We start from the raw sequence: 72,089 nt of genomic DNA, 5'->3' as shown, positions 1-72,089 counted from the left end.
CATAGCAACACTAAACCCACATATCCAGAGGCCCTTAACATTGACCTGCCCAAGCAACAAGGGCCTTCAATGCTGAAACACAAACACCAGTCACAACCAAAGTGACACATAGGTCACAACACCAGTGTGCCACCCAACAGCCCCTAAGACAAGACAATGTACCAAACACTTTAGTCATAGGTGACTCTATAGTCAGTCACAATGATGTCCCACTCACCAAGCTGAACAAGGAGAAAATTACAGTCAGCTGCCTGTCAGGTACCAGGATCCACCACATAACGCATGCACTCAAGTCACTTCACAACAAGTACAAATATGACTCTGCCATTGTCCATGTTGGACTGAATGACTTGAGACGTTCCTCCCTGGACTACATAAAAAGAGACATGGAAGAGCTCTCTGATCATGTGTCCCAGGCAGATATGACCCTAGCCCTAAGTAGTATCCTGCCCTCGCACAGAATGATACCACAGTATAAGGACAAAATGATTGACTCCAACAACTGGCTAAGCTTCTGTTGTCATTCAAAGGGGATGCAGTATCTGTCTGCCTGGGATGACATGATTGACAAACCACAATGATTTGCCAGAGATGGTCTGCACCTGTCACCCTGGGATTCTGGTTACTGGCTAAAGCTCTTGCCACCCTTTTAGTGCCTTTTTTAGGCAAGGCTCAAAGGACAAGACCACCACCATAACAGATACAAGCATGCAAAATCTGAAGGTAATGCTACTCAATGCTAGAAGTCTAAACCTCAAAATGCACTCTCTCTCGAGGCACTCCTAAAAATGGAGAAAATTGATGTCTGTGCAGTAACTGAGACCTGGTTCAAGGCTCCAGAAAGCACCCCTGCAATACCAGGCTACAACTCTTACCACACTTTTTGGCCACCAAACCAAGACCGAAACACTAAAGGTGGAGAAGTGTCCATATTCACCAAGGATATTCACACCTCCAGGCTAGTTGCCCAACACAATGCATCTGAAATGCTCCAGGTGCAACTAACACTAGGTATGACTGCAATCCAAATTGCAGCTTGCTACAGATCCCCCACCATGCCCCAAGATTGTCACTACACCATTCTAAACATATTGGAAAATATTAAGATACAACCAAACACCCTAATACTGGGTGATTTCAACTACCCTGCCATTAACTGGGAAAACTACTTGGGTGCCAACACCTTTTCCCAAAGGTTCTTGGAATTCATAAATTCCAACACCCTGGATCAACTAATCCATTGTCCCACCAGGGGCTCCAATATCCTAGACCTGGTCATTATCAACATGGGAGAGAAATGCTCCACACCAGTGTCACCCCCTCATTGGTCAGGTCTGACCATAAGCAAATCACCCTTGACATCCACATCCTACCCCCACCCCCCAGTAAGGAAACCTCTGTAAAAAAACTTTTCCAAAGCCAACTTCATGCTTCACAAGTCAGAAGTGACAAACTTCATGACACCCATGCAGACGGGAGCTGAAAGTTCAACTGCTGAATCGTACACTAAGGCACTGTATGAGCACATCCACTTGTGCATGAATCGTGCCATCTCAAACAGAACCAAGACGCTCTCCTCCAAAAAATGGAAGCCAATCTGGTCGTTTCCTGCCATAAACAAACTATACAACAGAAGAAAGAAACTGTTGCAGAAGAGAGGAAAATCCCAGGATGCAAAAAACTCCCTTACGAGCCTCAGTAAGAAGCTGAGATCCTGCATAAAATCCTCCAAAGCGAGTTACAAAAATAAAATTGCCAAAGATTCCAATGACAACCACAAGGCATTCTATAGTTATGTCAAGAATCTCAATGGCAATGCTCAGATATGCTCTGAGCTACATCAGAATGACATTAAATATATTGATCCTAAGGATATTGCCAATATCCTGGCAGATCAATTTAGTGCCAACTTCACTCCCCTCTGACCAATTAAGGGCCCATCTCAATACCAAAAGATTGCCGAATTCCAGTAATCACGGCCACTCAGATAGAAACCGCACTCTCCAAAGCTAGGAATGCAGCATCCCTGGGACCAGATGACAACCTGGGCTGTGTACTACATGAACTACAAAATGAACTGCCACCTCACCCAAGTGTCATGTTTAATCATAGCCTCTCCTCAGGGTTCATGCCCACTGAGTGGCGCACAGCTACAGTTATCCCACTCCACAAAGGGGGATCCACCTTGGATTCTGGGAACTACCATCCCATCAGTCTGACGAGCCTGATCTGCAAGGACATGGAATACGTTATCATGGAAATTATAAACAAAGACATTGGCAACCTTCAAAAACTGGACCCCACCCAGTTTGGGTTCGTGAAGGGCCAATCTTGTCTCCTGAACCTAATTGACTTTTTCAAATCAGTCTCCAGAGCTGTGGACGAGGGTAAGGCAGTTCACACAGCCTATCTGGACCTCGCCAAGGCCTTCAACACCATCCCCCACTCTGGAATCATAGATAAACTTACTAAACTGGGCATAAATCCCTACATCACTCGATGGGTTGCCAACTGGCTTACTGACAGAACCCAGACTGTAAAAGTAGCCAACTCCAAATCCAGCTCCAGACAAGTAACAAGTGGAGTACCTCTGGGTTCAGTCCTGGCACCACTCTTGTTTGGCATCTACTTCTCTGAAGTACAGGCCAACGCTAAGGGACTCTGGCTAACAACGTTCGCAGATGACTGCAAACTGGGAGCCATTATTGAATCCCCAAATGATGTGGATATTCTACAAAAAGGCCTTACAGAAAGAGATGCTGGATGCCAGAGCCATGGGCTCAAGCTTAATGCCAAGAAATGTATAGTTATCCCCTTTGAGAAAAAATATGTACCCATGAATTACCACATAGGTGGCAGCACACTGAACACCGAAAGTGTGATGAGAGACTTAGGGACACAGGTGGGCAGTGGTCTCACCTTCAATAACCACATTGCTACAAAAGTCAGGAAATCCTTCTATGTGGCACACCTTATTACTAAGGGCTTTTCATCCAGAAAAAAGGAGGTCATCGTCCCACTGTACTCAGCCCTCATTAGACTCATTATAGAGTAAAACGACCTTTTGGTATGTACCTCACAAGACATCTGCAACAGCTAGAAAGGCCGCAGAAATACTTCACTAAAAGAATCACAGACCTAAAGCAGATGCCCTCTACTGACCTTCTAAAAAAACTCCAGCTATACTCTGTGGCATATTGACTACTCAGAGGCGATCTCTGCTTAACATACAAGGCCATGTCAAACCCTGAGCTGTTGGACATGCTCCACTTAAAGAAATCCCAATCCCACAGAGCCACATGCTCTAGGGATCTAAACCTCATCATCACAATGAACAAAACATGTTGGAGGGATAGATTCCTGACCTAGAGACTGCCCATACTCTGGAATAGATGCCCATACATGTCAAGCAGAGCGCCTCCTTGGCCCTCTTCAAAGGGAACCTTGATGACTGGATAGGAGATAGGAAATTCACCCCAGGGATCACATCAGTCATCCTGCTAGACAGGGGTTCAGGGAAGTAAATATTGTGGGAAGAAATATCCAGGGAACTGTTATGGCTAGGCTTGTATAGGTCCTAGGGCTGATAGCTTAGTAACAACCTATGAACCTATACAGAAAATGTTAAAGAGGATGGGGGAAGACATGTTAGATTTCAAAAAACAAAACTGAAAATCAGAAATAGAGAGAACTTATCATATTCTGACTACCCCAAGGCTGAAATGGACAACAGGGGAGTGAGAGGAGAGGACAGTAGAAACTGTATTTTGAAGAGGGCTTCAGACAACCACAGAGAAATTTATAAAAAGTGGGATAGGTAGATTTATTATCTAGTAGGGAAGGGTGGAAGGTGTTTGCTGAACAATAGGAAAGATATAGAGCAAACAAGGATAAAGAAGTATTCAACAGATTTAGGCACAGACAACAACAGATGGAATAGAGATAATGTGGTACTACCATGACATTATTCAACCAGAAAAAGGCAGGTTGCATGGAAGAAGGAATATAACAGAAAAATGAGGCAAGAACTAACCCAAGGAATGAAAGACGGAGGGTGGCTGAGCATATGGAAGGAAATGTATCCAAATGAGAGGGAATACACCTTAACAAGAAACATTTTGGTAAACACAAGTAGGGCTGACAGGTTTTTAGGGAAGAAAAACTTAAGGGAAATAATGGAAGTGATCCAAACATAGGAGAGACATGCATCAAATCATGCAGCAGTGAGACTTAAGGTGTGTATGCTGGAGCAGAGAAGAAAGAAAATGGGGCAGAGGTGGTCTGTCTACAACTGGAAAGAGAGAGAGAGGACAAGAAAACACAACAGGGACTAATAAAGAAGTCAGTACAGGGCAATATGAAAGACAGGGTCAAACTAGAACAACTCTGGTGAGCTGGGTTCAAGGTCACCATCAGGAAAAGTGATGAGTGCAGAAGGGAGAAAGAAAGGATGATTCTAGATCCGGAGAGAGAGAGAGAGAGAGAGATGGAGGTGGTGCACAAGGAAGCCAGAAGAAAGGAAAGTAGTAGGGAAGTACTACAGCTCAGGAAAGATCAATCAGAAAAGAATTATGGAGCAATAAATTCAACTATGGTAGTCGAGAGACCACTGGGGATAGTGAAGGAGGCACAAGAGAAATAGCCAAGCAATACAATAAGAAGATGGCAGAGAGGCAGAAGTCTCAAAATGAAACCTCAAATGGTTAGGAATTTATACTGGAGGATGAAAAAATGAGAAAAGCTAAATACAAAAGTGTCAAGGAATGAGATTAGGAAAGCCATACACAAGAGGAAGGAGAAGAATGCTGTAGGCAAGATGGATTTCCCCTAATGTTCTGCAAATGAGGAGGGTAGAAAATGTGGAAGGTCCTAGAGGAGGAATTCAGGAGCTTGGGTAAAATATCTAAAAGTATGAGGAAAGTCAGGATAAAAGTGTTACTTAATGAGGAAGAGAAATGGAGGAAGTGAGAAATGAAAGTCTTTTCTCTTCTTTGATTAATGTAGATATCAAGGTTTTGGAAACAGTATTGGCAGAAAGACTGGATGACGTATTACCAAAAATAATGCAATAGGGACAAACGACATCAGGAATGAAAGTGAAAAAGATGGTGAGATCCACTGGAATTTATGCATGGGAGGAATGGGACCAGGAAGGGAAAAGTGGGATTGTGATCTATGGCCTGCAGAAGGGCTTTGACATGGTGAGGTGGGAATTTCTATGGAGCACAATGGAGCAAAGATAGCTAGTTTAAAAGTTCACATATCAGATATAGCCATATACCAATACCCAAAAACTGAGATACTCATAAATGGATGGGTGTCTGCGGAGACAAGGACAGAGAAAGGGATGAGACTGGGTGACCCCTATCCCCATGCCTATTTCAGTGTGTGATAAAGGAGCAGGCAATGGAAGCCAGGTATAATTTGCAATGCCTGAAGATGAATTGGGGTTAAAATCTAGTTTGTGTTGTATGCAGATGACTGCATATTAATGACAATGTGGGTGCTGCAATGGGAACTATAAGAAAGAGACATTTGAAACATTTATGGAAATGGTGGGCTTGGGTGCAACATAAAAAGGCAGCGGAAATGGGGACTATGTTAGAAAAAAAGGTGCAGAGTTTCTCAAGTTCCTAGGGTTATATGCTGAGAACATGGTGATAATACAGAAAAATCTAGAATAAGATAGAAACAAGAGTAAGAAATACTCTTGGGGGGGCTTATACATTTCTTGGAGGAATTAATGTTGCAAGGATAATGATACTGCCCATAATCCTTCACCTTCTTCACAACATATGACTAGACACTGAAGAGAAAAGGCTGCAGCAAATGCAAAAAGACATGCAGGCATGGGGACAAGAGTGATCCAGGCAACAATGAGAATGCATTTACAGTGACATAGCATCACTCACTAGACAAAACAGAAGATAAGGTGGCTAAGCAAAGGTGAGCGAGGGAGAGAGAAACATGCAGAAGCTTACTAAAAGACAAGAATGAAGCAGCACTAAAAGAAATTGGATGCATAAAGTGTTGTGAAGGGAACTTCAAAAATATGGAGAACAGGAGGTTGGGGGCAAAGGATAGGGAAGAAAAATGAAAAACTCTCAAGGAGATGTAGAACAGCTCAAAAAGAAGATACAATATGCAGAGAAATGGATGTTGGGGAAAGATTTAAAACAATGAAGGAGTTACTGTAGAATACCTTAGACCCAGTGGTAGAACTAATTCATTCTGAGATGGAGAAAAAGAATACCGCAGGGCAACAAAACACAGCAACAGATAGGAAGGGAAGAAAAAAGAATTACACCATAGATGAAATGGAAAAGGTTATGGGGACAAAGGACCATCAGATCTATGAAGCATTAAGGGAAAGAAGAGACAAGGTAAAGAAGAAAGAATGAGAAATAATTGGGAATTGAGGGAAGGATGGAAGGGAGCTGAAGAATACTGGCAGAAAACAATTCAGATAGGGAGATGCATGCAGAAAGTCCATTGTGTGGGAGATCAAACAGTGAGATTACTACATAGATAGGAAGGCCGAAAAGAGGAGAGCAGATGGAGGTATCAGGAGGAAGTGACAGGAGTGATGCACACTTTCTGGGACTGTGTGAAGACACAAGAACTCTGGAAGCAGGCAAAGAAGATATTGGGAGACATATTTCAAGATAAAGCAGAGAGTCATGGAACTTCTGCATGTAGGGCATATTGAAAGATGGCAGCATCTGGAAAGAAAGAGAACTGGACATTGTCAAACTGGTCAGTATCAAAGTTAAAACCATTGTCAATCCAAACTGGAAGGGGAACATAAGAGTACAGAAGCATGAATTACACAAGAGGTTCCTGCACATGGGGAGAAGATGGCAAAAACTTACTAGAATGAGGAAAACAGGGGAGGGGAAAATGTAAAAGTAATGAAAAGAGATATTAGAATTTTACAAGAGTTAAAATCATACCAGAAGGAAGGAGAGGGTGAGTCCAAATGGAAACCAAGGAGGGGATAAGGACAGGGTAAGAAATGAAGCAGCAAACTGATTATGAGATATAGCACACTATGCATGAAGAATGCATGTGAATATACTATACAGAGAGTATGAAAATAATAGAATAAAAAAAAAATAGATAAAACACACTTTATTGGCCCTTTAAAACTACTGGCTGCCTTTTCCATCTTGCCAGTTCTATGGGCCTGTTAACATACTCAAACACACTGAGTGAGGTACATGCACATACCAGCCGCAAAACCTATTTCATTGTATACTTTGGCCACTACAGTGGGATATATACCCTCACTGCAGGTCCTACTCTTTCTATCCACAGAATCTCTAATCAGCTACTGAGTTCACATTGCTATTTCCCAGTTTACATCCTCAATGCCTTGTGATGCCCAATAGTTAAACAGCAGCCAAAGAGAAAGTAATAGAAGTATGCCACCCACATTCTATGTGCTCCACATCTGAAGAGCATGGTGGACAAGGATGGTAATGAAGACATGCCATCAGCATGTGTCTCACATCTGAGCACTACAGTATAAAAATGAATTAATGGATGCATGCAACTAACACCACATGTATCTCAAATATGAAGACTACAGTGGAAAGAGACAGTAATATTGATGAAGATATGACAATCACACCATGTGTCTCACATCTGAAGAGTACAGTGAAGGAAGACAGAGATGCAGACATGGCACCCAAACAGAATGTGTCCCATGTCTGCACAGTATAGGGGAGAAAGACAGTAATTGAGAGGTTATCCAAGTGCCATTAATTATGGGCAAAACTGCAAACCAAATTGTAGCTTGCTACAGATCCCCCACCATGCCCCAGGATTCCAACTCCTTCTTTCTTGATATAGATGCCAGGATCCACCACATAATGCACACACTCAGGTCACTCCACAACAAGTACAAATATGACACTGTCATTGTCCATGTTGGTGTGAATGACCTGAGACGTACTTCCCTGGACCACATGAAAAGAGACATGGAGGAGCTCTCCAATCTTGTAGCCCAGGCAGGTATGACACTAGCCCAGAGTAGCATCCTGCCATCACCCAGAATTATACCACAGTACAAGGACAAAATGATTGACTTCAACAATTCACTAAACTTCTCGTGTCATTCTAAGGGGATCCAGTATTTGTCTGCCTGGGACGACATGATCAACAGACCACGATGCTTTGCCAGAGATGGCCTGCACCTGTCTCCCTTGGGATTCTGGATACTGGCTAAGGCTCTTGCCAACCCTATAGTCCCTTTTGTAGGCAAGGTTCAAATGACAAATGCACCACCGTAATAGGTACAAGAAAGTAAAATCTGAGGGTAATGCTACTCAATGCTAGAAGTCTAAACCTCAAAATGCACTCACTCGAGGCACTCCTTAAAATGGAGAACATCGACATCTGTGCAGTGACAGAGACCTGGTTCAAAGCTCCAGAGAGCACCCCTGCATTACCAGGCTATAATTCATACCACACCATTCGTCCACCTAACCCAGAATGAAGCACTAAAGGTGGAGACGTGTGCATATTCATTAAGGATATCCACACCTCCAGGCTAGTTGCACAGCATAATGTACCCGAGATTATCCAAGTGCAACTAACTCTGGGCAAGACTGAATTCCAAATTGTAGCTTGCTACAGACCCCCCACCATGGCCCAGGATTCCCACTCCTCATTTCTTGATACACTGGAAAGTATTAGGGTGCAACCTACCACCCTAATAATGGGTAATTTCAATTACCCCACATTAACTGGGAAAACTACTCATGTACCAACTCTTTTGCTCAACATTTTCTGGAATTCATAAATTCCAGCACCTTGGATCAACTTATTCACACCCCCACCAGGGGCAGCAATATCCTAGACCTGGTCATTACCAACATGGGCAACCAGTGTTCCACACCAGAGGTCAATTCCTCGGTCAGAACCGACCACAAGCTAATCAACCTAGACATCCACATCCCCCCCCCACCACCACCAATTAGGGAAACCACCGTAAAAAAACTTCTCCAAAGCCAACTTCACACTTCTTAAGACAGAAGTGGCAAACTTCATGACACCCATGCAGACGGACAATAGAAGTACAACTGCTGAATCTTACACAAATGCACTTTATAAGCACTTACACGAGTGCATGGATCATGCTATCCCTAATAGAGCCAAGATGCTATCCTCCAAAAAAAGGAAGCCAATCTGGTGGTCCTCTGCGATAAACAAGCTCTACAACAGAAGAAAGAAACTGTTGCAAAAAAGAGTAAAATCCCATGACTGGAGGAACTCCCTGGTCAATCTCAGAAAGAAGCTGAGATCCCTAATAAAATCCTCTAAAGCTAGTTACAAAAACAAAATTGCCACTGATTCTAAAGACAACCACAAAGCATTCTATAGCTATGTCAAAAATCTCAATCGCAACGCTCAGATCTGCTCTGAGTTACAGCACAATGGCACTAAATATATAGCACCAACTGATATTTTCAACATCCTGGCAGATAGGTTCATTACTAGCTTTACCCCCCTCTCACCCCCTAGAGGGCCCATCTCTATACTGGAAGAATTCAAAGTTCCTGTAATCACGGCTGCACAGGTAAAAAACACACTTTCAAAAGCCAAGAACACAGCATCCATGGGACCTGACAATATTCCAGGCTGTGTTCTACATGAACTACAGAATGAACTGGCACCCTACCTAAGTTCCATGTTCAATCATAGCCTCACCTCAGGCTTTGCGCCCACTGAATGGTACACCACAACGGTTATCCCACTCCACAAAGGGGGAGGCAAGAAGGATCTCGGGAACTACCGCCCCATTAGCCTGATGAGCCTGGTCTGCAAGGCCATGGAACATATCACCATGGAATTCATAAACAAAAACATTGGTAATCTCCAGACTCTGGACCCTAACCAGTTCGGATTTGTAAAAGGCAGATCATGTCTCCTAAACCTGATTGACTTCTTTGAAGCAGTTACCAAAGCTATATATGAGGATAAGGTGGTTCACACATCTCTCCAAGGCTTTTGACACCATCCCCCACTCTGGAATTATAAATAAACTCACTAAACTAGGTATAAATCCATAAGTCACAAGATGGCTTGCCAACTGGCTCACGGACAGAACCCACACTGTGAAAGTAGCATACTCCAAATCTGACTTCAGACCAGTGACAAGTGGAGTACCACAGGGCTCAGTCCTGGGTCCTCTCCTGTTTGGTGTCTACTTCTCTGAAGTACAGGCTAACACAGAAGGTCTTTGGCTAACAAAGTTTGCAGATGACTACAAACTAGGAGCCATAATCGAAACTCCTAACGATGTGGACATACTACAAAAGGACCTCACTGAGACAGATGCCTGGTGTCAAAGCCATGGCCTGAAGCTCAATGCCAAAAATTGTATTGTCATCCCCTTTGGTAAAATCTCTGTACCCATGAACGACCACATAGCTGGCAGTCTACTTAATGCTGAAAATGTGATAAGAGACCTTGGAACACAGGTGGACAGTAGTCTCTCCTTTGATAATCACATCGCCACAGTGGTCAGGAAATCCTTCTACGTGGCTCACCTCATCACAAAAGGTTTCTCATCCAGAAAAAAAGAGGTAATTGTTCCCCTCTACTCATCACTCATTAGACCCATTATAGAGTACAACGCCTCTTTTGGTATGTACCTCACAAGACATCTACAATAACTGGAAAGGCCACAGAAATACCTCACAAAGAGGATTACTGGCCTCAAAAAAATGCCCTACACAGACCGTCTCAAAAAACTCCATCTTTACTCCATCGTATATTGCCTACTCAGAGGCGATCTCTGCCTAGCATACAAAGCTATGTCAAACCCAGAGCTGTTGGACATGCTCCACTTAAAGAAATCCCAATCCCTCCGAGCTACACGGTCTAGGGACCTAAACCTTGTCACCACAATAAACAGAACATGCTGGAGGGATAGATTCCTGTTCCAGACACTTCCCATACTCTGGAACAGACTACCTATCTATGTCAAACAGAGCTATTCATTAGCACTCTTCAAGAAAAATCTTGATGATTGGATGGGAAATAGGAAATTCACCCCAGGGATCACTTCTGTGGCTCTGCTCGACAGGGGCACAGGAAAATACTTTTCTTGGGTGGCGAAAGCCAGGGTACATTTTTTGCTAGGCTTATATAGGCCCTAGGGCCAGTAGCCTAGTACCTACCTATGAACCTATACTGGAAAATATTAGGGTTCAACCAAACACCCTAATAATGGGTGATTTCAACTACCCCACCATTAACTGGGAAAACTACTCACGTACCAATTCCTTCATTCAACACTTTCTGGAATTTATAAACTCCAATGCCCTGGATCACCTTATCCACACCCCCGACAGAGGCAACAATATCCTAGGAAAATAATAAAAAGAACCTGTCCAAAAGAGCGGAAACTCAAAACTGGTGAAATAAAAATAAAAAAAAAATGCCACCAAACCCATACAAGAATGGTAACACTTGACAAACTTTATTACAGAAAAAGACTAAGCGCTTTCACCCTGTGGCTCCCAGGCTTCTTCAGAGTAACTGTTAAAATGCAAATGCAAGCTTAAATAAACTTCTTAACACAGTCACATGATCAATACAATAGGGAACTGAATGGATACTTATTTAAAAAGACATTACATCAGCATGAACAAATTGCTGTGTTCAATAAAATCACCTTTAAGTATAAATATAAATATAAAAAGTAATCATATATTATATATTAATTCACTTATAGCAAGTAGTAAAAAAGTGCTTATGCTAATATAATAAATATATTTATAACTTAGTTAAAAATGCTAGTTTAAAAATGTTAAATAAAAGTGTTAAATAAAAAATGCAAAATACATACTGGTTACACTAAGATAAAAGTGTTAAATAAAAAATACAAAATACACACTGGTTACACTACACACTACCTACATTGTTCTATATGTATTTAGAGAACGAGGAAACCAAAGTTAACAGACCTTAAATATAATGTATTCAGATCTCCAATGCCAGTTTTGAGTTTCCACTCTTTTGGGCGTTTCTTTTTATTATTTTTCACAGTTATATCGCCCCATATCCATTACAGCCGGTATTTGTGTATTTTCCACCATGGAAGGATTAATAAAGAAGGTGGAAGAACTGTTACATTTAATTAAACAGCAAAATATTGTTGCTGTCGGTAATTCAGACAATTCCATAATGTCTGATTCCCATATGGAATTGCTTACATTGCACACTACGCCTGGATGCTTGGGGACATCAAATAGTGGATCTGAAGTGAGTAACCAGTCCCGCAATGGATGTAATGTCAGTGCAAGAGATGCTGATGTCCCCACTTTTTCACTTGCCTTATTAACACCACAACTTCCCTGAACAGGGGGAAGGACATGGTACTGTCCGTAACCAGTTATGGAACTTTGAGAAGTTACCTACCAGGTTTAAAACACTTCAAGCAGACAATTTGTTTTTAAAACGCTCCTTAGAGCTGAAGCAGGTTCCTAAGGGTTTGAGACTTTGGAAGTTCCCCAATGGAACTGAACCAGGCTCTGTTATGCATGGTGAACTGTTGGAGTTTTGCGATAGCACCGGTTGGGAATTGGTACACATCATTATCAAAGAAAATGAGCGCAAATTGTTGAGCTTTGAAAAGGAATTGACTTATTATGAACAATAATATTATGAAGGACTTGTTATTTGAGGCAAATAAACAACTGTACACATCTATTCTTATTGATTCTGATAAATTAGTGAAACAGAACATTGTTAGAAAACTAAAAAAGTTACAAAGGGATACACAGGAATATGCTAACAGTACAGTATAACCTTTACCTACCAACAGAAACAAAGGTTTTAACAATAACAGTAAAAATATTAGTAATTATAATGATAATGGTGAGCAATTTTCTGCTGACACAGATCACAATGATATGAATGTTAACAACAAGGAAAGACATTTTTTTTGTATCAGCAGAACTACCCAGAAGGTCGCAGAGGTTAATCAATAGGAACCAAGGGAATTAGAGGAACTGGGGGGGGGGGGGGAAGAGAAATCGCTCCTATCAAGTGAGCCGATAAGCTGTGATGGTTCATTTTTTTATTTTTCATCAAACCAAGACTATGAACCCACTGAATTTAATAATGAGCTAAAATGTAATGTCATTACTAAAGATGGGTTTTCTGTTTACAACTTTTCTCAAATTCAATGACAACCATATGTCTGTTCTTAGCAAATGTTTCTCTTTTGTACCTAGTTTTTCATTGGATATTGCTAAGGTTCTTACTGATTTAAAGCATTTTACTAGGCAGTTGAATTTAAGAATGTTTTTTCATGATAAAGATGAACTTTTTAATGACAAAAAAATACCGAAAAGAAAAAGCACTTTTTTACCACCAATAAATAATTCTGTTGCATTGTTTGATACTATATGTGAGAAAGGGGATAAGTGATATTTTTCACAATGTTGCAAAGGGTAGTGTCAATTTAACATGTAATGAAAAGGATGCATTCAAGGAATTGTATAATGACCACCATGTCAGAGTTATAAAACCTGATAAGGGCGAGAGGGTTGTTCTGATGGACCACAACGCCTGTGTATTTAAAGTATATGAGTTACTGAATGACATTCCACTTATGAAAGAGCTTCAAAAAATGAATTGTGCAGAGCATATGCAAAAATTGATTGGATGTTATATGATTTTTTAACTCAGGGAGTGTTGGATTCAGTTGAATATAAATATATGGTTGTTGAGTCCCCTGTGACACCCTATATCTTTTGGATTCCGAAAATCCACAAGGATTTACAAGACCCACCATTTAGACCTATTGTGGCTGCAACAGGTTCCAAAACAAAACCTATGGCTGCATACATTGATTTTGCTGCAAACCATTATTAAGCAACTATGTTCATGTACTAAAAGATGCATGGCACTGCCTACAGATTTTGAGGGACATTGTAATTCCAGATGATTTTTTTGACACCATTGATGTAATGAACTTATTTACAGTTACCCCACACAATGAACGTTTGAAATTATTTCAGGAAACCTTAATGGTGGAGAATGATATGGACAATGTTAAAAGACAATTATTGGTGGAATTAATAGATTTGGTGTTGAACAATAATTTTGTAGGTTTTGAGGGAAAACTTTTTCATCAAATATCAGGGGTAGCCATGGGTCCAAATGTGCACCTATTTATGCCAGTTTGATGCTGGCCCAATGGGAATGGGAATGTATGTTTCCATCAATTTATTACAGTAAAATTATAACATGGCTAAGATTTTTGGATAATATATTGATTTTTTTGGAAAGGTACCCAGGATAAACTAGCATATTTTATCACCTATCTTATCTCTGCTACTTCATTTTTAAGGGTTACATGCAAGGTAGCTGTAGAGAGTATAGATTACCTTGATATAAGACTGGTATGGGACAGGACCAACAAGAAATTACAATAAATGACTTGTAGGAAGGAAACATATTGTGATTCCTTTCTCCACTATAACAGTTGCCATCCTATGCATCAAAAGAAAAGCATAGTGAAAGGTCAAAGGGTACGAATTTCAAGATTAACAAGCAATAACACTGATTTTGAGAATGAGATATACACATTAATTGGCATGTTTAGAGGCAGAGGATACCCATTTAAAATGTTGATTAAAACTAGGAATTATGTTATTCATTATAGGAACAACAGATTTATTCCAATATTAAACACAGAACCAGTCGTTAATAATAATAACAACAAAAACGTTTTGTCAACTGATAGTATGTTAGTTCTCCCATATAACAAGGATGCTTCGACAATCACATCCATAGTTTATAGCACTTGGAACAGAATTTTTGATTATGATACTATGAACATCTTAGGATTGGTTCCTAGAATTACCTACAGTAGGGGTCCTAACATTAAAAATTTATTGGAGAAGCAAAAAATAAAAACCAAAGGTTTAGTCTCTAAAATGTCAAAGTGTAATGCTTGTAAGGCCTGTAACTATATTAATACAGGTCCATATGTTGCAATTGATGGCTATTATTGTACCCTTCCATGTCCTTGTACATGCAATTGTAATACCAAGATGGTGATCTACTTAGCTACCTGTATGTCCTGTCCTATTTTCTATGTGGGTAAAACCAGTTAAGGAAAGGATATTAGAACATAGTAGAGACATTAAGAAAGAGAAAAAAGAGAATGCATTATATATGTCTTCTAAGAACTGTAAAAATTTCAAAAAATTCCTGTTCTTTGTCATTGACAGAGTGTTTGATAATGGTAGGGGTGGAGACTTGAACCTATATCTTGAGAAACTAGAGTTTGAGTGGCAATTAAGAACTAATGCCACAATGTATCCTGGCATTAACAACAATATCTCATTAAAATTAAGGGCATTGGAGATCTGAATACATTATACTTTAGGTCTGTTAACTCTGGTTTCCTGGTTCTCTAAATACATAGAGAACAATGTAGGTATTAGGTAGTGTAACCTGTCTGTATTTTGTATTATTTATTTAACACTTTTATCTAACATTTTTAAACTAGCATTTTTAACTAAGTTATAAATATATTTATTATATTAGCATATGCACTTTATAACTACTTGCTATAAGTGAATTAATATATAATATATGATTACTTTTTATATTTATATATGTTTTTATACTTAAAGGTGATTTTTTTGAACACAGCACTTCGCTCATGCTGATGTAATGTTTTTTTTTAAATAAGTATTCATTAATTTCCCTATTGTATTGATCATGTGACTGTGTTAACAAGTTTATTTAAGCTTACATTTGAATTTTAACAGTTACTCTGAAAGCCCTGGGAGCCACACGGTGAAAGTGCTTAGTCGTTTTCTGTAATAAAGTTTGTCAAGTGTTACCATTCTTGAACGGGTTTGGTGGCATTTTTTATTTTTATTTTTATTTCACCAGCAACAATATCCTAGACCTAGTCATTACCAACATGAGTGACCAGTATTCCACACCTGAATTCAACTTCTTGTTGGTCAGATCCGACCATAAGCTAATCACCCTAGATATCCGCATCCCACCCACCATTAAGGAAACCACGGTAACAAATTTCTTCAAAGCCAACTTCATGCTTCTTTAGACAGAAGTGGCGAACTTCATAACACCCATGCAGATGGACAATGCAGTTATGACTGCTGAATCTTACACAAATGCATTCTATAAGCACTATAAGCACTTACACAAGTGCATGGATCATGTTATCCCAAACAGAACCAAGACGCTATCCTCCAAAAAAAGGAATCAAATCTAGTGGTCCCCTGCCATAAACAAACTCTACAACAGAAGGAACTGTTGCAAAAGAGAGTAAAATTCCATGAGTGGAGGAGCTCCCTGGTCAGCCTAAGTAAGAAGTTGTGATCCTTTATAAGATCCTCCAAAGCTAGCTACAAAAAAAAAAAAAAAAATCGCCACTGATTCTAAGGACGACCACAAAGCATTCTATAGCTATGACTAGAATCTCAATGACAACACCCAGATCTACTCTGAGTTACAGCACAACGGCAAGAAAATTACAAACCACCTGATATTGCCAACATCCTGGCAGACAGATTCAATGCTAACTTTACCCCTCTCTCATCCCCTAAAGGGCCCATATCTATACAGAAAGAATGAAGAGTCCCTGTAATCACATATATGCAAGTAAAAGTTGCACTCTCTAAAACCAAAAACCCAGCATCCATGGCACCAGACAACATCCCAAGCTGCGTTTTACACGAACTTCAGAATGAACTGGCTCCGCACCTAAGAACCATGTTCAATCATATTCTCACATCAGGCTTTGTGCCCACTGAATGGCGCACAGCAACAGTTATCCCACTCCACAAAGGGGGAGCCACCACTGATCCTGGGAACTATTGTCCTATTAGCCTGATGAGCCTGGTCTGCAAGACCATGGAACTCATAAACAAAGACATTGGTAACCTCCAAACTCTGGACTCCACCCAGTTTGGGTTTGTGAAAGGCAGATCAAGCCTTCTGAACCTGATTGACTTCTTTGAGGCAGTCACCAAAGCTGTATACAAGGTAAGGTGGTTCACACAGCCTATCTTGACCTCGCCAAGGCTTTCGACACCATCCTCCATTCTGGAATTATAGCTAAACTCACTAAACTAGGTATAAATCCCTACGTCACAAGATGGGTTGCCAGTTGGCTTACTGACAGAACCCACACTGTAAAAGTTGCAGACACCAAATCTGCCTTCAAGTGGAGTACCACAGGATTCAGTCCTGGGACCTCTCCTGTTTGGTATCTACTTCTCTGAAGTACAGGGTAACACAGAAGGCCTTTGGCTAATGAAGTTTGCAGATGACTGCAAACTAGGAGCTATAGTCGAGTCCCCAAATGATGTGGACATCCTACAGAAGGGCCTCACTGAGACAGCTGCCTGGTGTCAGAGGCATTGCCTCAAGCTCAATGCCACAAAGTGCATTGTCATCCCCTTTGGTAAAAATTCTGTACCCATGAACTACCACATAAACAGCAGTCTACTTAATGCCAAATGTGTGATAAGAGACCTTGGGTCCCAGGTGGACAGTAGTCTCTCATTTGATAATCACATCACCACAGAAGTCAGGAAATTGTTCTATGTGGCACACCTCATCACAAAAGGGTTCTCATCCAGGAAAAAAGAGGTCATTGTTCCCCTCTACTCGGCACTCATTAGACCCATTATAGATTACAGTGCCACTTTTGTAATGTACCTCTCAAGACATCTGCAGCAGCTGGAAAGGCCACAGAAGTACCTCACAAAGGGGATTACTGGCCTCAAACAGATGCCCTACACTGACTATCTCAAAAAACTCCAGCTTTACTCTATAGCATATCGCCTACTTTGAGGAGATCTCTGCCTAACATATAAAGCTATGTTAAACCCAGAGCTGTTGGACATGCTGCACCTATAGAAATCCCAATCCCTCTGAGCTACGTGCTCAAGGGACATAACCCTTGTCACCACAATAAACAGGACATGTTGGAGGGATAGAGTCATGTCCCTGAGACTTCCTATACTCTGGAACAAGCTACCCATCTATGTCATGCAAAGTTCCTCATTAGCACTCTTCAAGAAAAATCTTGATGAGAGGATGGGAAATAAGAAGTACACTTCAGGGATCACTTCTGTGGCTCTGCTCGACAGGGGCACAGGAAAATAACTTTCTTGGGTGGCGTAAGCCAGGGAACCTTGTTGGCTAGGCTTACTTAGGCCCTTGGGCCAATAGCCTAGTACCTACCTATGAACCTATTAGGCACTCCCCATGTGAACCACAACACTTGAGAAAAGTAGAAGACAGTAATGCAGACATGACAATTGTACCCCATGTCTCCTTTATCTGAAGAATACAGTAAAGGAATATGGCAGTGGAGACGTGTGAGCGACACTTTATGTGAACCTCATTGAAGGAGTACAGTAATGGAAACACTAATATCAACATCCTATCCAAACTGCATGCGTCCTACATATAAATAGTACAGCTGAGTAGGACTGAACTGAAGATGAAGATATGACTCCCCCACAATCAACATGTCCCTAATCTGAAGAGTACATTGAAGGAAGGCAGTAATGGTGGCATGCCAGCTGTACCCAATATGACCCACACTGAAAGACTATAGTAATAGAAGACAATAATGAAGAACTACCACATTCACTGTGTCCCTCATCTGAAGAGGAAAGTAGGGAAGGACAGCAGTGGAGGCATGCCATCAAAATCTTATATGTCACACATCAGAACCCTACAGCAGAGAAAGCAAAGGAGGGATGCTACTAAAATGCCATCTGGCACACATGCAACCCAATACTGGTGGGTGTTAAATGGCTTCAGAAATACATGGTGCAGAGATCTAAACATCTACTGCAACATCAGGAGAAAGGTTTGGCAGGACAGGTATATCTCACAGAGGATGCCACTTTTCTGGAGCAGACTCACCATCCATGTAAAGCTAAGCTTATCCCTGTCCATATTCAAGTGCAACTTGGATTTATGCATTGGTAGTAGAAAATTTAGCCCACGATTGCCCACTGTACTACTGATGGAAAGAGGCAGTGTATAAATACTTTATCTCATACATGAATCCCCTCAAATTATCTATGGTATGATCCCAGTTATTCTCACTAGGGTTAATATATAATTATTGATCATGAGATGGGTAAGTCTAAGCTAACGTCAAACAGGATAGGTTAATTCAAGCACCAAAAGGGAAACTGGCTAAGCTTAAAAATGGTCAGCAAGGGCAGCCAGTCTAGTACTTTCCAATGAACCATTCTGAAGAGTTTGGAGGAGGAAGACAGACAGCAATGGAGACTTGTCACCCACATCCCATGGTCCACATCTTAACACTACATTGGTTGAAACAATAATAGAAATATGCCACCCGCAACCTATTTGTCCCACATCTGATCAGTGCAGTGGAGGGAAACAGTAATGGAGATGTGCTGCCCATACCCTGTGTGTCCAACATATGAACAGTATAATGTAACAAGACAGTACTAGTCAGGATATACACGCCATGCTTTTCAGTGTGTCATGCATGTCTATGCACAGCATTGGCCTACTGAGATGGTAACAAGCTATAGACAAAGCCAAACTCCACAACACCGATCATCAAACAGCAAAATGAGGTTCCAGCTCTAGGAACATACAGAAAAATCTGTGTCTATATTATATGCTCGATAAGACTTTTCTTCGAACATATAATTATCAACACCTAAAGAGCGAACGCTCTAAAGCATGAACAGCCACATTCTCAAATTTTTTCCTCTGGAAAAATTTCACAATGCCGTACACAAAAAATACAAACTTCAAAACCCTAATCAAGTGGGGGACTTTGCCCCCCACACCCCCAACGTGGTGTGGGGGGGACTGTGCCCCCCACACACACACCCTAACTAAATATACCAACTCCAAGATCATTCTACATTGAGAAAAAGGGAAATTCCCAAAAAATGCCAACTGGATTTTTCCCCAAGGAAAAAATTCGAGGATGTGGCCGTTCATGCTCTCTTTAGGTGTCATTGATTATATCCTCAAAGAAGAGTCTCTTTGAGCATATAATATAGACCCACAAAATCCAAGCAGACCACATGTATGAATCTGTGTGATTGCGACTGATGACATGAAAGGTCAGATATGACTCGAACACAAAACTGATCAGTTAACATGTTTTATTGGTATTACTGCACAAGAAAACCACTATAAAAAATACATTGTGTCATGACACTAGATGTGCATTTTGCATTTCATTTATTTACATATTTATTTAATCTTTGTAGGCCATGTTAGTCCCATAAGACCAGTGTCCTGAGAGACTCAACTATGGAAAATATGGCAGGAGGATACTTTGCCCGGGATTCATGAAGCTCGGCACAAGGCCGGCGTTAGGCTTGCGCCAACCGTGCGGCATGTAGATGGCGCAGTAGCGCCAAATGCATATTAATGAAGGCACGCTGCCGCCACGTGCATAGGAAATGAGCACGAGTGCATAGGGCATGTCGAAGTGCCGCATGGAGGCGTGGTAATGTCAGCTGTCGACGTGCAACATAAAATGCTTGAATATAACAATTTGCCTGAAATAGTAATCACACCTGTCAGTGTCCGTGGATACTGAAATGTATGCAAAGCATGCAAGACAGTTCTTGCGAACACAAAATTAAGAAGCAAACACAAATGCACGGTAGGGAATATCGAGTCTCCATCCCTCGAACAAATGACGTTGAAAACCGTGTGCCCGTATTCTAACGCAGTGTAGATAGTTATAGCAAGTGGAAGTGAAATGCATCATGTTAGCGCGCCGCCAATAGCTACGTCTAGCCCAATGGTCAGGGTTACCAGCTGTCCCACATTGTGAGGGATAGTAAGCAGCTGGGCAGATGTGTCCATACCAAAACCATGATAAATGTAAATATCCAGCGACCGTATGACAGAATTATATCCCACATCACATGTAATAGTCACATACAATAGGTATGTCCATATGTAACATACCACATTTGACAAGAAATAGAATAAGCAAGAAAACGAAACAGAAGGAGCATATAAACTGCTACAACAATAAGCTAACATGTAGGCAGAAAGGAAAAGTATTATCTGTAGTACTGACCGTGGGTATGCCTTGTCCTGCAAAATCAGATTTGTGTCCGGAATATATCCCATCCTGGACATATGAAAAGGTGGCACCCTACCAATGGTCAGAGCAGTTGGCCAAAATCCGCCCCTATGCGGTCCAAGCAGTACTTGTCAGGATGTGTCACAGATGAACGGGTATTACCCGGGTGTACCAACCATGTCATGAAAGTTAAGTATGGGCATGTACCTATGTGCGTGATGGACAGCATGTGGAAGGTGAAACATGCCAGGGTAGTCCACACAACCATACAGGTACCTGACATATGTAGTGTATGCAATGTGTTCCCTTGACCGTGTCATGGGCCATCAACCAAAGAAGTGATGGATGGAGTGTCAGGAATATGTGTGTGGGGGGGATGGGTAATGGTATAATCCACAAAGGCGAGACTGTGTTGGATGCAGAATAGGTGAACTGGAGGTGTATGAGGGAGCAGCGGGTGAATCAGAAAGAAACACAGAGAACAAGTATACACATTTACAATACAACCTGACAGGCCATACTGTAGAACACAATCACACAAACATATGAATATTAAAATGCTACACATGTACAGAAACTTCACCGGCACATACCCACAGAATGGTCTGGATGGAACTGGCCCATCCAAATGCAATACACCTGGATGCATAATTGAATACCCATCATTCCCTCCACAGCACACAACCTGCCCCCATACCTGAACATCCACCAAATCCAGCCATACTCGGCTTACTAGCTTGGCGCAGCCATATCTACACATAGTGACCACTACTCAAATGTAGTAGGCAGTGTCACCCTAGGCAGTGTCAGGATTGCAAACTATGTATTCCTTGCATGTAAAACCCTAACACATTTTCGTAAATCCAAAAGAATGGACGGTATTGGTCTTGTTCAATTTTTGGATATCCCTCATGGGATAAGTAACTTGTGTAAACATCAGACTGGGTATCACGACACGATGTCCAGTCCTGTAGACATCTGGACACAAGTTGAATGTGCAGTAGTGGTGCACGAGACAGTTCAGCCCTAGACAGTCATGCAGAACCTACTACCCAGGATCAAACACCTGCCCGTGATGCACGTCTCCCCACATGAATAATCGAGTAATCGAGAGAATATATTGTACACATTCGCATAGCAGCACTTGGAAATAGGGTGATTAAGGCACTGACATAAACAGGGTACCTCCTGACCCATTGTGTGAAGGACAGTCACTGTTTGGGTAGGTGTGTCCTGACCAAGAATGATACAATGGCAAATGTCCTGTGATTGTAGGAAATAACTATGTACTCTACTTCATGTAACAGTTGCCTAAAGCAGTCATGTCTGGATATAAAATACGTAATTCGTACAAGAAACAGAATAAGCAACTAAAGTGTTAAAGGAAAAAAACAAAAATGAAGCACAAACTGGTAATAGACGACCAGGAGGTTCCACGGTCAGGGTAAACCACAGCTAATGCACATTACCTCCTTGCATAAAAATGTCCACTGTTATTACTGTCACCAATAATTCCACGCTGAAGAGTTTCCACCAAGTTCTTACAGCAATAATGGATATTTATTCTTGTAAAACAGGTACAAAAACAGGTACAACCAACACAACGTCAATGCAGCAAACACAATCCAATGATTTACCCGGGTTTCGTCCGCCAAGACGAACTTCATCAGAATAACTAAACTAATTACTACTTCCCTTATATATACAAACAGGTCCACCCAATTGTTTAATTAATTAACAATTAGGTGTATTACTTAAGTCAATTAGAATGGAATAAAATGTTTAAAAATAAATAGACATAATGAATGTAAACTCATATAGTTCTTGTATATTCACTATGTATATTGTATATATATGAAAATAAAATTTAAATTTAAATAAATAAATTGATAAAAAGTGACACAAAAAATCACATAGAAATTAACATGAAAAAGATAACATAAAAAGTAACATAAAAAATACGTTACAAGTAGTAAAGTACTGAATAGTGTATTGCTAATCTGATATTAAAAATATATAAGTTGTAATGCAATGTGTGAATGTCTTTAGTTGTTTCTCTTCAATATACATGTATATCTATATAATGCACCACCCTAATTATATAAACACTATTCTAATTATATAAACACTATTCATTATTGGGCATGTATACATGTCTTATTAAATGACTTGTACCACTGTATTTGTCACTCCTTTGGGCTTTCATAAGTACCTATACATTACTCAATTTATTATATTTTGGTGTACAAAAAATGCACATTATGTATATTCCACTTCCCTAATGATGAAATTATTTTAAAATGGTTAACTTGAAAATATGTTAAGCTATGTTAAGGCTTACCCTTAATATGATTCTTCATGAGAATGGGTTTAATTGTACAATATTCATTAAGCCCCGGCCAATTATGGGCATTCAATAGAATCTGCCATCTTAACTCCTGTATATCCAAATCATATTTTGTGTATCTTCCCTGTACATCATTGGGTATGTAATCAATGACACAAAATTTAAACCTGTGGTCAGCATATAATTTAATATGTCTGACTAGGGCATTCGTGGTTTTCATATACTTTATGTCCAAAAGATGTTCTTTTATTCTACTCCTAAATGTTCTACTTGTCTTACCTATATAAAAGGCTTTACAATGTTGACAAAGTGCAACATATATAACATTTAAGGTATGACAATTAAAGTGCCCTTTAATTTTAATATTATACAGGTTAATCTTGATTTTATCCTTTGTGTCACGGATATACCTGCATGTTGTACATCTTCCACATTTGAAATTGCCTATTGGTCTGTGGGTTTTGTATCTCTGTACTTCCATATTGTTCTCAAAATATTCCTTAAGGGATGTATCCTTTTTATATACAAACTTGATTGGTCCCTGAAATATCTGTGCCACCATATGATCATTAATAAATAGGCCCCAATTTCTTTTAACGATATTCCTTATAGTTTGAGAAGAGTCATCATATACAGAAATGTATAGGGGTATCTGATCTTTATTTTCATTATTTGTTTTACTTATGTCTTTATCATAGCCATAACATAGTATGGCTTGGTATGTTCCTACCTGTCTCTTGGTTTTAACTTCTTGTTTGATTGTTTCACATAAAATTTTTGGGTAACCCCTATTTAAAAACATTTTTTCCATAAACTCCAACTCTTCATTAAACTCCCCTTCTTCACTAATCATCCTGGCCGCCCTGACCATCTGACCCTTTACTACTCCCTTCTTCTGGTGGTCTGGGTGCCAGCTGTCATAGTGAAGGTAAGAATTTGAAAAGGTCGATTTTCTATGAATGTGTGATTTAAGCTGTCCTCTGTTTTTATCGTATGTTAGTTGCACATCCAAATATGATATATTTTCATAACCAATATGGTGTGTAAATTTCAAAAATCGAACATTATGGTTAATATATTCAAGGAATATTTTTAGTGCTGTTTTATCGTTGTCCCATACTATAAAGATATCGTCCAAATACCTGGAGTATATTTTAATATGTTGTTGAAATGGGCTATTGAATATATAATTATACTCCCAATATGTCATTATTAAATTTGCATACATAGGGGCACATGCTGCCCCCATTGCAACTCCATCAGTTTGTTTGTAATAATTCCCTTCTTAATACAAATAATTATTGTGAAGTACAATTTCCATAAGGCTAATCAAGGTATTAATTTTTGTCTGGTCAAATATTTTAGACTCAAAAAGCTGTTCTTCTAGCCAGATCAATCCTATATCATGTGGTATTGATCTAAAAAGATTGCATACATCTATTGTTACCATTATATCCCCATCATTCATCTTGAATTTATTCATCATGTTAAGGAAGTCCCAATAATCCCTGGTTATATGTGGAAATTTGGACATACTTTGTTTGAAGTGATGGTCCAGGTATTGACTAATGAAACATGTTTTGTTTCTCTTTCCATCCACTATTGGTCTAAATTGTAGGTTGTTAAGACCTTTGTGGATTTTTGGTATGCCAAATATTCCACTAATGACCGGGAATTCGTTTTTTAGATATTCATATTCATCTTCCGTTATTTCACCCTGCATTAACATATCTTCCAATAAATTGTCAATTCTTTTGTGAGCGATATTAATTTCATTTATGCTTATTTCAGAATAAGATTTACTCAATAACATAGCAGTCATATAAGAAACATCGTCCCCTTTATCAGTTACAACAACACCACTGCCTTTATCAGGCCTCATTATCCTGGTATCTTTGATATTTAATATATGTTTCAGTGTTTCTTCCTCACTTTCAGTCATGTTACTGTGTATAGATGTTCGATACTGTTTGAAAAATTCCCTAATGTCCATTTCAGCCCGTTTTTCAAATGTAGCTATTTTATCATTCATAGGTGGGTTGAATACACTGGGTTTACTCAAATCAGAACGTGTATTGTTCCTATTGTCTTGTATATTTCCATCAAAGAATATTTTAAGTTTAATTTTCTACTAAATAATTTTAAATCAATAATTGAACCAACTAATCTTCCCTTGCGACAGGGTACAAAATTAAACCCTCGCGAAAATAAGTTGGCATGTTTGCTGTTTAATTCATGTTTAGAATAATTAAATATTTTATAATCTCCATGGGTGTTAGTTATTATGTTTGGATTGCTTAAAAATTCTCTATCAATTGGTTCAAAATTATTAGTTGATATACATTGATTAACATTGTCCAGGTAATTGTCAACATTTAAATCAATATGGAAATTAATAGGAATATTATTTTCGTAGTTTCCCAAAATTTCATTATTTTCATAATTTATATTATCACTATTCCCACCATTACTAATCATAGTTTCTGCTGTATTTACCAGTTGATCATTCATTACATTAGATGAATATTGTGTCGTGTCAGGGTAGTCATATGTAGTCAAGTTCAATAAAATTTGATCTTCCTGTTGTGTTTTAGTTAATTCTAGTTGTATTTCACCTTGGTGATTGTTTGTAAGTAATATTTTTTCATTTTCATTTTTATATACTTGATCATCCACATATACAACCAAATTCTGCTCATATACATTGTTGTTAGTTTGCATGTGAACATTGTTTTCATTACCACTTACACCATCTATTTCTATGCATTTATTACATACAAAACCCTCCTGTGGGTATGAGCTGGATACCGTATCACATTCCGTAAATGGTAAGTTATTAATGTAATTAACCTTATTGTCATATTGTTTTACATAACTGGAATGTGAACCATATTCCCCAGTAGTATCGTTAATATTTGATTCTTGTTGTGCATGTAAATAAATTGCATCAAATACATTTGTATGACCCATAGAATGTTCATAGGATTCATTATTGTGTTTAAACAAACCTTGTGTATGATGCTGTTGATATAATCCCAAGGTTTGTACATCGGTCAAAATGTCCATGTCCATACATGTATACACACTGTCGGTGGTTCGATGTACGGATGGATTCCTCATTTGCGACTCTTCCATCCGGCTTTCGCGTTGTTGGCCGATAAAAAAACTCTTTTTGGTCTGGCCCCCATATTTCTATATTCATCATCTGCTTGTTTAGTTCCACGGTTAAGTAGCCGTTCCGAACGCCTGACTCCTTCTTCTGCGTTGTTTGTATTATGTTCATAGGGGCCATACTGTTGCGGATCTTCATTGTCGGAAGTGATGTCATATACTTCCTGTCTCTGTCGTGTGCGTTCTGCATACTTGTCGTTACCATGGTCACGATGATTATTTTTTGATTTTGGATAGATTTCACCTATCTCATATCTTTTTATGTCTCTTGTAATTTTATTGCATTTTTTTATTGTATAGAATATCACAACTGGAATCAATGTCTTTAATGATAGTGGTGTATTTCGTATAGTGACTGTCAAATGTAGAATCTTGACTGATGTTTTGATTAAGTATATCCAGTTCCTTTAGCATGTTATCTATTCTTATGTTGTTATATTGTTATATTGTTATATTGTTATTTATTCTGTTGTATGTAACAGTTGCCTAAAGCAGTCATGTCTGGATATAAAATACGTAATTCGTACAAGAAACAGAATAAGCAACTAAAGTGTTAAAGGAATAGGCTCTCAGCTAGGAAAATATTGAATGTTCTAAACCCTGCACTGACCGTGGGTATGTGTTGGCCTAAACAATCTGGTATATCCCATCCTGTACATATGAACATGTGGAAACCCTGCCAATGGTCAGAGCATTCGCACAATAACTGGCCAGCCTCTTAATCACTCACAAAGCCAGTGACCTTGGGAGGAAAGGTGTTGAATGAGAATGACTAATGACAAGAATTAAGAGTAATAGATGCATTTAACTGCAGAAAATAAGTAGTAATACATATGTCTCCGAATCTGTCAACACGTTCCAAGTTAATAGTACTAATATTGTAGAAGTGTCTGTGATTGTCCCTGATTTGTCATTGCCTTGTCCCTGTCACTGTTGAAATTAGCCCCCAAGTATCACAGAGGTCCGTACACATATGTACACCAACCAACTGTCACATTTGTTGACAGGACTATTGCATACCTGTAGTGAATTCATAAGTGATGTCCAGAATAATATTCATCGTATATATGAATGAATGAAATAGTCAAATGTGAAGGGAAACACCAGTGGAAACCCCCCCCCCCCACCCTGTATCATGTAGTGGAACCACCCCCCACCCTATATTATGAAGTGCTGAGCTAATAATGTGGTCAGAAGTGCCCAAACCCCTGCGTCTGTAAACACAGGTAGAATGTTAAAATCGGGACCAACTCTGTCCATGTGCTACGTCTGACATTTGAACAGGTACAGGGCAGTTCCAGTCACCAGTCGGACAAGCCTAAACCCTGACCAGCACATGAACACCCTGACAATCAAACACATGTATGTGCTAGGACTATAAGCGCTGGAGTTCTGAATATCCTTGGAGTGAGTAAACATGCAGCATAGGTCCAGAGCAGTAGGGAATAGGGAATGTCGCAAGTGTAGTACTGTGGTTTTCCCAGCAGAAGAATGGATGCCTGCTCTGTAAGTGAAGCGGTGAGGCGTATGTTAGGGTAGCTATGAACCATAGGTATACATATAAATGAGGCAGAACACCAATAGTATAGTGGTTAGAGCATCCGCCTAATGTAAAGGCATTCCCGGTTCAAGTACGACTATAGCACATATCAATTTTTGTGTAATGAATGCCTCTGTGCTGTAAAGCCAACATTTAAACATGTAAAGGTGAACGCGTGTTTCGCATGGGGTCATTAACCGGATTCCATCAATCAAAGTGGTACTGTCATAAGGAATAAGGCACATGTAAGCACAAAGAAGTGGCAGTAAACATATGTAACTCACAATAAGGAGATGCAAGTGCGCCTGCACGGGTGTAAGCAGCTTTTAGCGTAACAAATGTATGTTGTTTTGTACAGATGTAACTTATATATACATATATAATATCCACAGACATAAAAGAAATATGCAATTATATATATATATATATATATATATATATATATATATATATATATATATAGATATATATATCTATATATATCTATATAGAATGAACGCCGAAAGACGAAAGCATACATAAGGGTTGTGAAGGGAATCTTGAGCAACTAATGTATTATAAAGTGCTCGCAGTGTATGTCAGATAAAGCTGCACAACAGTGAGTAGAGCACCGCTATTCACACCAGAGGCAGGGTTATACCAGTGGCCATAATATTGTTGAAGTGCTACATCAACATTATACAAAGACAGAATGTAGCTCATGTTGTGACCACCTACACCTGTAACCTGCAAATTGTTCGTAATCCATAACACCAGGAAAGGCACGTATGTGCAATTATAAATGGAGGGAGACCCTGTTAATACACGAGGTGGTACAAAATGTGTGTAGGGCCCCAACGTTCTGGAGAGGGCAATGTGTAAAGGTGTGCCATGGCTGTGATATCAGGTGGATAATGGCTGTTACGCGTGTAAACTCAACACGGGTGGGCTGAAGAAGCTATGGCTATGTGATTATGGACACAGGAGTGCTAGGGTTGGTTGTGCCGGTTGCAATGGAGTGGCCTGTGTAGATCAGCTAGTACGTAGGTGCAATTCCCAGCTAGAGCGTCTTCTGCATGGAGACATGCATGAATGGGCGTACCGTCGTTAGAGGTTGTGCGTCAGGGCTGGCAACTTGGCACGTAAAACCTATCTGCCAACCATTAGCAGACCGGAGTTCTGCTGTGGCGACCCCAAACCGGGAAAAGCCGACAGACACAACTACATGCAGACATCAGTATATTGACATACATTCTCTGTAACACAAGCACTCCATTTATTAACATAAATAATATGAATGTGCACAGAAACAAATACAGTAGCAGGAATAATAGGCTGTGCAGACAAGAAATAGGTCAAATGACACTGTATCACATCACACTTATCAGCAGTACTCCAGACATGAAAAAAGTGTGACATCTGTCCGTTGTATAACGTGCTGTATACCGATTACAAGTTAACCGGAGTGAAGTGTCGGTGTATTAATGACTAAGGCAATAGTATGCTGTTGAAGCAGAGATAAAACCCAATACGCATGTGTAAGTGGGTATGTCCGGGAAATGTATTGGTTAACGGACACACAGATGTATAAATATATATATATATATATATATATATATATATATATATATACACACACACACACACATATATATATATATATATATATATATATACACACACACACACACACACACACACACACACACACAAAGATATATATATATATATATATATATACACACATACAACAGTTATTGATATATACACATACACACAAAACAAATATATATGTCATTGTAGATATACACATGTACATAACTATGTTACTTTACAGCAATTACGGGTAACATATGTTCAGACCAGGCATATGTTACTGGGAGGTCCAATAAACAAACATTTACCTCCCACACTGCCCAGCTAGGATGGTCAGACATACAGACAGGCAATAAAGATAAATACACTGCTGCTGTCCAAAACACCGGCAGGAAAGTACCAGTGGGAGAGACCTGCAAGGTCTACACTTTAAACATGGATAACAGGGTCCCTTGCAGGACACCAAACATTTACTCACGTGTGAACCCCTGGTTATCGATGCGAGCAGGATGTAGGTGTACATGGAACAGTAGGTTGTGCAAGTGTAATAACACATGGGTTGACAAAACGTACGACATGTGTCCCGAGACGGGGAGAGTGGGCAATGTGTAGGGGTGTGCTCATACCCCAGCTGCGCTCACAGTAAGTATTTGTCATGAGTGCTGTAGAGGGGTGTCAGGTGGGTGAATCATGGGTATGCAATAATGGGCTTAAGTGTGCAGGTGCTGGTTGGCAGAGATGTAGTAGGCCCGTCCAGTGGAAGTCATTAATATTCCTATGTGGGCATAGCAGACGCCTATACCTCCCAAACCTGAAGAGCACATCTACTGGATAGTCTGTAAACCATCGGGGGAACACATAGGGACCAAATCAGTGCCGTGTACCTGATTAACATGGACGTCCATAGTTATGTATCAGAATGTAACAAAGTCCAACTAAACACTTCCAGAACTAGTGATATTAGGTGGACAGGTGGCGGAATACAGGTAATGACAGATGACAACATGTATGAGCCATAAACAGCATGTACCTTGACAAACGTGAATGAATACATATGCTCTGTGACTGTGAATGTGTCTGGTTAATAGAACCAATCATCTAAATGTGTCCCACAGGGTATTATGCATTGTTCCTGATACAGTGTTCATTCTCCCCCATTGGTATGTGAGGTCTGCTAGTGACGAAAAGCGCATATTTCACTGACCACCTTAGGTAGATGATAGCATAATAAATGTGGATTACCACCTGTTCACCATTGTGAGGGACACACCACTCTGGGCAGTTGTGTCCTGCAAAATGAATGTTATGACACATGGCCTGTGAGTTAGGGAGAGGAGGTTATATATTGTGTGTAGTGGTATCATAAAATGACTTTGTTGTATCAGAAACAGCTACATGTTATAGGAAACAGTATTAGCAACTATAATGCTACAAGAATAACCTTAACATATGCAAACCGGTGAAGTAGTCAGTTTACTACTGGCTGTGGGTATGTGTTGCCTTGCCAAATGTGATAGCTCTACATATAGGTCCTATAGGGCTGCCACCATTCTGAATGGCCAAAGTAGGACCTGCTCTGTAGAAATGTCAGACGTACCAGGGCAGAACATACCTACAGCCATGCATAGTACAGAAATATACATATTAGCACAAATAAAAGCTTAGTCTAGCAGCAGTCATGTTGCTTATGCTACTTCACATAACATATCGACGTGTCATGTATACTAGAACTTTTACATGCAACCATTACAGACACGTAGAATATAAGAATGTCGTCTAATCAGGACAGTTGCAATGGCTAGAGTATTGTCACATGACACATATGCCTAATGAGGGACTGTCCCATGCAAAGGTGGAAAACCTACATTAGGTATGTGGTAGCATGACCCGGCAGAGAGCTGCGTTAACCAAATAACATTCACATGTCAGCATTGCAGAGTATCGGTTACCATGTATCAGCCAGATGGGAGCAGATTGTATGAGGAACACGCATATAATATGATTATGTCACTGGACAGGCCGCCGAGTCCGTACAGTCGAACGCCTGCCATCGCCTAATGGTTAGACATACCCGATACTGTAATCATGTAGTCCGATGTAATATGCATCACAAGGGATCGCATACACCCAGCGTGAGTGACAAATGTAAGCACAAATGTCAGTAAGCGAGCTGATGTAAGCATGTTTGTCTACCAGTATGGCAGTAGTGCACTGTTAAAGAAATGTGGAGTCTAAATGAGTATAAGGAGCTGTAATCAGAGGTCAGCGGTGCTTAACACTGTGCAAACCCACGCACAACTGCTCCCACCTGCTGGAATGTGCCTTACTCACTCTGTATCCAAAGGCGTTGTTCTGTCCACAAACAAAGAACCATCCTTTGCACGTGTTGGTAGCAATACCCTGCGCACACAGCTCATGTGAATTACCAATACACCATGGCATACATACAGACAATAGACCACATACATACCATACAGCACAGTCATCCAACAGTATAGCAATGTACTAGCAGATATGTCCGAACCACTGGTGTTTGCAGACCTGGCCATCCTGTGTTTCAGTGCGTGAGCATGCCCAGTATGACTGTTACACATGTTGTCGACTAACATTTCCGTCATGCCTTCATGTGTTTGAGCATGCCAAGTATGGTCAACTGGATCACATGTGTCACATGTCCAGATAGTCAGTACTGTGGTGCTGACCCCTGCGTTCTACACCAACAGGTGGCATGCTGTGTCTGCATGGTAGCTAATGGTCATGTGGCATTGACAGTTGCTACATTTCTGCACAGTGTGAGGGGACATCTAACTGCATCCACAGTCCTACACAGCATCGGGGGCGGCGCACATTACTCTCACATGTGTACGTTGGAAGGGGGCACAGCTGACAGTTGTACACATTTGTCACTACTGTACTGGTATGCCAGGTACTCCATGTCAGTGTGTGGACCTACCTAAATTGCTGGTTGGAGGCATTCCAGTCTACGTCAGATCCTAGCTTTAATTACCAGCATAGTAGTGTTGGACATCCTAGCCTTCACAACCTACATCCAACTGCCTGGCCTGCTGTAGTCTGTGTGTGTCTGTGAGGGTTGGGGTCATTCATTGGGCATATCCAGAGGCCATTGTATATCATTTGTCTGTATTGGTCTACACCTGTCCAGCTGTATGGAACTTGTGTGGGCTGTATGGACACACATGATGTTCAGCCCATAACCTGCAGTGGGTTAGGACACCCTGTGTACTACTGGCTACTATTGTGACCCCGGTATGTGATACAGATGTCATGGTGCCACTATGGACCTGTACTGTCTGCTGCCCTAACAGTCGGCCACCAAATTCTCTTGTATGCTCACATCCATAATATAGCAATGGGTAAATACACATTCTAATGCAACTGCCAATTGTTAGGTCGATTGACTTACCTTGGGGGTGTTCCTGACCTGAGGACCGTGCTGGAGGGCCGCCTATGTCGGATGCACACAGTGCACTTCCTATACATGGCTGAGCACGGGTAGTGTCATGTTTGGCATCCATTGTACTGTGTGCGAGTCAGAGAGGGAGAAATCCCTGGGTACCTACTGTGTCAGTGCATATGCCTTGTGTTGCCTCTTTACCAGGGGCAGGTCATACTGTGCACTGCCCTTTCACCTACTGGGCCTAGCTCACGTAGTTCCTCTTCCAAGTCACACTGTGCCTGTATAGGCCTTGGCATTGGTGGTGGGCCATGTGGCCCTGCCCCATGATGCTCCTGCTGCAACTGTTACTGCAGGATCAGATTGTGTAGCATAGCAAATACCATAACAATTTGTGTGCATGTAGCTAGTGAATACTGCAGGACTCCACCGGATGTGTCCAGATACCAGAACCGTGACCTGAGCATCCCAAACACATGCTCAATTATATGTCTTGCCTGTGCATCTGCCTCATTATGGTGTGATTGTTCAGGTGTGTGTGGATTGCTGATGGGTGTCATCAGCCATGACTCCAGTGGTTACCCAGCATCCCCCACTAGGAAACTGTAGGGGATGTCCATATTGGCAAAGGAGTGGTACAGCTGCGTCAGATGCCATATATCGGAATCATCATAGCTTCCAGGGCAGACAGCACACACATTCAGTTTAATGCCCTGGCCATCGCATATGGCCTAGCTCTTGGCGGGTATGCCCCTGCAGTTAATGTAGGCCCTACCCCGCTTACCGGGTGGTGCTTTGATGCATATGTGCATGCAGGCTATAGCACCCAGTACCCCAGGGTAGTCAGCCATGTGGTGGAAGAGATGCATATTGCTAGTCTACAAATCAAGTGTGTTGAGGACATGTACGTGCTCACTAGAATGTGTTGACATGGCGTCTGTGAACTGGTGCAATACTCTGGATGCAGATGCCTGTGAGATCCCCATGATATCCCCAGTTGTGCTTTGGGAGGTACCTGTGGCTAGTATACCTAGGCCAACACATCCTGTGGTATCCACTGTGATGGGTTTCCCTCGGCCTGTTCGATGTATCAGGTGTGGCCGGCATAGTTCAACAAGCCGCTGTAGGAGGTCTCTGTCCACCCCATAGCACTCAACTATCCCCAGCTCATGTAGCCCCTGGTAAGTCACCCTGGGTCTGTAAAGTCTTATGTCATCCCACTAAGGGTTGTTCGGCAGCATACACATCCTCACCACCCTCAGCCTCCTGCACATGTTGGTCTATGTTGCCTGCTGCAGCCCTTCTCATTTGGTTGGACTGTGTTGTGAAATGTCCCCGCATGTATACACCGGTGGTGTAGAGTGTGGAAGAAACCTGTGTGTATGGTGCTTGCTCACATTACCGTAGTGTTCTGGTGTGGGCTGGCCATGTAATCTGCTGATTGTGCTGATCATCACCTGTTTGTGCAGCCTGTTCACCTTGACTACCCCACTACTGCTTTTGTCCCTCCCAATGTCACCAGGCAGGTATAGACACACCCCTAGCTTAGGAGTGCTAAGGCAGGTGCAATCCCGAGGCACAGGTCTCCAATGTACGTACAGTATGCCTGACCCCCCCTCCCATGCTTTCATCTATATTCGAGCCCTGCACCCGGCTATCTACACACATACACTCCTGGGATCTGCATCACACCCTGGGGATAAACGGAATTCACTACTGTCAATCTCATCTGCATAGTATAGTCTTCTAATGCATAGTTATATGACCCATACCGAACCTCCAAATTAATAACCACTGCTTACTGCCGCTCAGATCTGTACACAACTGGTTAAAGGTGCCTTACTATCACCGTATTTGATGTCCCTTGGTCTTCCCAGCAACAAAATAACCGGTGTCTACATGACTAGAAACCGGGACCCTGCACACCACAGACGATGTGCTTTACCACTACACCATGGCAGATGTACATACATCCGAGGTGATCACGTACAGATCATCCAGCACAAACATTCAATAGTGCTAATGTCCACATACATATATGTATATATCTATGTCTATCTATCTATATCTACATATATCATATATATTATATATATATATATACATATATACATATATATATATATATATATATATATATATATATATATATATATATATATACATACATACATACACAAACATATACATATACATACACAAACATATACATATACACACACATACATAGATATTGCATTTATATCACAACAGCGGACCACATGACACCAAAGCATTAGACAAGAATGAAAAGGAAACTACATGTGCCACCTGCATTATGTAGTGTTGTTACTATCAAGACAAGTGTGTTTCGTTGCATCACACGGGTCACACTTTATTAAGGGTAAGAGTAGGGCTGCTGACATTTACTCACCAGACCTATTAGCGAATGTATGCGTTGACAACCCAGTGTCTTGGCCGATTATGCGATCTGTGGAAACTATATAGGAAAGCAACAAAACACACTCAACACATCCTGAAGCTAGCCACCCACAGATACCAATGCATAGGTTATGACTGCCAAACACACACACACCTGCCATGCCTTGGAATCGAGCACCTACCTGTCTATTCTATCACACTACAGCATTACGCAGTAACAGAATGTGCTACCGAGATTACTGGATCACAGGATTCCCAGAGGCATACTTCTAGGTGGGTGACATCATCAGCAAAGGCAAAGATGCCGATAGGGTGTGTACGGAGAGTGAGCTGTCTAAAAACATTACTCTGTCCCCAGGCAGCTGGATACAAACACACACGGCAGGACTGGGATTAGAACATAGACCTGACTACCTTATCACACTACAGCATTACGCAGTTACAGAATGCGCTACTGAGATTACTGGATCACAGTACTCCCTGAGGCATACTTCTAGGTGGGTGACATTATCAGCAAAGGCAAAGACACCAATAGGGATTGTATGGAGTGTGATCAGTCTAAAAGCATATTAGTGTCCCAAGGCAGACGGAGATGAACACATAGCAGTGGTGTGAGCAGGACAACTGGCTATCTATGGAGCACTATTACAACACTACATAGATATGAGATGCGCAACAGACATTACACCTTTCAAGGAATGCAGACATTGACATGGATGCTGGCAGTTATGATGTACATACCTGTGAACCAGTGTGTTAAATTTAGGAATCCATCCTGAAGTGGGGTATGGCCATCTGATGCTTGGATGTCCACTATCGCTATACAGGATAACAATGGTCATGCCCATACACAGGGGCACACAACTGACAGAAGGTGTTACTGGGCATGCTCACACACTTAGTAGCACACGTCAGTCTGGAATGCACTATGTGTCCATCTACACAATGGCGTACTGGGCATGCTCACACACTTAGTAGCAAAGGGATGTCTTGTATGCACACAGATTCTAAACAGGGAAGGGCACAGTGTGTCGATAGTCATCATTGTTAGCATGAACGCTGTACGACATATGTCTGACACCGGTCTTCTACACAACGTCTGCTGCTGTCCATCACCTTAGCTGTACCAATCTAAACCTGGCACACTAATACCACCCGTGGTGTTGTCCTGGCAGGAGTGGGTACTTTGCACATGTAGTACCATACATAGACGAAGAACCTGAGACCAGGTAAACACCCTAACACCTACAGGACAACTGCATTGTATGTGTATGCTAAATAGTACTAGATGTGTAGCGTTCATAATCATAGCTGCCAATCTAGATCCAACAATGGGGAATACTGACATCTGAGCAGTGAGGAACACCTGGCATAAGGCTCAGTTGTGCACAATAGCACTACCACTGTATACCTCAGATACAGACATGTGGGCCATAAGACCGTTACGGACCGCTCCAGGTGTTAGTGTCCCCACGTATATGAAGGCCACTCACATGTACTGACCAGTACACTCTCAAAAGCCATCACAGATGTGTCAGGTGCAGATCACAGTGGTAAATGCCGCACTGTAGTATGTAGCCCTCACACATCACTGTGTCTATGGACCAGCAACACACATCCATACATTAGTACAACACCATATTACTCATGACCAGTGGATTGTACCTAGCTCTACAGCAACTGTGCAGACTACCCATGCACTGACAGGGTTCCATCATGTGTTTTGCAATGCACTGATACCACTATTCATAACCAGGTCAGCTGTATACATAACAGGGGCCCTGGGTCTTATACAGCTGTAACAGATAACTGTTGCTGTACACCAGGCAATGCACCCATGTTTGGATGTGACATACATGTAACTGCCTTGGATATGTACATGCCCCACAAACAAACACAACACATATGTACATAACATAGCTAATGATGTCCTTCATGCACACACGTGGCTACAGCGATTACATGCATGCACATGGAAGGTAGGTCCATGGCTGTTCAATGCTAACAGTACATAAGGTAGCAATGTTGACTGAGTTAACATTCCCTCTGTACTGGTTACCCATGACAACTATCATAGCATACAACAGTCCATGTGTCATGCATGTCACTCAAGTTCACCAATTGCAATGCATACAAACATGGCTACATGACAGGAATGTAGGACCTATACACATGTACATGTAGTGGTGTGCATTCAGCTACCATGCATGAGCAGTAGCTGATGTTTTCAGTTTATCTGTGTTCGACTACAACATGCAGTTGCAATGCAGTCCCATTATTGACACTTGTATATGGTGAAATACTGACAATACGGTAAGATGTACATCAGGTATGGATGTATGTGTGTACATAAAGTGGTGGGCCGCCTTTGCAGATGGATGTTTGCTGAAGACAGCTCACAGGTGTGTCACAAGCCATCCTACCATAACATGTGCAAACAGTAAGCTATGTTTCCTGTAATTGAAGGTGAAGATATACAACCTACACAGCGGTCAGGGTGTCACTGACTGTAAAGCAGTTGACACCTGTAACACTTATGTCCTCCCGTGTGCATATAGCAGCACACTTGCCAAAGGTAGCTTCGGTACACATTGTAATGCGGGCAATACTGCTGCATGTCTGTCAGACATATCAGAAGATAGCAGGTGTTTGTTTCACAGTACTGCCATGTGTGTTTGCTTGTGTGACCATGTATGCCACGTATGGTGGGGAATACATCCAAATTGTTACACAACCCTGTACACTGTTGTAGAGATTTGTTCATACTGCAGTGTAGACAGCAAGACATAGGCAGGGGTGGTGTGTGTATCACACACGTTAGCTATCTGTATGTGCATGACATGTGTGGACTCCAGTGTGTGTATGTGTATGTATGTATGGCTGTCTGGTGCATGAAGTGAGGTTGTATGCTACCATTGAGAACAGATAGGGACCCTAACCCCTCAGGGTGATGCAATCTACTACCCTGTTGATGCTGTCAGTCTTATGCATTACTGACTACCTGTACATGTTCATTCTCTGTGTTGCATCATGTGGGTGCACAGTACTATAATAGTGATTACCACATAGGCCGGGGTCCTCACCTCAACACTATCAAGTGTGTGTTACAGTGTCATTGACCCCGTGAGTGTGGGCATGTTACTGTGTGTGTCTGTGTATGTCTGTGTGTGTTTACATCCTATAATGTGACAGTGTTTACTGCTACACAGTGAGTCCTCATGCTATCACCTGGCCCCTACCCTTGACATCAGCTAGACCGCTGTGTAAACCCCCCACACCATGTAGCTGTACCTGTGATGTCACCTGGTATGGATGTCCCGTCTCTAGCCACTGTAGCCTAGTACACAGCTCACATGCTCCTGGATCAGTAGGTGTGTAGAGATCTATGGAATGTCAGCCTTTCTAACAGTGAGGTTGAGGCTACGTATAGCATGCTGGTATTGCCATCCATGCCTGTGAGTACTCCACATTTACACATGTGAAACTGGAAACACTGGTACTTAATGGCACATTCAATTAGACCTTCAGGAGGGACGCAGGGCATCATTACCAACATGCTGTGACTGTTGTTACCAAGACACATACTGCGAACATAAAACAATGCAGTCTAATCCTGTACTACATGGTATGTCTGCTGCATGCCAACAGTACACAACAATTGTAATATACACCTATCTCACTATTCTGTTCACCCTGTGCATCAGACCATATGAGCATGTCCCTGCACCGATGGTGTGGATGACAGGGATGCGGCACAGGCATCATCATATGCACAGGGTGATAATGTTTGCCAGGGGCCTAGGCTGCACCAGTGGATGACATCATGTGTGTGTGGGTTAGGGCCTGTGATCTACTTGGACATGTGTGGTTATTATGCATGAGGTTGTTGGTGCCCTACAGATGTTACTGGTGTGTGTGTGTATGTGTGGACTCAGTTCTGCCATGTATCTGGCCTACACAGGGGTATTATTGACAGCTCCAGATTGTACAGACCAGGATGTACAACTCACTGTGTCCGGCCACGACCACGTGACCTGTGCCTGCCAGGGCTTGCATGGGCACTACCAGACAGAGGTACAGAATGGGTACTGTCTGATGACACATGTCCACTGGAACCGTGTCCCCACTGGGACCGTCCAGGGCCACATCCACATAGCCTGCTGTGTCCTGGTGTGGACAGTGCAGCACCAGCTGCACTGCTGCTACTACCGGCACTATGGGAGCAGGCATGTGACGTAGCTCATTCGCGTAGACCTGCACCAGGTGATGTAGCTGGCCTATGTCTCACTCCTACCAGATGTTCCAGCACAGACAGCTCACGTTCACGGATTGCCATGCCACGGTCAAGGATTCCAACCATGTCACCCAATCACCTGTCCAAAACATCAGCAATCTGCTGTTGAGCATTTGCCAATGCCTGGATGTTTTCATTTAAAGAACAGATAGCAGCCCTCTGAAGCCTCTGCCCTTCTCTGCTCTGCCATTCAGCACGTGCCTGTGCTGACATTACAGTCTGAAACATGTATGTGGTGACACCAGCTGCTGTGCTCTGTCATGCAGGTGCATGTCAGCCAGGGGCCCTCCTACAAGCAGCACTGGCCATATGCCTGTGTGGCACATCTGCGGTCATTTCACTGATACCATGGTGTGACGACATACCTTCTGTAGCCACCACATGTTCCTGTTCCAAGCTAACACATGGTAACTGTCTTTCCTCTATGGCCACTGGTGATGGGGTATGTGTTGGCATGAGAACTGTGTGTGGGGAAGAGGGGGGTATAGGTGGGATGACAACCAAAGGCACAGATTCAGCCCCTGACAACCCTGCCTGTACCAAAAGCATATGTTCATCACTGCTAGAGTCTGTGGGGACACTAACATCAGATGGACCGCAGGAGGGCAATGCACCTACATCACTTGTGAAGGCAAACAAAGACTCTACATTACAATAGAGGCACACATAGACACACACAGACAACCATGCATGTGATATGACAGAAGGCATGCGGCATGCATGTGATACAGCAGACGGGATGCAGCTCAGACATTAACAGTGTTAGTTAGATTACATCCCTGGGTTGCACACAACAGCAAGCATGTGTCATAGCAGAAGCCATGCATTTCACACAATCATGGTAGTAAGCATGCATCCCTGTGAAATACCATGTGGACCAGCACAGGTTAACAGTACACACGGCGGATGTGAGGCATATGTCCTTGACATTAACATGTAGTATGACATGTAATCTGCTGATGTGTTCAGTGACATGCATGCATGTTTGACACAATGGTGTCCTGACGCATGTACAGCGGTGTAATGGTGTCACATCGCAGTGTTGTCTGTATGCCCTACAGATAGAATGACATTTTAGCAGATGTGTATGACCATTGAGGGTGGTATGAGGCATCTATATTGCTATACAGTGTGAAGTACAGACACAGTGCCATTGCATGGAATCATGAGGTGTCTCTATTGCTATACAGTGTGGAATACACATACAGTGCATAGCCATGACTGCGTGCATACACAATACATACATACTGTGGATTGTGACCCACGTCGCTGAGGTGTATACACACTAAACCATGCTGTGTCATGTGTGACAGGTCACCGGACGACATGCCGATGACACCCCTGCACAACTTCTAACATTTCTTAGCTGCCTGTCAACCGTGTCCACACATGGCAGACTGGTCAATACACCATGTTCCACATGACATTTATCTACCACACACACGAGGTGCACGGCTGACAGTGATGTCCAACAGCAGCAAGGGAAATGTACGGTATCTATGGCCTGATGTGGTGTCTGTGTATGTATGTGGAAGCTGTACAGGTGACTACTTTCATGCTGTGACACAGTCATGATGTGCAACACATCGTATGTGGTCGAATTAAGTGACACCTCCACAAGCTGTGCACAGGCTGTTAGGATGTCCAGTGTTCCACATCTACTATATAAACATTCAACAAAGGCTATAGTTGGACCATGTGTAGACAATGTGCAACAGGGTGTACACACATACACATCACATCTACTGTGTGATACTACATGTCTCTGGCCATCCTCCATGGCCATGTGTGAACATGTGTTGGCCAGATGTGTGTGATGGCCGTCTATGTCACATGTCTGTGTTGTCCCATATGACATACACCCATAGATGTCAGATACTCCAGTGTCCAGAGGGTTATACCGACAAAGAGTTGTATGTTTGCTATGTGGGGTATGTTTTATGGGATAGTGTGACAATGTTGCAGCCGGACCACTACATATCTGGGACATGTCAGCTGGCACATCACAATGTCTGCACTCATTGCAGGGGCACATTCCACAATGGTGAATCATGTGGGCTGCCCATATCCCAGCTCACTGTGTAGTACTGTTTGTGTACCCCACATCTGTTGTTCTGATGTATAGTATATATTCCTACATTGAACAATGCCTCCACCGTTGTGTGGACAGCTGTCCATACATCCAGCAATGACAGTTACTGTGGTTTTATGTTGTTGTTTCATTTGATTTGTATATATTGCACATGGGTAGCCAGTGTGTTTGATGAAAGCTGTGACCTGTATATGTGACTGGACCATACATTATGTGTACATGTGTTAACTGGCCACATGGCGAATAGATCTGTGCATTCACATGCCTGATACTGATAACTGTCTTACCTGCAATGGACTGCTGTCCCTGCGGCACACCAGAGGTACCTGTATAGGGGTGACACAGCAGTTTGATCATTATCCATGATTGTATGACAGCTACAGGGTGCACTTTGCCAGTTAACACATTCGCCAGTACAATAGCATATACTATGAAGTATGCACATGTGTGCATACACAGGGTAGCATACTATAGTATGCGGCATGTGTGTAAACATACCTTGCATATGATGTTACATTACATAGTGTACAGTGACACATGTGACTAAATGGGATATAATATTTATATGTGCAGTAGTGACTTACCAGGCAACTCCAGGCTCTGTGGTTGGGAGACACCCACCTCCACGATGGCAGCTAGAGTTTGTGGATGCTGTTTTGATGGGGTCCCCAGGCTGGCCAGTTGCTCCTCGGTAGGTGTGAGTGGGGGCTGGGTTGGTGGCCCACCACCTGTTCTACCTTGTTCCCTGGCGATTGAATTGGCACGCTGTTTCACATGTCGGATCAGGTCCGTGCAGTGTCTGCGCACCTGCTGGTAGGTGCGGTTATGGCCACCCACATCATTAACCCTCCTGCAAAGTTCCTGCCACAGGTCATCACGCTGCTGGGCATGCTGTGGCACATGGCTGAACAGTACTTCATAGTTATCATGGAGGTATGGTATGAGGGCATCATCCTCCATGTGGCTGTATGCCGGCAGTCGTGATCAAGGCATTATCTGTAAGACATAATGATGGAGACAGGTTACAGCATCTCAGAGATCCACAGAGATACAGATACACATTCATGTGTGTTACATTTAGTACTTATGAACAGTTGTCTTTGCAAATCGTCATGACACTCACACGACTGACATGTTTATTTCACACACATGTAACACCCGATGGGGATTGGATATTATCACCATATACGTGTGTCATCTGATTACATTGCTCATACTCCATGTGAATGCTGTCTTGATGTGGTCATGTCTGTTTGCCTGTACTAGTGTTCTTACCTATCAGCACATGCCTGGATGTGTGCACATTAATGCTGTTTACCTTGATGCTGTGTATATGTCACATATCATCACATACACTGCCTTCACGGACATGGGCAGTGACAATGCAGGCATGCGCACGGAAACCTTTACATGCATGTGTTTTGCCATATACATCTACACGGCACTGTACAACAGTTCAACATCCTGCCATGTATCGCCACTGTTGCACATGTGATACACATGGGACAATGGCTAGCCGGATGGTATTCTCAGGGATGGTTATCAACTATAGCATGTACGGCCAAGATCATGTAGTAGTGTGTATGCCCTGGGCCATGTATGGGCATAGGACGTCAGGTTTTCTAGCTGTATCCGACAACCATGTTCCCACTGACAGGTGAATCAGTGCCACATTACTGATCTAGACAGTCACTGATACATCTACCATGCGGTCATCGCACCATGTATGACAGAGATGACATGTGTAGCTTTGCTGGACAGGGTTGCATAGTATGGCAAAAGTATGTCACATGTATGGCACAGGGATCTGTCCAGCATGTGGCGACCCTTGTACTAGGAAGATGGCTGTCCATGACGTATGTCTTTCAGATCAGGATATGTACGTGTAGCATGTCCAACATCACAGTGTTGCACATGTCTTTATGCAGGGTAGGCAGCATGCTGCATAGTGGAGATGAGGATTGTGAAGGCTGGTGACGCCCATCCAAGCATGAACAATACCCCTTAAAGGTGATATGTGATCCAATATTGGTCACGTGAGTGCTGAGTATGGCTGTCCAATGATCTCCATGCTCATGGATGGCACACTGTCATGACTTGGGTTACCTCTTATGACTACCTAATAGGCCTGGTGATGTCACTAGCTCAGGGAGGTAAACTGCACAGGACTATCCCTTACACACAGTGTCCATAATGTTGACCGCTGCCGAGGTGGTAGTTAATGGGTACAGGGTTATTAACATAGCGGTGACAATGCAATAAGCAGCTGTCAGATTGTGCACATATGTCATGCACCTCACCCACAAAGCCCATGCTGTATGTTGTCCACAACACTGAGTCAGCTATTACTCCTAGGTCATAGTCATTCACATTCTCACATATGCAGATGCCTCCCATTTGTCTGTGTGGTATGGGCTACAATGACAGGGGAGTACAAAACATTAACCCTGTTTTACTGTAGCTGCCACTGGTATGATATGCACATGTCACTCAGACACCTTTTGTAGTGTTGCTTCTGTGAACAGGCCACTGGCAGAACACTCCTGTGACATACGAAGGTACATGTAGTATACTGAGTGGTGGTGGAACACAGTATGGGTGATGATGTCCTCTGACCTGTCACAGGTATGCTATGCAGTGTGTATTCATCGGTACTGTCATCTACGTCTGTACTGCTAACAACATCTATGTTGATTAAGGTTCATAGGCTTTCAGACCATACTCAGCAGGGTAATAGTGCTGTGCCTCCCATTATGAGTGGCATCTCCACTTTGTGGTTGTGATAACTGTTAGTGTGATCCATTCCGTATTTTCACAGACTGCCATGAACCTATGTTTTACATGACAGTGTATGTGTAGAGCAAACTGTTTTACCATATGTGTATTATATGACCAGGGATTTGAACAGGTCACATGCAGCCGGAGTGTACCTTGTACCATCATAGTTATGGTTACAGGGGCTCTGTCATGTTCATGGATATGTGATTATGTACCTATTGGGGGGCAGTGAGTTTATATTATCCAACACCCTATCTGTATTGCTTATTCATGCTCAGCACTTGTTCACAACATGTATACACTTCATAAGCTACTAATTACTATATCACTCAATCCTACTCATTTCCTACAGGTAAACACTGTTTGTCCTTACATTTCCAGCATGCTTACAGTGCAACAGCTGTTGTACACACTTACCTCACATATCTTGTGAGTAATGGTTGACTAAACAGGCATGTCCAAATGTCAATTGCCAGTGTTATTGCCTGTCTATATGATGAATGTGGGCAACATGAGGCAATATAGCAATCGTCTCATGTACACAGTCAATGCTCACCTCCTAACATACGACACTACAGCCTGTGGGAGATGCACATATGTAGCCATGCTGGAGGTAATGCTCTCTCCAACCCAGACTTACCCTGACAATCATGTGGGGATGTTAAACATTTGCAGCACACCCCACTCATCACAGAGTCTCAGTAGATCTCCACCACCACAGGCCACACATAGTAGGAGTACAACATTTGCGGAGCCTCTCCATACTACTCTATGTAGGCAACAGAGGCAGCCCCCATCACCAAACACAACACCAATTATTATAGCCCACAGACTCATGTGTGCCCGTCAACTACAGCCAGTAGGACGTTATAACATACCCAACACACTAGTCCTAGGTGACTCTGTAGGCCGTCACACTGATGTCCCACTCAGCAGGCCACACAAGGCGATAGTCACTGTCATCTGGCTGTCGGGTAACAGGATCCACAACATAACCTATGCACTCAGGTCACTCCTTAACAGGTACAATATGACTGTCATTCTCCACGTTAGTGTGAATGCCCTGAGATGCAACTTCCTGGACTACATGTACAGGGACATGCAATAGCTCTCCGATCTTGTAGCCCATGCAGGTATCGCCCAAGCTCTGAGAAGCATTCTGCATTAGTCCAGACGGATGACACAGTAGAACAACAGCATTATTCACTTCAACAGTTGCCTATGCATCTAGTGTCATTCCAAGGGTATCCAGTATCTGTCTGCTTTGAATGACATGGTCGACAAACCACAATGCTTTGGCACTGATGGCCTGCACCTGTCAGCCCTGGGATTATGGGTAACATCTAAGGCTCTTGCTGCTCCTATACTGCCTGTTTTAGACACATTTCAGAAACATATTCACCACCAGAACAGGTACAGGCAAGCAAAACCTGAGGGTATTGTTACTCAATGCTTGACATCTTCATCTCAAGTGCACACATCCGAGGCACTCCTTATAATGGACCACTTCGATGTCTCTGCAGTGACTGTGACCTGCTTCTAGACTCTGGAGAGCACCCCTGCACTATCAGGCTATTACACAGACCACACCTTTCAGTCATGTAACCAGGGCCGGAACACCCATGGCGGAGGTGTGTCCATATTTCACAGGGATGTACACACCTCCATGCTGGTTGCTTAGCATGATGCATCAGAGGCAATCCAAGTGCAACTAACTGTGGCCAGAACTGCTATACAAACTGTTGCTTGCTACGGATTCCACACCATACCCCACGGTTAACGGCCCTCATTTCTTGGTGTACTGGAAAGTAGGGTTTAAACAGGAACTACTGATGTGAGACTGACACTACCCCACACCTAACTGTGATACCTACTCATGTACTGACACATTAGGCCATCACTTTCGTGGATTAATAAACTCTATTCGGCTGGATCAAATTATACACACCATCACCAAGGCCAACAATATCCTAGACCTGGACATTACCAACATGTGTGATTGGTGTTACACACCTGGGGTTATCACCTTGTTGGTCAGTTCCGAATGTATGCTAATCACCCTTGTTATCCACATCCCGGCACCACACCCTTCACGGAAAACACAGTACAATATTTCTACAAAGCCAACTTCACACTGTATGACAGAAGTAGTAAACGCCATGACACCCGTGCAGATGCACAATATAGTTACAAACACATAAACATTCCCAACTGCACTTCATTAGCACTTACACGACTGCATGGATCATGCTATCCCAAACAGAGCCATGACAGTACCCACCACATAACGAATGCCACTCTGGGGGTCCACTGCCATGGACATACTGCACAACAGAAGGAGACAGTTGCAAAGTAGGGTACAGTCCCATGGGTGGGGTAGCTCCCTGGTCAGCCTCAGTAGGATTCTGGGATCCTTTCTTACATCCTCCAACACTAGCTATGTAAACATTACTGTGACACATTCAAAGGACTACCACTAAGCGTTATGAAGGTATGTCACTACTCTCGATGGCAATACCCACATCTGCTCTAACATACAAAGGATAGGCAGAAACATTACAGAACCGATTGATATTGGCAACAACCTGGAAGCTAACTTTACACCACTCTCACACCCTAAAGGGCCCACATCTATATAGGATCAATGCAGAGTCCCTGCGGTCAAAACTATGCAGTTCAGACCTGCTCTCTCTAAAGCCTGGAACACACACTCCATGTGACCATCCAACATCCCAGGCTGCGATTTACACAAACATCAGAATGACATGGCTCCCCACTTGTGCACCAGATTCACTAATAGCCTTGTATCAGGCATTGTGGACCCTGAATGGTGCACAGCAACAGTTATCACACTCCACAGAGGTGGAGCCACAATGGACCAGAGGAACTATTGCCCTATACGCCTGACTAGACTGTTCTGCAAGGCTATGAAGAACATCATCATGAAAGTCATTCACAGAGACATTGTTGGCCTCCAAACATTTGATACCACCCAGATTGGATTTGTTAGGGCCACACCATGGCTCCTACACCTGGTGGAGTCCTTTGAGATGGTTACCAAGGTAGTACATGATGGTAAGGAGGTCCACACAGCCTACCTTGTCCTCTCATTGGCTTTCAACACCGTTCACCATTCTGGTATTGTCAATATACACATGCAACTGCACAGCGACCCATACGTCTTGAGATGTTATGCAAAGTGGCTCACGGATAGGACACACGCGGTGAGGGTAGCATACCTCAGTTCCTACTGTACATCAGTTACAATTGGCATACCCCAGTTCTCAGTACAATCACCCTGTGACTATCACATAGGTGGAAGTCCCCTACATACATAAGACATTATAAGGGATCTTAGTACACACGTAGATAGCACCCACTCCTTTGATAACGTTATTGCCAAGGGGGCGTGGATATCCTTCTACATGGCCACCCTAATCTGTAATGGGTTTGTAGCCGGAACAAAGGCTGCCATTGTACCTCTATACTCCTGACTTATGAAACACATTCAAGGGTACAACACCCTATTTGGGGTATACCTTACGGGACAGCAATGGCTTTAAATACCACAACATTAACGCACCAACAGTATTACTCACCTTCAAAGGATAACGTATGCAGCACAACTACTGAAACCCCAACTGCAGTCATTTGCATACTGCATACTCAAAGGTGACCTCTGCTGAACATACAAGCCCATGTCCACACCAATATTGATGGATATGCTCCACATAAGCAACATAAGCAAAAGCCACTGAGAGCAACATGCTCTGAGATATGTACCCAAACGCAACAATGAGTAGCATGTGCTGGAGGAATACATTCCTGAAACGGACACTTATCATGCTTTGGAACATGATTCCTATGTACATCAGGCAGGGACCCTCACTAGCACTTTTCATGAGATACTTCGATGGGTGGATGGGGAACAGACATGTACACCAGGGATCACTGCAGTGGCTGTACTGTACACAGGTGCAGGAAACAAATGGCTGTGCTGTTCACAGGCACAGAACACTAACCTAGGGAGGTGCCACCAGTGAAAACACTGTATTAGGGCTTACAAATGGACTTGGCCAGACAGCATAGTACCTAACTATGAACCTATGAAGCTATTACATGTCCTTTGTGCATGGATAATTGAGTAGCTCTTCCATTTCAATTAGCTATCATGCTGTTACACTGTCTGGTGACTACAAGACATATGTATCCTGTTATTGTGTATTGTACATTCCAATATACATACCTTATGTTTGCATAATATACCAGTCATGCTATGTAAAATATTTGACATATTTACCTACAATACTGTACTTTTCACATTTTTGAAACCATATCCCATAATGCAAAGCATAATTGCACAGCAGGACCACCTTAGCATGTTGTTCTCATTATATGCCCATACATATGCCTACTGTTACAGTATATCAACATAAACTATCCCCTGTTATGGCACGTACTTGTTGGACAAACCCTACCACCGACAGCGGCTGGAGTGGAATTGTTATGTTTAAAGCCCTTATGTAGCATCCCTTGTGGTGTATGAGGTGTTTACCTTGTGGCCCACAGCAGTACACACAATTTCTACAAGTGTTACTATGCTCAGCAAGACATCACTACATAATACCTTTTCCCACTGTCTGCATTGTGTACACTTTCATTAATACAGAACAGGCACTACATACACTAACATACTGAATGTTCTACATACCTTCTTAGTAGTCCGAGTATACGATAATATCTGTGTTACTCCTTTCCTCTTTAAACGATTCAATGGTATGAGCATATGGTTTGAATGTATGGCAAGCCATCGTTTTATACGTGGATACCTGTAACATGTGGTATCCTGCCACCAATTGGTGTTCCGGAGTAAATTATTACATGCACATCAGCTGTGCAGCTACTCCATTGGCCAATTACATGGCAACAGTGGTGTATAGTTGAATACTCCACTTGGGCGTTGTCCTTTTGCCCTACCTTCGAGGGAGATGGTCTGGATGTATCGTATTGTGATGAATTGCAACTGCTATATGGAGAGACACAGATACTTTGAATTCATGTCCCCCGGGGATTGTGTGTGATGGCTAGAATAAATAGTTCTACATGTGAGTGTAGCTGTTATATCAACCATCTGATATGAGACTATTGCAAACAAAACCTGTAACATCGGCGTCTGTTCCATTGTACAACAGCAACGATTTCACATGGTGCCATTACAAGTGTATCTCTCACAAGGTATGTTAACACTTCTGCAGACGTCATTGAGTGAGTGGATGTTTGTGATGTTATTACAGTCTGTATTGCAATTGTTTCAGGTGTGGGGGAGATGTAGGTGGGTGTACATAGCAGATAAAGGTTTGTGGGGACTGCATTTATACATATTCCATATGTGTGTGGGGGCCCCTTCTCTAATTGAAGACCTGTCATTTAGTAGACTAATATTATGGTTATTGCAGGCTTATTCATTAAACCATTGTTAATTGGTTCCTATATAGCATGCAGGTGATGTTGATCCTTCAATCCCTCCGAAATACATCAATATGTACTGAACTGTTGCTACATGAAAGCTGTCTCGTGTATTTCTGTCACAAATATTTGCACTCATTGCAATTGTGTTGGTGACTCAAACTCTTTGGCTTGGGTTGCCACCTTTTCAAATGGCCATATTGGGACATTTGCAGGGCATACATCAGGGTTTAGAGGCCAACACAAACCCACTGTCAGTACAAAGGATAGAACTTACTTTTGCCCTAAATAAAACCTTATTCTTGTAGCACTTTAGTTGCTTATTATGTTTCTTGCACAATTTACATATTTGAGAGACAGAAATAACTATTTAATGCAACTATTACTTAATATATGGGACATCATTATGTCCTACAATCTCGGTACAGTTGCCCTTTTTAATATTTGTTGTCAGGACACAACTGGCCAAAGAGGGACTGTCCCTCTCAAAGTGGGACAGGTGGTAACCGTATGCCTAAGGCCAGCTATGACCACAACTACTGTAATAATCTACCTCAGAGTTAGCACGAACAGACCCATGATGCAAACACACACACACACACACACACACACACACACACACACACACACACACACACACACACACATTACAGTCCCACGGAAACACACACCGCACTCTCAACACGCACTTACACACACTACAGCAATCGGAACCACACTTAAACACAGTACCTACCTGGACCGCAGCACTGGCAGCAATAACTAAATGTCCCTTAACATCGTGATAATATTACTCGTGGTTATACTGTTCTGGTACTGTGGTCTTTCGGTCTTTAAGCCTCGTGATTACACGTGTCGATATGTAAAGCATTCAGTAGTTGGCAGTATCCTATTCATTTGTACCTCCATGGTTGTGTACAAGTTGTCAACCTGTCTATATATTCGCAGATATATGTATTTCCGTATATATTGACATACATATATATATATATATATATATATATATATATATATATATATATATAGACAGGGAGAGGGGGAGAGAGAGTGTACACACCTTTCATTGGGTACATGGCAGTGTTTTCTGTTTGCTGAACTCCGCCCTTTTGTGTTTTAACCTGTCACAATACACACCTGCCATTGGTACATCTCGGGTAGCTTAGTGGTAGGTGATTGTGTACATGGTTGCATGTTCTACTCCTGCCAGTGGTTGTTTTACCTCTCAGAGCAGGCACTGTTAGTACAAAGGTGAATAATGCTGGTTTCACCTGTTCTGGACATCTTTGGCCGTGATCTGCGCGGAATTTGGCAAAGCTTAGACCTGTTTTGCGCATATCCGTGTAGTCATGTTTAAACAACGCTTACCGTCACTTGCCGCCACATAAACCCTCTAACATATGCTTACATATGCTCTAATGACCTACATCCAACATCCATTATTCGTGCCATCGGGATTACGTAACGGACCTTGCAGGACGTGGAACCGGGTACATATATGACACAGTCAGTGGCTTTACCACTTGGTCATCTGGTGTTTGTACAAGTGCTAATGGTGTTTTGTATGTGGATTGTACTACGGCTGTTCCTCCATACTGCAGTCAAATGTGTAACTCAGTTAGTTTACATATGGATGATACCAATTCATGGTATGTCCAAGTGATGTTTAATGGATGTGCTCCAGCATTGGGAATCTATGTCAGAGTGAGCCACACACTGTAATGTGCTACACCTTGACACAACCATAACTGGAGAATGCTGGGGTGGCAGATACCTGTCATGGGTACTCCCCATGCTTTGGCACTACATCCCTAATTACATTATATAGAGGCCCTCATTAACACACCGGGGAATCCATGCAGAGTAGGTGGGGAACAGTGGTTACACATGTGGATCCCACAATTGGCTCTGCTCCACAGAGGGACAGTTGGTTGATCGATGGGGTGGTGATAGCAGACACATTTTGCCTAGGCTGCTGAATGGCCTCTGACGATCGGGCATGTACCTACTGATGTACCGGGGAATCTATACATACAGTATCAACATATGATGTTAGCTTCGTTTACTGTTCAGGTGTTGACTTTCCTTGTTCCAATAACTGTTGTGTGTGCAATAGTTGAAGGCTGCCTATGTAGGATTCACACAGTAGGTCACCTATACATTACAATTTGCAGGTGGTCGTGTGTGTGTGCCATCCGTTTTACTGTGTTTGCAGGTGGAGATGTGTGTCAGTCCGTAGGGACCTACACTGTCAGTGTATGTGCTATACATTCCCTCTTTGCCAAGGAGTGGGCATATTGGGCATGCCTCCATCTGCCTACTGGGGCTGGCACAGGTTGTTCGTGGTCTGAATTCCTCTGTGCCTGTCATGTCCTTGGCAATTGCGGTGAGCTGTGTGGGCCTTCACCATTATGTCCCTGCTGCAGCTGTTTCCGCAGGATCATATTATGTAGCATGGCACATACTATGAAGATGTGGGCACAGGTGCCTGGAGAGCACTGCAAGGCTCCACCAGATATGTCCATGCAACGGAACTGTGATTTCAGTATCCCAAACACATGCTCTATGATGATTCTGGTTTGTGCGTGTGCCTCATTATGGCATTCTTGCATGGGTGTGTGTGCATTTCTGATGGGAGTCATCATCCACGGCTCCAGTGCATAGCCAGCATCCCCCACAAGGTGGCCATATGGGATGTCCCCCCTGACAAATACCTGATACAGCTGTGAGGCATGCCAGATGTGGGAGTCATGGTAGCTTCCAGGGCTGCCAGCACACACATCCGTGATAATGCCCTGGGCATTGCACACGACCTGGCAGTTGATGGAGTGGTATCCCTTGTGGTTTATGTAGCTCCTACCATGGTCTCTGGGTGGTGACTTAATATGTATGTGCGGGCAGTCTACTGCACCCAGTACCTCCGGGTAGTGTGCCACACAGTGGAAGAGACGCATATTGCTGGCCAACTCCTCCTGAGTTCGGGGGAAGTATATTTGTTCACTGGCATGTGGTAACATGGCATCCAGGAACTGGTGGAGTACCCTGGATGCTGATGCATGTGAAATCCCCATGATATCTCCAGTTGGTCTTTGAAAGGTACCTGTCACTAGTATTCTCAAGCTTACACATACCTTCATGTCCACTGGGATGGGTTCCCTTCTGTTGTTTCTGGATCTCAGGCATGGCCGGCACAGCTCAACTATTTGCTGTATGATGTCCCTGTCCACCCTGCAATGCTCTACTATCTCCAGATCATGTAGCCCCTGGTAGGTTACCCTTGGTCTGAACACTCTTCTCCTCCTCCAGGGCCTGAGTTGGTTGTCAGCATCATCCTCCACAACACCTTCAGTCTCCAACACATGCTGATGAATCACAGCTATGGCAGCTCCCAACAAGTACATTGTAAAAGTTCCTTCCCCATCTGTTTACACCGATGGTGCAGTGTTTGGGAATACACAAGTGTATGTGAGGTGCCTTCACACTTTATACTATTGTGCTTTGAACACTGATGATGTCATTGGGTGTGTATGTACATTTGGAGCTGCAGGGTATCTTGTGTTTTACCACAGATACTGCTATTGTGCTGCCTTTGGTGTTGAATTACATTTAGCTGCTGTGGATTACCTCTTGCCCTTGCCTCAACTTTTCTTAATGATTCTCCTCCCATTGTCTGGCATGCATCCAGCAGCCTGCTTTCTTGTTTTGTACTTTTCCGAGCCAGGATTGTCTTGCAAAATGTGTTTTATTGCCGATCTACTGCAGGTTTGCTTTGCTCGGCGGTTACAGTTCTCTTTTCTTTGCAATGTGACACCTCCCCTATCCTGTTCTGCAGGTTGCTGCTAGCAGCCTTGTTAGCTGGCGTCAATTGCCCACTGTGAGTTAATATGTGTTAATTGCTCAGTTGTACTCCAATTACCCTACTGTGGCATTTCCTTATTGTCTTCCCCTAAACTTCCTTTTGGGGTTGTGGTGCGCGGCGCATGAGTCCGCTTACTGGGTTTCGGGCATGTTTTCATTCACATACACATGCGCTTTTGGGCAACATGTGTGCTCTCAGCTGAGCAAAGATATACCTACATCCATGCCCCTGTCCTGTGGCTTTGCTTAGCAATGGGCAGCCCAGATTTGTATTGCTCCAATGTGCTTACAGCTGCAGTGGCACACCCCACTGCTGATGTCATGTATTCCTCCAGACCACTCGGTGTTGTTGCGCTTCCCCGTATTGTACATCCTTAGGCCGGCGGGACGTTTGTGATTCACTATTACTTGCCTCATTTGCATGGCATTGACTACTAATTCATAGTTACTGCACCAAACACTGTCATGGGCACTTAGCAACCCTTACAGCTTGGTTGTGGTGTAGCATGCATACCATTGACTATTATGGTGAAATCATGATTTGTGTTACATTGCTATTTTATGACATTTGTATATATTTTCCTTGTGTTCCAGTTTGCACACACATGCCCTACGGTTGTACTTTGCGTTACTGTGGCCATGACATTAAATGTTATTTTTTATGTGTTGTGCATCTTTTCTTATGCCATTGGCTGTATATTTAGCCATTGGCATATGTTAACTTTGTAATACATGAGTCTGGCCTGCTTCCAAGGCTTCAGTGTTCTGTTTGCCAACATGTAAACCATTTTTTTTTTGGTTTACATTTCTCTAGGCTTACGCTACGCCTACGCCACTTTATGAATTGCTATGTACCTTCATTTACATGTTGCAGTACTGTGCATGGGGTAATTTGCATACCTACACCGGGAGCTGCGCAGATCTGTTGTACGCTGGTAGTGCACATGGAATTGGATCGTGCTTGAATCGCTTGATGGCCATATTTGGCATTATACCACCTATGCTACGCCTGCGCCTGGCGCAAGCTTCATGAATCCTGGGGATAGTATTTTTTCGATAACTGCCATAGGATCTTTTATATCTGCCTGAGCTACCACCAACTCAGACAAATGAAGCCTCAACTTAACATCTCATCTGAACAACAGCATACCCATGAATGCATCATCCCCTTATGTTGCACTGCAGTGTCAGTATTGGAAAATTAATCCAAACACTTGATGCAGGAATATTACTTGCAGCCTTCTGATCTTCAGCATCAAATGTGAATGAGTTATCTGTTAGTGGACTGGCAGTGACATGATAGCAAGAGAATAAGAAAACACATTGATACAAGAGATTCATGAGCCAAGTATAGCAAAAGTGCTGTCAAACTGGTTTCCAGTCCTTTTTGACCAGTTGATTGACTGGGCAAACTAGGCCCCTAGAAAGAAGAGACATAAAATCACAATAGGAATTGTATATTGATAATACAAATTCAGAGGTACCTGAGCTCTTAACAGGTTTGTACTTGTACAGCACAAGTAAGTATCATCTAGCAACCAAACATTTACGACATGAGAGAGGAACAGATCATCATGTACAAACGGTAAATAGTATGCCCGAGCCATGTCAATTTTGCATAGCCAGCCAGTAATAACCATTGAGTTGATTATGCCACAGGGCACAAAAGACATAAAATAAAATCTAAACAAAAATAAAGAGAAAATGGATTGATGCCAAAAATGGATTAATAAATTGTTTTGGAATCTTTGAATACTTTAGTGAATGATAAGGACGCTGCTGTCAATTAAGACATCAAAAACAATTACTATTTAAAAATATGGACATAGTGATAAATGTGCCTGTTGTAATTCCAGACTTAGTTATGAAAAAAGCCTGACTGTAAAACAAAATAAAAACAATACAAATCTCTGAGGTTGTGGCTACTCAAAATAAAAGCTAAAGCTGCCATGGTCTTTCTGTTCCTAAGTGAATGAATGAAAGACAGCAAACTGCACACTTGTAGTTGTAGGGCATGTAAACTACAAAGATACAAAAAGTTGATCAGAAAATTGATTAAAAAAAGTAATGTTACTGAACAGTGGGATATCAGGCATCTGCAAGAATTATCATATATAATACAATACACTTCCACTCTGACTGTCCAGGAAAAAATTTTCAGAGTGCAATTAGCTGTCGACATGTACATGCCACATTCATGGGCACTGCATCAAGAAGCCATCTTCAGCCATTTAAGATGGCAGGAAGAAGTGGAACGGAAAATAATTTTGAAAATGCAATGCCATTGTTTAAAAAGATAAGTAATGTCTCATGACTATACCATGTTGTCCAAGGATAAACCAAGTATTATCCATACTCAGTCATTGATCATCACTAATGTATCTGCAGTAAATGTCGATTAAGAAATGATATATATTCTTGCTTGAATGTATATATGTAATTGTATCATTTTGTTTGAAATCATACGCAAAATATGTTCAGCTATATTAAATAAATGTAAAGATTTTGTGTGGCTGTTCACAAGGTTCAGTTCCTCCATTCACATGCAAAAAATATGAATGAACAGCATGAAGCCATTATATACTACTGTGCACATACATGAGAATTAATTCAGTCCTCTTTAACATTATGAAGTCTCTTGATTGTCCAATAGCAAACTCTTTTATAGAACATCAGTAAGTGCAATTAAATCAACAATGTTAATCTATTTGTTTATTCGTGGCCTGTGCAAAAGATGTGCAACCTTATGCTGTATTTTTTTATATTTTAAATATGTTCTTTACAAAAGCAATGGTATCCTTCAGAGAATTGCAGTCTTCTTTGAAAATAATATGTAATATTTGAAATTTTATAAAGAAATATCTGCTGGTGCCAGTAGGATTTGATTTTGCAGTGAAAAATCAAATTTCTTTTAGGTTAAGAAGCTTCATAGAAATCCATATAGAACAAATAATGAAGCAAACTTATTAACAAGCTGAAAAGATATTGGCAAAACAATGCAATTTTACTTATGATATTGCAACTTGTAATCTTATTCATTCTGTTGCTTTAGACTATGTGATATTCTGTTACTATATCTGGAAGATATAGATTACATTTTTAAACATATCTAATATATGAGCAAAGAAATATTACGTGACACACAGGTTTCTTTCTCTTTTTTTTGTAAATGTTTGGTATCTTAGTTATTTTGGCTGACATTTTTATTGCTGCAAAACTTACATAACTGCTACAAAAGAATATGAGCACAAAGTATGCAGGAACAAATGGTAAACCAGAAGGTCAGAATGGGAAAAAAAAAGAGTCGTAGGTTGAATGGGACATATCTAGTCAACAAGCATTCAATAAGTAATACATAATTGCCATCAAATATAAACTGCTGCAAACTATAGCAGCTATACCTATACATACATTTATTTTTTTTTACTGGAGATCTATCTTTTTGAATTTTAAAATACATTGCAGTTGATCTATGCATTAGCTTTTTCTTGAGCATGACATTTATCTACAATGACTGATATGATCTACCTACCATGAATTAAGTGACCATCAAAGTGTTTAGTATTACCAAGAATGCATTGAGTTACAGATGATCACTTCCAGTCTATTGTTTCCATCTGACAGGATGTCGTTATTCTTTTGGGAAAACTTGGCTAGGCTTAGAAAGGTATCCTGGGTTGTTAGTGTAATAATAATCTATGAATCTTCAACCATATGTGCAAAGGTATTTAGAATAAATTGTTACATCCTCTGTATTAACTAACATGATAAAACCACTGTAGCTTCTGCAATGCAGTGCATGGTCTGTTCAAATCATGTCAGCCATCAGCCCAGATACACAACAGGAAGAGAAATGTCACATGCATCAGCCATCATCTTTGTGCAGGTAACAGATGATGCAGGGAACATGTATATACTTATGGGCACAGGGCATACATTTTATTGTTAAAAGGTGAAGTATCCATTCAATGATACCACAGAGTGTTCCACGAGATAGAGATTTTATAATAAACCTGTGTTGGATTCACTGGCTGGTTGTATTTTACATGTTCCACGAAGTGTCCCTCTTGGTGTTCTGTGTTTGTTCATGGGGTACTCTAAGTGTTCAGTCATGTAGTGTGCTATACTGTGTAGTGTTCTACTCTGAGATATTACAGCAAGAAACTGCATCAGTGGCTAGATGTCCTCCAACAGTTCAGACATAGTAGACTACAGTCTTTAAAGTGCTACCCTCCATGGTGCCACATATTTGAAGCATTGTGGAAATGGAGACAGGGGGTAATTATATTCATGATGATGATGATGATGTAGAGCTATAAGGCCAGCCACATTGTGGAGTGAGAGGGCTTAAACCTACTTTACTTTAAATCCCCATTACTTTTATGGTGCATGCAGTAGAAGCCACATTGTCCATAAGCAGTACTATTAAGTACAAAAGCTCATGATATTTATACTCTATTGTTTCATATCACAGTGGTAAAATCCTTGATGGCATGCATGGCACTTAGCCTGGATGGGGATGACGCAAGTTCGTATCATTGCCTTCATGGACCTCAGTACTTTTGAAGATATACTAAAGAGTCTGAATGTGTTCCACATCCACTGTCATGTCAGAGATACTCCCATGTCTGATACTGTACTGATGTCTGGTTTTGGACATTCCTTTAATGTGAAACTATGGTCCTAGGATGCAACCATTTTGAGTTTTTCCTTTCAGGATGAAACTGCATCCATGTCATATGATTCTGTGGTGCCCATTAACAGTATCATTCCCACTGCACTGAATGTAGCATGCTCCCACATTCTGAGTTTATCCATGTGTAATATGTAGCTACAAGCAAAATATGGACAGCTTCATCAGGCACTTGAGAAATGCACCCTCCAGCTATATCCTCAGAGTCCTTGGCACTGGAATGTACATTAGTACCACATACTGCAGTCAAACTTCTTAAGGAATACAGAAGTTAAGAGTGACTGATAAGGTGCAATCACTGGTGAACATGTGACAGAGTTACATATAGGGAAGATCAAAGATAGACTAAGTCATATAAGTGATATAAATATTTGCTGGCTATATGCATACCTGGCCAGTAGCCCTAAGGTATCTACAATGGAAACACTGGTGACACTCACAAAATAGGTAAGAATATCTTTGTTAAACTTTTAAGAATAATATTATTGAGGTCAATTATCCTCAGATACACTGGGCATAATGTTCTTCCCTGCATTAACATCGCCACCAACGAGGAATGGTTCTGGAAATAGCTGATATGGACAGAGGCACATAAAGGCCTTGATATCTGTCAGTTAGATGACAGGTAAACCACTAGACCAGTGGCATTCACTGTAGCACTTGTGTCCTATGCATTATTATAGGCATGACTGGTCATGTTAATGAGCCATCATTGGCACTGTAGGTGTTCTGACATGGCAGCAAACTACAATGACCTGCCATAACTAATCCTGCCACAGCTGATTCAAATCTTCTCAGAAGATGGGAAAAATATATATCCTACTCACGCTGAAGACATTTCAGGTTGAAGTGAAGCAAAAAGAGTGAAAAATCCTGAAGTGGCACCACGGCTCTTCTCATATGGGACCATTCTTGAACAGAAAACTGAGATCATGCTTCTTTGGGAACTGCAGGCAGACTTTAATTTCTGCAGCAGTAACATTTTCCTGCCTTTGGCATTGTTTGCCATTTGACACTCCAGAACTACAAAAACACAACAGGCCCAGAAAATACCTTATTATATCATCTGTAATATAATATCATACTATAATATGCAATCAGCCCTTAAAGCCATTAACTATTGATAAGAATGTTATGTACCATTTAAAAGTCATTACAAATGAGTGCACCTCCAAGCGTTTCTGCAGTTACCTCCTACTGCGCTAAATATTGCTTGTCCATATATGCATTAATAATTGCAAAACCATACTGCATACAAAGTATCAGAATATTTTATCTTGAAGCATACATAATGGCAAGCACAATTGTATTGATATTTGACCTCTGTCGATGAGTATCCTTTTTTAAAGGCTTAAGCTACACCCGCTGGGAGTTAAAGGTACACACTCAAAAGAGTTGTACTACAGGGAATGAGTTAAGATGTTTGATTAACTGAAAACCTTACAGGAGATGACATCAACTGCAAAATAAGTTATGCAAAAGGCCTTAATATTCTACAGCATGAAGGTAGTACTGTAATGTATTGTGTAGTATACACTGCTAAATAGAGTAGGTAATTACAAGGCATGCAGTCCAAGAGACCATTAAAAAGCCCAGTCCAAACTCCCAATTGCCCCAAAGTACTGTCTGGATAAGCAAATTGCTCAAAGTCAAACAGTAAGAAAATGAAGGTGCAGAAAATGATTGATTTCAACAAGTATCTGGCATCATTCTAAGGGGATCCAGTATCTGTCTGCCTGGGATGACATGATGGAGAGACCTCGATGCTTTGTCAAAGATGGCCTGCATCTGTCACCCCTGAGCTTCCAGATACTGGCCAAGCCTCTTGCCACCCCAATAGTGCCTTTTTTAGGTGGTGTTCCAAAGACCAAATTACCATGTAACAACTACAAACAAATGCAATCTGAGGGTCATGCTGCTCAACGTTACAAGTGTAAATCTTAAAATGCACTCTTTGGAAGCACTCCTTAAAATGGAGAACATCAATATTTGTGCTGTAACAGAGACCTGGTTCAAGGCAGCAGAAAGCACCCCTGCACTACCTGGCTATAACTCATTCCACACCTTTTGGCCCCAGAACTTGGATCAATGCTCCAAAGGCAGTGGTGTTTCCATATACATAAAGGATGTGCATGCCTCTAGACTGGTAGCCCAACATAATGCATCAGAGATACTTCAGGTGCAGCTAACATTGGGTAATACAGCAATTCAGGTTGTAGCCTGTTATAGGTCCCCAACCATGTCCCAAGACTCACACTCCACATACCCTGGAGAATATTAGGGTCCAACCTAACACTCTCATACTGGACAACTTCAACTACCCCTCCATTAAATGGGAAAACTACTCATGTACCAATACACTTGCCCAATGTTTCATGGAATTCATTAATTCCAATGCAAAGGACCAGGTGGTTCTTACACCAACTAGAGGTAGCAACATCCTTGACCTGGTCTTTACTAACATGGACAAACATTGTTCTAGACCAATAGTCAACTCCTCCCTGGTTAGATCTGACCACAAACTAATCACTTTGGAAATCCACATCTCTCCCACCCCACCCCATCCACCAAAGGTAACCACCATGAAAAACATATCTAAAGTTAACTTTGGGCTCCTAAAAACAGAGGTGGCTAACTTCATTACACCCATGCAAATGGAGAATAGTTGCATGACCACCAAATCATACACAAATGCTCTATATGAATATGTACACAAATGTATGGATCTCGCCATACCCAATAAAACCAAGACGATGTCCTCCAAAAAAAGGAAGCCAGTCTGGTGGTCCCCTGCCATAAACAAACTCTACAAAAGGAGAAGGAAACTGAAGCAGAATAACGTGAAGTCCCAATACTGGAAAAACTCCCTTATCAGCCTCAACAAAAAGTTGAGATCCTCATCAAATCTTCTAAAGCTAGCTATGAAAACAGAATTGCAGCAGATAGTAAAGACAACCAAAAGGCCTTCTATAGTTATGTAAAGAATCTCCATGGCAATACCCAGATTTGCTCTGAGTTACTGCACAATGGTACCTCCTATACTGAGCCAACATATATTGCCAATATACTGGCCGACAGATTCAGTGCCAACTTTACCCTCCAAAAGGACCAATCACGATGCCAGTAGATTGCCAGGCACCCAGTATTACTGCTGCACAGGTTAAAACAGCACTGTCCAAGGCCAAAAATACAGCTTCTATGGGAACTAACAATATCCCTGGCTGTGTTCTACATGAACTACGGAGTGAACTGGAACCTCACCTGTGTGCCCTGTTCAATCACAGCCTCACCTCAGGCTTTGTCTCTACCGAATGGCGCACTGCTATAGTCATCCCTCTCCACAAAGGATGAGCAACTACAGACCCTGGGAACTATCACCCCATTAGCCTGACAAGTCTGATATGCAAAGCTATGGAACACCTTATCATGGACCTAATAAACAAGGATATAAGGAATCTCAAAACTCTGGATCCCACACAGTTTGGTTTTGTGAAGGGTAGATCATGCTTGCTCAACTTAGTCAACCTCTTTGAGTCAGTCACCAGAGCCGTGGATGAAGGCAAGGTAGATCAAACAGCCTACCTTGATCTGGCTCAGGCCTTTGATACCATTCCCCACTCAGTAATCATAGAAAAACTCACTAAGCTAGGTATCAACTCCTATATCACTAGGTGGGTTGCAAACTGCCTCACAGATAGAACCCACAGTGTTAAAGTAGTTGACTCCATGTCAGACTGCTGACCGGTCACAAGTGAGGTCCCACAGCGATCAGTCCTGGGTCCTCTCCTGTTTGGTATCTACTTCTCAGACATCCAGGCTAACATGAAGGGAATCTGGCTGGCAAAGTTCACAGACAATTGTAAGTTGGGAGCCATTATTAACTCACAAAAAACACAAGAACACGAATTAAGCAGCTTCAAGACAAACACACCAGGGTGAAAAAAATTCTCAGATGAGATATTTCTGGTACCTTGGCCTTTAGCCTTCAAGGAATACAATTGCATAAACACACCCCATTTTATACAATCATCCAAAACTTAATTAGTGTTAGTAACACCATAATTAAAACCATTTTTGAACCATTAATATTCAAATGAAAGGCACAGAATATCACATTCTATTTACTAAAAATATGTCACATTTTCAAGCAGTTTATTTCACAATATTACCATATTAAGCTTTTACATATTTTAACCCTACAACATCTTTTTATTATTCCATTAAAACTAATTTTAATATTTTTATTAATTATTATTTATATTATTTATACTACTGGTGTGTTTATGCAATTGTATTCCTTGAAGGCGAAAGGCCGAGGTACCAGAAATAAATCATTTGATAATTTATTCACCCTGGTGTGTTTGTCTTGAAGCTGCTTAATTTGTGTTCTTGCAGTTTTTGTGAGTTGAAGCCATTATTAACTCCCCAAGTAATGTTGACATCCTACAGAAAGGCCTCACTGAGACCAACAACTGGTGTCAGAACCATGGCCTTAAGCTCAATGTCAAAAAATGTGTCATCATCTCCTTTGGGAAAAATCCAGTTCCCATGAATTACCACATCAATGGTAGTCCACGGAACACAGAAGGGATTATAAGAGATCTGGGAGCACAGCTTGATAGCAGCCTCTCTTATGACCACCACATTGCCACTGTGGTCGGAAAACCCTTCTGTATGGCACATCTCATTACTAAGGGTTTTGCATGCAGGAAGAAAGAAGTCATTGTCTCCCCCTACTCTTCACTCATCAGGCCAATCTAGTACAATGCCCCATTTGGCATGTACCTCACTAGACACCTGCAACAACAGTAGAGGCCACAAAAGTACCTCACAAAGAGGATCCTAGGCCTTAAACACTTGTCCTATATGGACAGACTCAAAAAACTCCAAATATTCTCTGTCTCATATCGTCTACTTAGAGGCAATCTCTGCTTGATTTACAAAGCCATGTCTGACCCAGCTCTGTTAGAAATGCTACATCTAAAGAAATCCCAATCTCTCCACACCACACACTCCAGAGACCTCAGTCTCATTACCACAATCAACGGAATGTGCTGGAGGGACAGTTTCATAACCCAGAGACTGCCCATGCTATGGAATGCACTTCCCATACATGTCAAACAGTGCACCTCACTGGTCCTCTTCAAAAGAAATCTTGATGAGTGGATGGGAAATAGAAAATTCACCCCAGGGATCACTCCAGTGGCTCTACTCGACAGAGGCACTGGGAACTAAGGTCAGGTTGCATGATGCCAGGGTAATCCTATGGGCTAGGCTTGTAAAGGCTCCGGGGCCATTAGCCTAGTACACACCTATGAAAGATTTAAACCCTATACTGTTGTCACAGGAAGCAGCTTATTGGGGTCTACTTTAGAACAGCAAATGATCAGATGATAGAACGCTGTTTCAGCAAACACTACATGTCGAACCGGCAAAATAACGAATGGCTGGAACAGCAAATTTTTTCCCAGGGAAAGAAATTGCTGGCCGGCCGTCCGGGTTGTGCCATTTCCTACACTGTAGTGCAATCTCGGAGTTGGTATATTTAAGTAGGGGGGTGTGGGGTGCAAAGCCCCCCACTTTATTTAGTGTTTAGAGGATTTTTTTTTTTTTTTTTTTTGGGGGGGGGGACAGTGATATTTTTTTTTTCTCTGGGAAAAAAATCGCTGTTCTGGTTGTTCGCTGTTTTGGATTTTTGACATTTAGGGGTCAATATAACAACATTCGATCATCTGATCATTTGTTGTTATAATATAGACCCACTTATTGACATGTCAGAGCTTTAGTCCTTTGTACTAACTGCTCAACAACCTTTCTGTTAACCGCCAAACTAGTAACTGTAATTATATCAATACAGCTGATTGCCTTATAACAGCACATGTATGGATAGTACATTCTGTTATTCACATAATTAACCCATTTAATGATATTGCCAAATAGTTTTTAGGTATTCTTTAAACAAATACACAAATGTCAATCCAGTATTGATACGCCTTTTCTTTATATAATTTTTACTGAGTGGCTTTATCTGAATTGAGCAGGTCTGTCCTCTTTATGTAGTTATCTCTGCAAACAGCTTGCTCTAGAATAGTACATACATAGACTTCATATCATGCAAATTAAATGGGTCTATATTATAATCTCAAAGGTTTAAAACTTTGAATCACTAAAGATCGAACTTTAGTGATCGAAGTCTTAAACCATCGAAACCAAAAAAAAATACTAAATTAAAAAAAAAACTAAATAGTGTGTAGGCAGGGGGGCAAGCCCCCCTGCACCCCCCACCCCGTACTTAAAAATACCAACTCCGGGAACACACTACATTGAAGTAAACGGAAATCTCCACCTATGGAAACTTTCCATTTAAACGTTCAATGTAGCGCGCTTTCAGTATTCTCGTGTCGACAATATCATATTTGATATTGTCAGACTTTGAGATTTTAATATAGACCCAAATTAAATAGTATAACAGTACTTGTATCAGAGTGCATGCGTGCATCTCTGATCCATGTATGTCAAGGAGTATTTCATGAAGGATTCAGAGCAGGTGTAAGATGCAAACCAAACTTCAGATTGTTTCTCACACCCAGCATGATAATTAGATATTGTAGGAAATTAAGTTTCAGCCTACTGTACGTTAACCAAGAGAAGAAGAAAAGCATGGCAATGAGAATCTGACTTTTCACACTATCTTCAGAAGGATTTCAATGACAGCCTACTTCAGAACAATGAAGGTGCATGTAAAGAGACAGATAGATAGGAAAAGACAGCTGGCACCCAGTCTGGAAAACAGTGACACCTAGAAAAACTGTACAAGGCCACCAAAGGAATAATTACTTGATGTGAAGGGTGACAGATCACTTGAAAGAAGGGGATGAAATACTCATCTGAGAAAGGACATTATTGTATAGTTACACTTCCTGTCAAACTACTATTATTAAGATTTTTTTGCTGTTATGCAGCATTATATAATTATACGCTTTATTCCAGGGAGCTTACTGTCACATGTGACAAATACTCTGTGTTTTAAGGCTAATTTATAGCCATGGTCCCATCTGTTTGATTTGGTGGTAGAAAAGACAAACCAAAGCAGGAACAAGCAGCACCCCAAAGTCTTCAGCTCTTCAGCTCTTTATTAAAAAAAAATAACGTGAGTAAAAAACTGGTAGCAAATTACAAGTATAGTTAAATGTTTTTCGTGTAGTTTAGTAACTAGACTTCTTCAGACAACAAACAGCAGCTCAAATTCACTTAAATACACTCCCCCCCTACTTTCTCCTATTAACTTAATTAATTAATATATACCAATTAAACATAATCAATGACCTTAAACTTTGCAGCATAAATTAAGTTAAACAATCAATGCTACTAGTTGGTGCAGCATGCAAACATAATACAATAAAATAAAATAGGGTGAAATAAAATAAAATAAACTACTGTACTTGCAAGGATAGGCAAAAGAAATCATACTCAACCTTTACATTCCAGCATGGTAGTTAAATACAAAACTAACATGCAGTATTTGTTAACCTTAAGGGTTTATAATTACTCAATTTCCTATACATAGGAGATCTACAAACCCTGACAAATTAATCTAAACTTATAATAAGTAAAAAATTCATTAAATAAAGAATATTAAGAAGAAATAGTAAGATAGCCATAAGGGTAAATATAAAAATAACCTACCTACATCCTTTCTTAATAATGCTGTCGCATTTTATATAATACATTACATTTTAAACTTCCTGTTCAAGCTCTTAAGTCTCAAGAGGCACTGAATAGAACAACAGGATAGTGGGAAGCATCCAACCAGATCTGACACATTAATTTCTTTTTCTCTAAAGGTAGAGATCTTGGTCCACCCCTTACATCATTTGGGATATGATCAATAACTTTAAACCTGAAGCTGTGAGTAGGATTCCCTTCAATATGCCTAGCTAGGGCATTTTCGGTTTTCTCCTTTCTGATATAATAAAGATGCTGATACACCCGCTCTCGTAATTTATGGTCAGTTTTCTCGATGTAGAAAGCAGGGCATAGTTGACATTGAGCTAAATATATAACATTGGTAGAATTACAATTAAATCTACCTGATGTAATGGTGTAACGTTGATCCCTAATATAAAATGTGTACCCTATGTCTATGGATTTACAATAATTGCAGGATTCACATTTGGTCATACCTGGGTTCCTTACAGTTCTAATATTACTTACCTCCAAAAGGTTTTTCAAGTTCTTACCCTTCTTAAATGTAAAAGAGGGAAGTGGCCCTAAAAGTGAATGCAATTCAGAATTGTTACTCAGCAAATTCCTGTTTTTCTTTATTATTGAAAGAATCTGTCCACTTTTTGAGCTGAATGTTAGTATAAAAGTGACCGGGGACCTGTTTGTCACTTGGTTGGTAACAATATTAGTCATTTTATGGGAAAGGGCTTTACCCTGTAATAATGGGGTATAGACACCCTTAGACCTCTTCTGTGTAATCTTGGTCACGATTTCCTCAATAAGGTCTCTCAGATACCGCCTAGAAAAAAACATATCAGCTTTTTTTTCACATTCCTTCAAAAATTCACTATCAACTGTGACCATTCTTGCGGCCCAAATTAATTGGCCTTCGATTGCTGATTTTTTATGGTGGAAGAGATGTGAACTACTGAAATATAAATATGTATTTGAGAAGGTGTCTTTCCTATAGATTCTGGTAGCCAGTCTTTTATGAGTTCGATCCTTACAAAGTTCAATGTCCAAATAGGTTATTGTCTCTTTCTGGAAGGTATAAGTACATTTCAAAAACTCAGTAGTCTGATTTAAATATTCAATAAACTGCGCAAGTTCATCCAAGCTGCCTTTATGGATGACAAATAAGTCATCCAATAAGCATGTATAAAAGAATAACCTATCCATAAGGTGTCTTTGTGCAAAAATGTGCTCCTTTTTCCAGTAGGCCATAACTGTGTTAGCAAAATTGGCCCCACATGGGGACCCCATAGCCACCCCAATTTTCTTTAAAACTGGTTGTCAAACAGAAAGTAATTATTAGTTAGCATAATATCCAGCAAAATGCTGACTAGTTTGGTCTTGGCTAAGGGGGCCCCTTTCTCACTAGGAACCGAAGTACATATTCAATTCCTTCCTCTTGCGGAATGGACGTATAAAGATCTCTGACATCAATAGTTAAGAAGTTGAACTCTTCCTGATAAGGAAGTTCATTTAATTTAGATAGAAATGACCAAGAATCTTTACAAATTTGATCTTCATTCCTAAGATGTTTCTTCAAAATGTTATCCACTACCTTGGCTATAGGATAGGTTATACTTTGATGAGCATCTACTAGTGGCCTCACATAGGTGGACCTGTTAAAGATTTATGTATTTTAGGTACACCAAACAAAATTGGGGTTTTAAGAGCTAACATAGTTAAGTAGTTCAACAAGGGCATGTCTATTAGTTGTTCAATAAATAAATCATTCAGATGTTCCTTGATTTTTCTATAAGTTGAATTCATTCAAACTGACTAAGGTATAAGAATCTGTGTCCAAAAGCTTGGTCATCTTTTGGATATAAAAGTCATTCTCCATAATCACCAATTCTCCTCCTTTATCAGGTTTTAGGATTCTAATTGGTAGCTGTCGAAAATCATTAAAGACTGCCCAATCATCCCCCCCCCTACATTCCTTGTAAAGTTAAATTTCTCTGTTAATGAATTCCTGAAGCCGATTTTGCATATTTTTTCAAACATTGCTATAAGTGGATGACTTAGAAGGTTAAAAGTACTAGGTATATGGCACTCAGGTACGGTTTTCTGTTCAGCTTTGAAGAGAACCTGCAAGTTAAGTTTTTTGATGTACTGCTTAAACTCCATAATAATTTTTACCATATTAGCTGGTTTAGTGGATACAAATGATAAACCCTTTGTTACTAATTCCACTACGTTAGGTTTAACTTGAAATTCAGAAAAATGGTATATGCTGCAACCCCCTGTCCTGTTAGTAATAACAGTGAATGGGGGCACTATTTGCTATAAGAATCAATACTGGGTTCAACATTCACATATATATCAGTCTCCATAGGTCTATTTTGCAGATTCATATTAATCAGCATATTAGGAGTTACAAGTTCAGACCCAGCAGTTACAATATTTGATAAACAAAAGGTAGCCAAGTCAAACATTTCTGAATTAATTCCAAAATTAGACTGTGGAGGGGGGGGTGGGGGTAGATACAAGGTTAACAGGCCTTTCACAACTACTTACATCCTGTTCATTAGCCTCAATATTAATGTTCAAATTAGGAAAAAGTACGACTCTATTGTCATTATTAGCTTTTGCATTTGTTTTCTTACCACTTGTACATGGTTTTCTACTAGGCCCCACTCTATTGGTAACTTTTCTTTTCTTTCTGAATGTAAATGGTTCACCACTAAGCACTCCTCTATCAGTAACATTAAGTGATCGTGCAAATGGTAAATAAGATGTATCACCATATCAATACCTTAAAACATCAGCACCAATAATGTCTGTCATTACTGAATTCCCAACATGTAGTACATAAGACACGCTAGCAACAAATGACTCACCCAGCATATTATTAAATAAATTTAACTGTAAACATGGTGTACTGCTTGTTTTATCAGCTACCTTAGTTCAAAATGGAGCCACAGCGGTGCTGAAAGAATCTGCGCCAATTTCTGTCCTAAAAAACTGACTAGCATGTAAAGGTGGTGTGCTAGTTACAAAAGTAGTAGGTGAAGAGACAGGAAAATCAGTAACAGTACCTGAATATTTCACAACAGAGTCCAATAAGTCAAAACGGGTAGAGGTGGTTACCTCTTCTTCCTGTTCATGTTGCCTTTTCTTTGTTGAGAATTTTTCTTTTCCGAGCCTCTTCTCCCATCTGATGCTGATGGGTACCTTCCTGCAAAAAATCCTGTTCATCATGTTCATCAAGGTACGATTCTGCTGCAGTAAAGTTATCCAATTGGTCTAGGTGGTTGCCTTGCTCTTTTTCGTGATTTTGTTTAATAAGGTTTGATCCGACTGTCGTTGGTCTCATTTGTTGTACAGCCGAATGGGGTGTACCATTTTGTCCTTGGGAAAGTGGGGGGACAGGGTATGCCGTACCATTAGTGTACACTTTGATGTCCCATGCCAGTTTCTTAACTTTTGTTAATCTCAATTTTTTTTATATGTTTATCAATGCTTTCTTAGGATCTTGTGTCATCATATTTATAGCAGACAAATTCAGGGGACTCACAAATGCGGGTATTAATCAACATAATTTCATCATTTAAGGAGTCCACTGAGTAAAGATACTGTTTATTGACGAGTTGCATAAGCTCTGACCCGTGCTTATTGAAAAGGTCCAACAGTTTATTATGGAATAAGGAACCTGGGATCAACCCTGTTGGGTATTGCCAAGATCTCAGACCCTTTGGGACAACCTTTTCCCTAAGACATTCATCAAAGTAAGCAACCTCCAACCGTAGTTTTTTATTTTAAACAGTTTAGAGTTGAGATCTTTAAAATTAGATACAATTGTAATGTTCCCCTCAGTTGATAATCTATCATTGTCTTTAGTTTCATTATTAGTACCTTTTTAATTGTACGGGCATTGTTTAATCATCCAGGCACATCAAACCCAGCAGTGAGTTCAGAAGGCCGTTTATCCTGATATAAATGTGCTTTCTGACAAGTGACACAATAGTCAGAAGGTTGACCAAGGGAAGTGTTCATACTCTTCTCTCTAACCTGAGAAGTGGCAATTGGAAGATCTTGTTTATTAGCAACAGTCACTGACCCAGATAAAGGTAGAACGGCATCCAGCCAGTCAGATAATGCATCCAAACGAGTAAGTTTCACAATTAAATTTGTAAGATTCCCAGACTCTTGTTGACTGTCCTGGGGATTGAATAGATCTTGGGAGTCTGTGCTTTTCCCACTAGCCATAGACAAACTGTTGAAAAAACACAAATGGCACCACAAACTGCAGAAAAGACAAACCAAAGCAGGAACAAGCAGCACCCCAAAGTCTTCAGATCTTCAGCTCTTTATTAAAAAAATTAACTTGAGTAAAAAAACTGGCAGCAAATCACAAGTATAGTTAAGCGCTTTTCATCTAGTTTAGTAACTAGACTTCTTCAGACAACAAACAGCAGCTCAAATTCACTTAAATTCTTTCTCCTATTAACTTAATTGCTTAATATATACCAATTAAACATAATAAATGACCTTAAACTTTGCAGCATAAATTAAGTTAAACAATCAATGCTACTAGTTGGTGCAGCATACAAATAAAATTACAATAATTACAATAAAATAAAATAGTATGAAATAAAATAAAATAAAATAAACTACTATACTTAAAAGGATGGGCAAAAGAAATCATACTCAGCCTTTACATTCCAGCATGTTAGTTAAATACAATTATACAACGACCCCCACATTAATATTCAAAAACATGTATGCTGATTGGTCAGCGTGCACATTGTAAATCAGAGTTATAGTAATGGAAAAAGGTCTGGTCGCCCGGACTTTTTCCATTACTATAACTCTTTTTTTACAGCAATGGAGAATGCAAGATCTCCATTGCTTCACACTGTCTCGCTATGTTAAACGAGTTTAACATAGTGAGACAGCTTTAAAAAAAGCAACAGAGATTCTCTGTTGCTTTTTAAAAGCTGTCTCGCTATGTTAAACCCATTTAACATAGCAAAACAGTTTGTAAAAAGCAATGGAGATCTCGCTTTCTTCATTGCTTTTGCCCACAGCTCTGATGTACTGCATAGGCATACACATGCACAGTACATCAGAACTGCCGCAGAATACCAGACAACTGCGGAAGGGCAGCAAGGAGGCATTATACAATCCCATTATTTAAGAAAAGTAATTATTTTTTTTCTTAAATAACGTCATTGTATAATAGCAATAACCCACTACTGGGAGTGGGTAATGCTGGATTTACCCACGGTTGGCTTTGTTTGGCCACTCGGGCTTCGCCCTCGTGACCAAACCACACCAAACATGGGTAAATCCAGCATTACCCACACCCAGGCGTGGTTTATTGCTATAAAGAAACACGCAGTAATTGTTAACCTTAAGGGTTTATAATTAGTCAATTTCCTATACATAGTAGATCTACAAACCCTGACAAATTAATTTAAACTTATAATAAGTAAAAAGTGCATTAAATAAAGAATATTAAGAAGAAGTAGTAAGAGAGGCATAAGGGTAAAAATAAAAATAACCTACCTACATCCTTTCTTAATAATGCTGTTATATTTTCCATAATATATTACATTTTAAACTACCTGTTTAAGCT

Source organism: Protopterus annectens, chromosome 2.part2 (genome assembly GCF_019279795.1).
Source record: "Protopterus annectens isolate FY-2018-M chromosome 2.part2, PAN1.0, whole genome shotgun sequence".
Classification (NCBI taxonomy): Eukaryota; Metazoa; Chordata; order Ceratodontiformes; family Protopteridae; genus Protopterus; species Protopterus annectens.
This window is presented reverse-complemented; position numbering follows the sequence as displayed.